General features: G+C 41.3%; 2 protein-coding genes across 2 annotated transcripts; one reads left to right on the top strand and one right to left on the bottom strand.

The window, feature by feature from the left end:
• The first annotated feature begins 17,049 nt into the window (after positions 1 to 17,049).
• On the top strand, positions 17,050 to 39,267 carry LOC130500850 (uncharacterized). The gene is made up of 9 exons (XM_056995781.1): positions 17,050 to 18,108; positions 27,505 to 27,671; positions 27,750 to 28,115; positions 28,452 to 29,043; positions 29,134 to 29,551; positions 29,780 to 29,817; positions 30,406 to 30,772; positions 30,830 to 31,039; positions 39,263 to 39,267. Exons 1-9 carry the CDS (start codon positions 17,050 to 17,052, stop codon positions 39,265 to 39,267), a joined length of 3,222 nt encoding a protein of 1,073 aa, XP_056851761.1.
• Positions 39,268 to 39,356: 89 nt separating this feature from the next.
• LOC130500849 (uncharacterized) lies at positions 39,357 to 41,273 on the bottom strand. The gene is made up of 3 exons (XM_056995780.1): positions 40,899 to 41,273; positions 40,569 to 40,763; positions 39,357 to 40,487 (listed from the first exon to the last, which is right to left on the bottom strand). Exons 1-3 carry the CDS (start codon positions 41,271 to 41,273, stop codon positions 39,357 to 39,359), a joined length of 1,701 nt encoding a protein of 566 aa, XP_056851760.1.
• Between the last annotated feature and the right edge of the window lie 30,816 nt (positions 41,274 to 72,089).

Genomic DNA, 72,089 nt, shown 5'->3' with positions numbered 1-72,089 from the left:
TGGGAACAAGAAGAGAGTTCAAGAGGATCTCCTGGTTCTGTCCATCCTTCAACACAGCCTGGAACCAACAATCTTGGAAGCCTATGACTACTGTGAGACTTCCAAAGATCTGTGGGACACACTCAAGAAGGTGTTTGGTAATGTCTCCAACATCAACCGTGTGTATGAAGTCAAGAGGGCTATCAATAACTTGTGTCAGGAGGATACTGAGTTTGATAAACATTTTGGGAGGTCAGATCTCTTTGGGCAGAGCTGGAGATGTTGAGACCAGCAACCTTGGACCCTGATGTGTTGAATGAGAGAAGGGAACAAGACAAAGTCTTTGCTTTGCTGTTCACTCTCAACCCCGGGTATAATGACCTAATCAAACACATCCTGAGGGGAGTGAGTCTCCATCCCTTGATGATGTTTGTGCTCAGATTCAAAAGGAGAAGGGTTCCGTGGGGCTCTTTGGAGGAAAAGGAGCTCTTATCATTGCAAACCAAGCTAAAGAAGAAGAAGAGATGGGCGTGGCAAACAAGGGCTCTTACAAACCAGAAGAGAAGAAAGTGTGGGTGTGTGATCACTGCAAGAAGAAGGGTCACGGCAAGGACAAGTGCTGGATCCTCCACCCACATCTTAAGCCTCAGAAGTTCAGAACTCCATATGCTGATGCTAGAGCTCATTTCTCTGGTGAGATGGGAGGTTCATCTACACCAAAGCAAGCAATGGTTCCTGGTGATGGAAAGGCCTTAACATTCAGTGGGAGTTCAGCCATGGGGACTGCTCAGGATGAGACTATTCGGAGGTCTGACCTTCAGGCTCTCATCAAAGTCCTCAAGGACAACTCTGGTAACACACTTGGTATCTCTCTTAATGCATCCTTACAATCGCCTATTGCTTGTATTACTTCAACTCATGAAACTAGTTGTGTTAAGCCTCTTGTAATTGATTCAGGAGCTTCTCATCACATGATTAGTGATTCTAGGTTGATTAGTAATGTTAAACCCTGCTCTAGGAAATGTGATGATTGCAAATGGAGATAAGATACCTATTAGAGGTGTTGGAACTCTTAAGCTGTTTGAAAAAGATACTAGTGCCTTTTATATGCCATCCTTTGCATCTAATCTATTATCTGTGAAAAAGGTCACTAATGATTTAAATTGCAAGGTGATATTTAGTCCTAATGAGGTTGTGTTTCAGGATATTGAGACTAGTAGGTTGCTTGGCAATGGTGTGAGCAAGGGAGACTTGTATCTTCTTGAAGACATCAAGCCGGCAGCTGATTTATCTACTGCTTTCATTTCAATTCCTGTTGACAATAATGTATTATGGCATGCTAGACTAGGTCATCCACACTCTAGGGCTCTGAACCTTTTATTGCCTAATGTTTTTCTTTTAAAAATGATGGCTGTGAAGCTTGTATTCTTGGCAAACATTGCAAGACTGTGTTTCCTAAGTCTTCCACGATTTATGAACACTGCTTTGATCTTATTCATTCTGATGTGTGGACTGCACCATGCATATCTAGGGAGAATCATAAGTATTTTGTCACCTTTATTGATCAAAAATCGAAATACACTTGGCTGACTATGATTCAAACCAAAGATAGGGTGCTAGATGCTTTCATAAATTTTCAAAACTATATAACTAACCAATTCAATGTTAAGATCAAAGTATTCAGGTCAGATAATGGAGGAGAATACACAAGCCATGCATTCAAAAATCACCTTGCAAAGCACGGCATCATCCATCAAACTAGTTGCCCTTATACACCACAACAAAATGGTGTAGCTGAGAGGAAGAATAGACATTTGATGGAAGTGGCAAGGTGTATGATGTTCTATACCAATGTGCCCAAACGTTTCTGGAGTGATGCAGTCATGACAGCATGTTACCTTATCAATAGGACCCCAAAAGAGTGCTAGATGATCTCACTCCATATGAGGTATTGAACAACAAGAAACCATCTCTTGATCACTTGCGTGTGTTTGGGTGCTTGTGTTATGTGTTACAGCCAGGTATGCAGAGGAACAAATTAGAGGCCAGAAGCACTAAGGCTATATTCATTGGCTACTCTACTACTCAGAAGGGCTACAAATGCTATGATCCCAACATGAGGAGGGTTCATGTGTCAAGAGATGTCAAGTTTGTGGAATCAAGAGGGTTTTATGATGAGAAGAGTTGGGATGAGCTCAAGGACCTCTCTCAATCCTCCACTGATAGGGCAAACAATTTGAGAAGAAATATGGAGTCTCTTGGCATCCATATGCCTCAGCCGAGTCAACCTCAGAGTGATGGAGCTGGTGGTTCTGAAAAGGGGAGTACTGGAGCTGGCAATCAACCTCCAGTGGCTGTGAGTGAAGAGGTTGCTCCGGCAAGTGAGGATTCCCATCCTAATCCTGAAGGGGGGAATCAAGAAACATCACCACACAGTGATCAGGTTCATGATCAGGATGGAAATGCAAATACACCAGCTGAGGAGCAACAAGTTGAGGAACACATGGAAGAGGAGCAGTTAGCTCAACCAATGCTTAGGAGAAGCACAAGGGAAAGAAGACCAGCCTCAGACTGGATGAATACAAGAGTGTATTTCAACAATCAAGCAGTAGCCCATCCAACCCAAGGAGTGTGTTCACTAGCTCAGTATCCAGTGGCGCATCAAGCCTTCATCACTGAATTGGATCAAGAATGGATTCCAAAGACATATGAGGAAGCTATGCAGGATGAGGAGTGGAGAGCATCTGTTGGAGATGAGATGGGAGCTATGGAAAAGAATGGAACATTCTTTGAAAGTAAGCTTCCCAAAGGAAAGAAAGCAGTGACAAGCCGGCTTCTCTTCACAATCAAGTATGGAGCCAATGGAAAGCCAGAAAGGAGGAAGACAAGACTTGTAGCAAGAGGCTACACTCAGGTCTATGGAGAGGATTACTTGGATACCTTTGCACCAGTGGCAAAGCTTCACACGATCAGAGTGGTTCTCTCACTGGCAGTAAACCTAGAGTGGGATCTATGGCAGATGGATGTCAAGAATGCTTTCCTACAAGGTGAACTAGAAGATGAAGTCTACATGAGGCCACCTCCTGGTATGGAAGATCTTGTACAACCAGGAAATGTTCTCAGGCTAAGGAAAGCAATCTATGGGTTAAAGCAATCTCCAAGAGCCTGGTACCACAAGCTCAGCACAACACTAAATGGAAGAGGGTTCAACAAGTCTGAAGCTGATCACACTTTGTTTACACTGACCACGGAACAAGGTATCATAGTCATCCTGATATATGTGGATGACATTATCATTACAGGCAGTGATAAAGAAGGTATCACCTTAACTAAGGCTTTTCTTAAATCCTCATTTGATATCAAAGACTTGGGAGAACTAAAGTACTTTCTAGGGATTGAGATATGCCGATCTAAAGAGGGGCTATTCTTAAACCAGAGAAAGTACACACTTGATATGTTAAGTGAGGCAGGTGATTTAGGTGCAAAGAAAGCAAAGACTCCATTGGAAGATGGGTACAAAGTATTGCGCAAGGGGGAGTTTGAGGATAAACCATTTGAAGATGTTAAGAGATACAGAAGAATGGTGGGAAAACTCATCTATCTAACCATCACAAGGCCAGATATATGCTTTGCCGTGAACCAAGTGAGCCAGCAGATGCAAGCACCAAAAGTTCATCATTGGGGCATGGTTGAGAGGATTCTAAGGTATCTAAGAGAAGCACCCGGACAGGGAATCTGGATGGGGTGTAACAAGAGCACCGAGATAGTTGGATACTGTGATGCTGATTGGGCAGGAGATAGAGTTGATAGGAGATCAACTACTGGCTATTGCACCTTCATTGGAGGTAACTTGGTGACTTGGAAGAGCAAGAAGCAAAAGGTTGTGTCTTGTTCAAGTGCTGAAGCTGAGTATAGGGCAATGAGGAAGCTGACAAGTGAGTTGATCTGGATCAAGGGGTTGCTTAAGGATTTGGGGATTGAGTTCACAACACCTATCACCATGCATTGTGACAACCAGGCGGCTATACACATTGCCAGCAACTCTGTCTTCCACGAGAGAACCAAGCACATTGAAGTTGATTGTCACAAAGTAAGGCAAGCTGTTGAGCAGAAGGTTATACTCCCATGCTACACCAGAAGTGAGGATCAGTTGGCAGATATCTTCACCAAGGCTGCAAGTTCTAAAGTCTGCGAGTCCATCCATTCAAGGCTTGGACTTGTGGATCTTTCATCTCAGTGATCCCCTCTTCATGAAGTGTTCTACTCTTTTTCCTTGATGTGTTTTTGTCCCACTGGGTTTTGCACATCAAGGTTTTAATGAGGGAATGCTTCATGATCTTCCAAGCTTGACTTGTTCCATATGGTCAAGCTTGAGGGGGAGTGTTGAGATGAAGCATCAAGAGTAAAGAGGAAGCAGATCAAGCGTAAGAGAGCAAAGGATGATCATTGCTTGTGAACCAAGTTTATAACCTAGCTTGGAGTACAAGGTGGATAAGTTTAGTAGTTGATTAATGAGAAGGATTAAGTGATGAGGAGAAGTGAAGAAGAAACTCGCCAAGTGAAGTGGTTGGCGCTGAGGAGAAAGGTCACGGGTTGAGTTAAGGAAAGAGTGGTCCTCCCACCCGTTAGGACCAGTCACTTTCACTCTGCTCACTCTGCCCCTCACTGATCATCGACAGATTTGTTTATTGTTCCTTTTGTTTATTACTTTCTTATGCTGTCTTTCCCTTTATATAAACCTTGTATGCTTACCATATTGAATATCAAGAATCATGTTTCACATTCTCTTTGTCTCTCACTCTCGCCACTCTCTTCCATACTTCTAATCTTCATATTCTTTCACGTGGTTCATCCTGGTTTGATAAGAATCATGAAGATAATGGCATATGTCCGAACAGGCTAATCTGGAATCATCTGGATAGAAGGTGGGATATCTTCTTGCTCACAACACTTATGAGATTTATTCAACTTCCTGGTTATTCTCCACTGATTTGTGGTTCCAAATAAAGCTTCTTGGATCGTGGTTCATCCTGGTTTGATAAGAATCATGAAGATAATGGCATATGTTCGAACAGGCTAATCTGGAATCATCTGGATAGAAAGTGGGATATCTTCTTACTCACAACTCCTATGAGATTTATTCAACTTCCTGGTTATTCTCCACTGATTATTGGTTCCAAATAAAGCTTCTTAGATCGTGGTTCATCCTGGTTTGATAAGAATCATGAAGATAATGGCATATGTCCGAACAGGCTAATCTGGAATCATCTGGACAGAAGGTGGGATATCTTCTTGCTCACAAAAATTATGAGATTTATTCAACTTCCTGGTTATTCTCCACTGATTAGTGGTTCCAAATAAAGCTTCTTAGATCGTGGTTCATCCTGGTTTGATAAAAATCATGAAGATATCGCTATATGTCCGAACATGCTAATCTGGAATCATCTGGATAGAAAGTGGGATATCTTCTTACTCACAACACTTATGTGATTTATTCAACTTCCTGGTTATTCTCCACTGATTAGTGGTTCCAAATAAAGCTTCTTAGATCGTGGTTCATGCTGGTTTGATAAGAATCATGAGGATATTGCCATATGTCCGAACAGGCTAGTCTGGAATCATTTGGATAGAAAGTAGGATATCTTCTTACTCACAACTCCTATGAGATTTATTCAACTTCCTGGTTATTCTCCACTGATTAGTGGTGCCAAATAAAGCTTCTTAGATCGTGGTTCATCCTGGTTTGATAAGAATCATGAAGATAATAGCATATGTCCGAACAAGCTAATCTGGAATCATCTGGACAGAAGGTAGGATATCTTCTTGCTCACAACACTTATGAGATTTATTCAACTTCCTGGTTATTCTCCACTGATTAGTGGTTCCAAATAAAACTTCTTAGCTCGTGGTTCATGCTGGTTTGATAAGAATCATGAGGATAATGCCATATGTCCAAACAGGCTAATCTGGAATCATTTGGATAGAAAGTAGGATATCTTCTTACTCACAACTCCTATGAGATTTATTCAACTTCATGGTTATTCTCCACTGATTAGTGGTTCCAAATAAAGCTTCTTAGATCGTGGTTCATCCTGGTTTGATAAGAATCATGAAGATAATGGCATATGTCCGAACAGGCTAATCTGGAATCATCTGGACAGAATAATACGATCCTAGGATGATTTCTCTGGATGATATGGATAGATTCTTGCAAGATCGAATCAAAGACTCAAGATCTTCAAGGCAGTGAAATGGTGATGAATCAAAGAGTTGCGGAATGGCTCCTTGACACGGTTTAGTTGACTAGATTGGATATAACACACCTCCTTAGACAACTAGAAATTGCTGGATATTACTCACCAACAGAACTCAAGAACTCGCAAAGACAAGTCAGAGAGAACAAGGGTTTTTAGATAAAAGATTGGATGATCTTATTAGACTACGAGACACACACATATATAGTGAGATCCTTGTACATGCACAAGGTCTCGGAAACAACAAGAGTCATTAAGGAACAGGCTCCTCTTTGACTTGTGTAACGAAATAAGAAAACATAGTCTAAAAATAACATAAGGTACTTATGTGGTTCGAGAGTATCATGCTAGGTGATTTGATTAGCAAGACAAGGCCTCGTTAAAAACCTATCTTAGCAAAACCCAGTGGGACAAAAACTAAGACAGGAAAAGAGCACACTTCTCTTGCTAGCCTAGATGATACTCAGCTTGATGGTGAGATAGCTTGGATGGTGATAAGGGTGTCTTGAAGTATCAAGCTTCCTCCAAGACATTCATCTTGATTCAGAGACTTCCTAAGTAAACCTCCAATGGCTTCTTTGAGCTTCTTAACTCTAGCACGAGTCATTGGTCCTTCTGAAACTTCTAAGGTATCCTCTTGAGCTGGTTGATCCTTGGTCTCATCTTCTCCATCATCTATCTGGTCCATGATCACATCATTCCCTCCCTCTTGAAAAGGATTTGTCCTCAAATCTGGTTCATCTGCAATAAAAGGGATCAAGTCAGTAACATTGAAACTATTACTCACGTTGTACTTACCTTGGAGATCCAGCTTGTAAGCATTGTTGCTGATCTTCCTTATGACCTCAAAAGGTCCATCTATTCGCGGCATGAGCTTAGACTTCCTTTCATCAGGGAACCTTTCTTTCCTTAGGTGAACCCAAACTTGGTCACCTTCTTTAAAGACCATCTCACGTTTGCCTTTGTTTGCATGCTTGACATACTGCTTAGTCTTTTCTTCAATATTACGCCTTGCTTGCTCATGGAGTTGTTGCACTAGCTCTGCCTTCTTCTTTCCGTCAAGACTAACTCTTTCACACTCAGGTAAAGGTATTAGATCTAAAGGAGAGGTGGGATTGAACCCATAAACAATCTCAAATGGTGAAAACTTAGAAGCAGAATGCACAGCATGATTATATGCAAACTCACAATGAGGTAAATAGTCTTCCCATGATTTCAAATTCTTTTTAATGAATGCACGCAAGAGTGTTCCTAGAGTTCTATTCACTACTTCAGTTGTCCATCAGTTTGCGGGTGACAAGTAGTAGAGAACAATAGCTTAGTGCCTAACTTAGACCAAAGTGTCTTCCAAAAGTAACTAAGAAACTTAGTGTCTCTATCAGATACTATAGTTCTAGTGATGTGATCATGGACCAGCCAACTCATGAAGACAATGTGATGCTAGATGAGCCATCTGCTGAAGATGTCTTAACCATACCAGAAGGTCCTATTACTCGTTCAAGGAGTAGACAACTCAAGAAAGCCATTGGAGGATTACTCATGATAGCCTGGAAGCAAGAAGAAGGTCTTGGAAGAAGCTTGATCAACCAAGACACACTTATCACCATTCAAGCAACATCACCATCAAGCTGATCATCATCTAGGCAAGTGGCTTGGTGTACTCTTTTTCCCTTAGATAGTTTTGTCCCACTGGGTTTTCTATCTAAGGTTTTTAATGAGGCATCAAGTTCACTTACACATCTCCTAGATGATGTATCATGGGTGCATCTCGGATGCATATTTATCTTATGTTATAATTTTAGACTATGGTTTCTTTTTATTTCCTTTTTATTTGAAACACAAGGAGTATGTTCCTTTAGTGAGCTTGTGCATGTACAAGTCTCAGCCTATATATATGTTGTATCCGCAAACCCTAATACCCATCAAGTTATCTTTTCATAAACCTTTATTCTCTTGTTCTCTCTTCTTCTTGTTATCAAGTCGGCGAGTGATCTTGTTGGTGAGTAGTATCCAACAGCCCAAGGATCTCTTCTTCGGTGTGTCATATCCGAACTAGATATCTAGTGATACAGGCACCAAGAGGGACCTTCTCAAGCTGGCTGGATAGATAGAAGAATCAATGGACCGGCTTGATGTGAGATGGATTGAGATGGAAGGCTTTGATGAAGATGATGATGAGATGATTAGATCCGGTTGTATTGAGACTTGTAAAACACCAATGGAGGATGGGAAACAACAAATGGTCGTCTAACCAACTTGCTATCTCAGTGGATGAATGATGGCGTGATGATGGACTATGGATTCAAGCTGCTTGTTCGAATAAACAACTCAGCAAGAACAAAGAGATGGAGATGGATAGAGAGTAGACTGAATCCCTCAATCTGATGGATCGAAAGTCGCCACAAACTCTATGGAATGGAGTTTGATAAGACAATTGCTTGGCTGCTGCTTCTCACACACAATCAAGACTTGATAAGGGTTTCTTTGCAAAGGGAAAAGAAAACAAATACTTTTCATATAATTCGTGGGTGTCTTTACAATGTAGAACTAAACATAGCTTATATAATGCTCATGAGTAAATAAAATAAAAGGAAACAAAACAAAGCAAAGCAAGAAGATATCAAAACTAGCCGTTAGAGATGATGGAGGGATTTGGCTAAAAGAGGGGAACTTGCTGAGTGTCTTGAATCTTGATAGTTTAGGCATGTAATGATGAGTCTTAGGAGTGTCCAGATTCGTCCAGTAAGCCTCCATGACTCCAAGGAAATAAGAAAAGAGCTGTTGGAGCTTGTTGACCAAAGATGTGCATAAATCCAAATAAGGTAAGTTGTTCCATCTGATACCCCACTTGATACTCTGCGTTTTGAATGATCCAATAATGTCTTCAGTCTTCTCTGGTTTGTGTAGAATGTCTCCTGGTCTCCATATCTTGGTTTGGTATTGATCAAACCAAATAATTGTCCAAGTTTCCATATTTAGCTCCGGTTTGGTTTGAGTGGTTTCTTCAAGGATCCGCCTGATCCAGTGTGTGCTGGTGCTTCTTAATGGGTGGTGGAGTGCTTCTAGAAGTAGCACAAAGTCTCCTGGACGCCAGCATTGAGTTTGAGATATTATATGCTCCTGATCTTCTAAATAAGGCAAGTCGGGCCTCCTTTGACTTGAAAATAGCATAACTTCCAAACCATTAATCCTTTTGATATGAAACCAATTCGCCGCGTACTCTTGTTGAGTGTAGAATCCAAGAAAATTGGTTTCGTGACAAACTTCCTCCTGGTTGATGAGATATGGCAATTTTAGTGCACATATGTACTGGTTGGCGCCATGGTTAGTTGAGCAGGGTGTTGGGTTGACCTCTGGTTCAGCTACTGGTTTGATGGCCTCATCATTCCCTCCCCCTTGTAAAAGTCTTGACCTCAAAACTGGATAACCTGATACACCACAATAGAGCAAGTCAGGTTTCATTCTCTTTTGGGATTCCAAAGCCTTACCTTGATATTGTTTTGGTTTGGGGATGGGTTTTGCATCTGGTGGCTCCTCTTTGAAAAGATGAGAAATGATCACGCCTCTGTACTGGACATTGACATTGTATCTCTTCTGAGGTTGATGGTACTTCACACTTTTGGTAGTCTTATAGTTGACCATCTTTGGGACTGATTCTCCAAGCAATAAAAGAGTATCCGGTGGGATTTCTTTAAAGCTTTCTTCTTTGCAACCTGAAAAATTCTCAACATTCTGGACAAAGACCAAATGAATTATATCTAATAGTGAAGTCTGATAAACAGAATGTCTTAGGGCCGGAGTTACCATAGGTGCTTCAGCATGATGAAGAATTAAATTCTTCTTTGGACAACTTTGGATTGATGGCTGCCTTTCTTGCACCTTTTTACCTAGGCTGGTATGAACATCTTCTTGTCTTATACCTGGATCAAAACTTTCTGGCAAAGACAAGTGAATCAAATCTGGATAATAAAATTTCATAAGAATTTTAAGATCATAGAAATTTTCCTTGTTGATGCTGAATTTAAATGGCATTGGTTCAGCCTCTCCTTGAACTGATTTCTGGAAAGCATCTATTGAAATCATGGCTAAGGCATCTTGTGGCAAAACTTTATCACGGTTTGGAATGCCTTTTTCTTTGCTTATACCTGGGTCAAAACATCTTGGCAAAGACAAGTATATTATACCAAAGTAAAGAGATTTATAAACTGATGAAAACAAAGAACAAAGAACCTTAATTTCAGCTGTGGCAGCAAGAAATTCTCTTGCTTTGTTTGGCTTGTTCTCACCTTGGTCTCCTGTACCTATTTCACTTCCTCTTGGACAAGACAAGTATATTAATCTTATCATGGAGTTAATATTATCATTCTGATCTAGAGTGAAATTTACCTCAGGTTTTAGCACTTGAACAAACTTTTGTTCAGATTTCAGGTTCCACTCATTGTGTGGCTCATGAGTGAACTTGTGTTCTGTTTCTTCCTTTGACACTTCAGTAAGCATAGAGCTTTCATTTGTTTTCTCTGGGTCATGAACAAACACATCAGTACCAGTATCTGGTGCGACCTGGAGCAGCTTCAAATTCATGTCCTGGAAGCTAATGCAAGTCCTTGAAAGGCAGTGGGTCATAGGAAAGCTTAATGGACTCATTGGACAGCTTATTGGCCTTATTAATGAGGTATTGAACCGAGAGAAGGCTATGGGCCTTGCTGAGGCCTTTATAAAGATAGGAATGACTATGGACCAACATGGACGTCTAGTATGCAACCTGATTGACCAGGAAATGGATGGAAGAAAGCTGGTTGGACAGGAAATGGAATGGGTGATTCAGTGTGATCGAGAAATGCACTGTTCAAACCGACATGGACGAGAAATGAGTTGGAAATGGAAGATGAAGAACAAGAGCTGGAAAGGGAACATGATGAGGAACTTTATCATCCAAATGAGCATAAGGAGCAGCTTGGTCGGACCTGGAACAAGATGGATCGAGCCCAAGCAAGAAACCTCCTCCTTTAAAAAGATTTGTCCTCAAATCTTGTTCTTTAAAGATGAATGTACAGTCCAATCTCAGGTGCTTTGTTTCTTCTTGGACCAGGGTGTTTATTATGCTTTTGTGCACGTTTATCTCCCCTCCAGGCTCAAATACAAAGCTTTGTAAAGCCTTCACACGTTCTAGATGCTTCACTGGACAGTGCTTCTTACAAGCAACACATAGAGCAAGCAATTTCTGCTCCTTGTTTAACTCAGATCTCACAGCTTCTGATTGAGCTTCTCTCCACTGATACCCAGAAAAAGCTTTGATCCTAGACTTCTTGGCAAGTGATATAACCTTAGAGAAACCAGACACTGACGTTGGTTCTTCCTGCTCATGCAATAACCCTTCCAAATCAAGCTTCACTGCTGCTGCTTTTTGGATCAGATTGTTGTTGATGCTTTGATGTAAACACAAGTTTCCTCCTGGTTCAAAAACAATCTGTTGCAACCCCTTGGGAACCCTCTGATGGTCAACAAAGCTGAACTGAAAATATACCATTGATCTGGTCAGTAAATCACAAGTTAAAGTTTTAATACTTTCTCCTTGATCAACCAAAACAAGTTCCAAATCAGGGGCTGTAGATGACTCTTCAAGCACTCCCTCTTCTCTATTTGTCTGATCAGGCACGTGACTACACCTAGCTGATAATCTCTTCTCCTCTCTCAGAGTGTTTTCCAAGTTGTCTGCTTCACAAAGAGTGGTTGGTTCTGATTCAAAATATTGTTCTCTCTCACCCTGTTTTGCTGCAGTTTCTTCTTTCTTCTCTGCTGGTTCATTCTGGTAGCAACCTAGCTCATCAGCTCTTGATGCTGGACGTGGGACTGACCTCTGATGTGTGTTTTTAATCACAGAAGTGAGTGATTTATCTATGATCTTCATGAGGTGTTCCTTGAACTGTGGGCTTTGCAATTCATCAAGATATGCATTATGTAGCTGCAACTTTCTTTGTTCCTCATGACCACAGTAGGACTTTGGCTCATCTTTGGATTTCCTAACACATCCTTTAGCTTCCCTAGCTTGGAATTGCATTCTTTCAAAGTCAGTTTGCCCATACCTCTTGGCTACAAACCTCTTCTTCATGACAGCCTTCATCTCATACCAAGAAGAAATCTGTTGCTCTCCATATTGTCTCCTAGTATTGGCTGTCTGATACCACCAATCAAGTGCATAGCCACATAAACCAGTAGATGCTAATTGAGCCTGCTTCTCTGCGGTGTACCCCTGACACTTGATAATTAAATCCATCTCCTTTTCCCAATCTAGGTATGTATCTGGATCAAAGTCCCCATTGAAGAGTGGAATCTGGATCTGTTTTCTTCTTCTTTGCAACTCCCTTGTTGCTTTGCGCTCAGCCTTCTCTTCATGACTTCTTTTGCTTTCAAAATAAGACATAGGAGACTGCTGGATATGATAGATTTCGTGCTCCTAGGTGAAAATTCAAACCCTAACCTTCAAGTGGCTCTGATACCACTTGGTACGGCCCTGGAATGGCTGTCTCTCCCTGGATCACTTGAAGGGGGCGTGGGTGGATGAAAGTGATGGAGGTGGTCTTCTCCTTAGAACTATGAGCTGCTCTAAAGATGTTTTGCTACTCCTGAGACACAGGTTCACCCTGCTTGGTGTCTGGATGAATCACAGAAGATCACTCTTCTTATTGTGATAAAAGTTGTTCACTAAGAACAATGATAAGAAAGTCTCCAAGGAGACAGTTGTTGAGCCAACAAAGCTTCAGTTTATTCAATCAATGGTTAATGTTTACATGGAGGCTCGTGGCTACATAAATAATAGAGAAGAAAACGAAATCCTAAGCTAAAGAAAACCCTAAACCAAAACCAAATCGGTTTAGTGAAAACCATATCCTAATCCTATTGCTAATTGGTTTATAAATCACCAAACTTAATCCTAATTGGTTTACACTTAATAAAATCATAAATAAACTTAAAATAAACCATCTTGGACGTGCCTTATCCTCTTGGGCCAATACTTCATGAATAGGGCCAATAAGCTCTCTAGTGAATCCATTAGGCTGTGATATGGCTCTTTGCCTTTCTAGAACATGCATTAGCTTCCAGGACATGAATTTGAAGCTGCTCCAGGTCGCACCAGTATCTAAAGGTGGTGTTAGACACTTACCTTGGTAGGATATTTTCATCACTGGTTTTGCTTCTTTAAGCATCTTAGGCTGCATTGTGTCTTGAACTCTCATCTGGTTTATAACATGGATTGCGCATGTTGTCTCTTCTTTCATGGACTCCTCAAGTCCTGTTACAACACCTTTTGACAAAGACAAGTGCATCATAACAGTGGTAGATGAATTATAAACCAATTGATCAAGTGTAGGACTTACCTTAGCCTTTGTTTGAACACTTGCTTGATCTGGTTTTCTATCTATTTTGCACAATGTGCTTTGGCTGAGAAATTTCTTCTTCTCCATGGTCATTGGCACGCCATTCTTTTGGCTTGAACAATAAGTAGATTGATGTCTCTGTTTTGGCTGAGAGATTACTTGTGGAAGCATGTCTCTTTGACCTTCTTGTGGTACTACTCTTGTTGCCTCTTGTGAGCCACGGTTTGGATACCTTCTAGGGTATTGTTCCCTGATTTGAGAATTGGTAAACTCTGGTGCAAACTCGTCTCTCATGGCTTCCTTAAGATCTCTCCAAGTGGTGATAGTTGGCTCCTTGTACAACCATCTTTCATCTTGTTCTTTTATCCACCATTTGAAAGCAACATCTCTGAGCTGGTCAATAGCAAAAGCTAACCTCTCTTTCTTCAGGATGTTGTTGTAGTAGAACCACTCATCCAAGTTTCTCTCCCACTCTAGGTAGCTTCTTCTTCCTGAAAATGTATAAAGTTTAGATTTCTTAGCAGATCCATAATCAGAATAAGAATGAACAATATGGCTTTGAGTTTTAGAAGTTTGATGTGGAATGATCAGTGAAGGGTCTGGTGGCTTTGGTTCCACATATCCAGCTCTTGGTGTCTCTCCAACTCTATGTCTTCCTTCTGGTCGTGCAAGACCAGACTTCTCCAGCTGGGCCATCCGATCTCCCATGGTCTGTACTGCTTTCATAAGCTGATTCAAGATGATCTGGTCTGGCTCCATTAATTTTCCTGAAAATATCCTTTCTCAAAGATCAAGTATATTAAAAGGGAAATGGTTGGATGAAATAATTCAGAACAGAAATGAAACTATATGCTATGCAATAAATCAGAACAATGAAATAATAAAAACTATATGATATGCAACAAGTAGCTATGATATAAAATGCAAGTACTGAAATGATATGATATGATTTTTTTTTTAATGATATGGATATCTAAATGAAAGAAATTCTTTTTGAAATTTTTTTTTTTTAAAACAATGATGCACGAAATGAATGGAATTATGCAAGAAAATAATTCAAATGCAGTGAAACAAATATGGCAATATGAATGCAAATGAAATTCTTTTTCTTTTTCTTTTTAAACCTTTTAATGAAAAATGGGAATGCAATCAATCTAAAAATGGTAAGAGGAGCTGGGGAATGAATGCAAACAAGAAACACAATTTTTTTTTGAACTTTTCTTAGATTAAACAACTTGAAATCGTCACCTACTTCAAACTCTTTTTGGTTTTTCAATTTAAATGAACAAGAACACAAAACCGATAAAAATGCAACAAACAGAAATGAACAAGTATCAAACTCTTTTTTTTTGGATTTTTCTTTTATGAGAATCAAATAAACAGAAGCAAGACTAGAAACACTTTTTTTATGGTTTTAAATTTTTCTGGAAATCAAATAACAAGAACAGAAATAAAACAAAACTTTTTTTTTAAAGGAAATGAAACAATCTATGAAAAGGAAAGAGATAACCTGATAGGAGCTTTTAGCTCTGATACCAAAATGATACAGGCACCAAGAGGGACCTTCTCAAGCTGGCTGGATAGATAGAAGAATCAATGGACCGGCTTGATGTGAGATGGATTGAGATGGAAGGCTTTGATGAAGATGATGATGAGATGATTAGATCCGGTTGTATTGAGACTTGTAAAACACCAATGGAGGATGGGAAACAACAAATGGTCGTCTAACCAACTTGCTATCTCAGTGGATGAATGATGGCGTGATGATGGACTATGGATTCAAGCTGCTTGTTCGAATAAACAACTCAGCAAGAACAAAGAGATGGAGATGGATAGAGAGTAGACTGAATCCCTCAATCTGATGGATCGAAAGTCGCCACAAACTCTATGGAATGGAGTTTGATAAGACAATTGCTTGGCTGCTGCTTCTCACACACAATCAAGACTTGATAAGGGTTTCTTTGCAAAGGCAAAAGAAAACAAATACTTTTCATATAATTCGTGGGTGTCTTTACAATGTAGAACTAAACATAGCTTATATAATGCTCATGAGTAAATAAAATAAAAGGAAACAAAACAAAGCAAAGCAAGAAGATATCAAAACTAGCCGTTAGAGATGATGGAGGGATTTGGCTAAAAGAGGGGAACTTGCTGAGTGTCTTGAATCTTGATAGTTTAGGCATGTAATGATGAGTCTTAGGAGTGTCCAGATTCGTCCAGTAAGCCTCCATGACTCCAAGGAAATAAGAAAAGAGCTGTTGGAGCTTGTTGACCAAAGATGTGCATAAATCCAAATAAGGTAAGTTGTTCCATCTGATACCCCACTTGATACTCTGCGTTTTGAATGCTCCAATAATGTCTTCAGTCTTCTCTGGTTTGTGTAGAATGTCTCCTGGTCTCCATATCTTGGTTTGGTATTGATCAAACCAAATAATTGTCCAAGTTTCCATATTTAGCTCCGGTTTGGTTTGAGTGGTTTCTTCAAGGATCCGCCTGATCCAGTGTGTGCTGGTGCTTCTTAATGGGTTGTGGAGTGCTTCTAGAAGTAGCACAAAGTCTCCTGGACGCCAGCATTGAGTTTGAGATATTATATGCTCCTGATCTTCTAAATAAGGCAAGTCGGGCCTCCTTTGACTTGAAAATAGCATAACTTCCAAACCATTAATCCTTTTGATATGAAACCAATTCGCCGCGTACTCTTGTTGAGTGTAGAATCCAAGAAAATTGGTTTCGTGACAAACTTCCTCCTGGTTGATGAGATATGGCAATTTTAGTGCACATATGTACTGGTTGGCGCCATGGTTAGTTGAGCAGGGTGTTGGGTTGACCTCTGGTTCAGCTACTGGTTTGATGGCCTCATCATCTAGGAGTATCAAGAGTACTTTCACATCTCTTGTGTCACCATTCGATCCACAACCCTTGAAGAACTTGAGTCACTGATTCGTCCTTGCAAGGATCTATCCCCCATATAACCAGAGAAGCATCCTAGGAGTGTATCAAGTGGTATCAGAGCAACTCTGGCTAGGGAAGTGTTGTTTGTTCGATTTTCTTATAGATCTGTTCATCTATTTCATCACTATTGCTAGATCTGTGTATGTTTGTCTCAGAACTGATAGATCTAAGTGTTTCGACAAGGTTTTCTAAAAAGTCCATTCATATTCTTGTTGATTACGGTTTTGAAACTCCTAGATCTATAAGTTGTTTGTGTTTGCTTGAATCGATTTGTTCTTATACCCATAGATCTGTGATTGTTGATTCATATCATCCTTTGCTGAACTTGATCTATTGGTGTAAGTGTAGAAAGAGTGTTAAAAATCAAACCTGATCCGTGTTGTTCAAGTTTCTATCATCACTTGTTGTTTCCTTATTTGAATCTATTTTGTTTTGTTTTGTTTCTTGAACTACTTACTGGTTACTTTCTTTTGTTTATCTCAGGTACTATGGCTGGAGATGAAGAAGATGATGCAGGTGTTAGTCTAGAGCATAAAGCCTTGCTTGAAGCTTTAACTCGCCGTATGCACACTATGATGGAAACAAGATTGGGTACCTTCCGCGAAGAGCTTGATGCTCAGTCTTCAGAACCTAGACGTGAACCAAGGCAGAACCGACGAGAACCGGCTAGAAGAGAGCATGATGGTTCAGAAGAGACTGACAACTACTATGAAAGAGAACGGCACAGCTCAGACTCTAGACACAGCAGCCGTAGCAACCGAAGGCACAGGCGTGAGCATCGTCCACGCAATGAACTAGCTGGGTTGAAGCTAAAAATCCCCCCTTTCCATGGCAAGGCTGATCCAGATGCTTATCTTGAGTGGGAGAAGAAGATTGAGCTAGTTTTCAACTGTCAACATTACACTGAGCTTAAGAAGATTCAAGTGGCTGCTACTGAATTTTATGATTATGCCTTGAGCTGGTGGGATCAGTTGGTTACGACCAAGAGGCGCAATGGTGAGTTTCCTATTGAGACTTGGGCTGAGATGAAAGCTGTGATGCGCAGGAGGTTTGTACCAAACCATTACCATCGTGATCTCCATCAAAGACTAAGAAAGCTCACACAAGGATCACGATCTGTAGAAGAATACTTCCAAGAGATGGAGTTGTTGATGTTGAGAGCTTGCATATCAGAGGATAGAGAGGCAACTATGGCTCGGTTCCTTGGAGGACTTAACCGTGAGATACAAGACAATGTGGAGATGCAACACTATGTTGAGATGGAAGAAATGCTACACAAAGCAATTCTGGTGGAGCAGCAAGTTAAGAGAAAGCATCAGTCACGAGGGAGCTATGGTACCAGCAAGTATCAGCAGGCTAAAGATGAGAAACCAGCGTATCATAAGGATAATAAGTTTCAGCCAAAAGAAGATACCAAGCCAGGCAGTACTATCAGCAAAGACAAAGGGAAAACTGAAGCTACTTCTTCACGAGCCAGGGATGTCAAGTGTTTCAAATGTCAAGGGCGTGGTCACTATGCTAATGAGTGCACTAACAAGCGAGTCATGATCCTCTTGTGAGAGAATGTAAAGATTAAGGAGAGATTAAGAGGAGATTATGATAACCATTGTGAGAATTCAAGAGAAAGAGAGAGAGGAGTTCGCGAGAGAGAAGTAAAGAAAGAGGAAACTGTTTCCTTGATTGATTTAGTTCATCACACACATACATAAATAGCTAAATCGACATACAAGAAGAATTAATAAACAAAGGAGCTCAGACTGCGCAGACTGAGCTTGGATAGTGACAGCTCAGGAACGGCTATGAGGCAAAGTGAACATGTGATCTTTATATTAAACAACTCCTTGCCGACATCCCTCCTTTGTCTTGACCTTCCAACGGTATTCTTCTTCTCCTAAACCTTCCTTGGCAAGTCACTCTTTGCTTCCTTGTGGCGGTTAGGATTATTTGAATCTGAGAGAGGCAATGCACATACTTGTAGAACAAGGCATCGCCATCCAAGCTCATCCTTGATATATCTGATCTTGTTTATCTCCTTATGTCTTCATGTCAACACTCCCCCTCAAGCTTGACCATATGGAACAAGTCAAGCTTGGAAGCCATGAAGCAATCCCTCATATGTCCTTGGTATGTAAGCCTCATCAAGGTTGGTAATAAACACTTGATGATCCTTAGGGTATTGAGCTAGGGAGCATGTTGCTTGAGTTGGATGAGCAACTGCTTGGCTGTTGAAATATACCCTTGTGTTGCTCCAGTTTGATGGTGGATTCCTGACCCTTGTGCTTCTCCTAAGCGGCTGGACTTCTTCTATCCTTTCAACTTCATCAGGTACAGCCTCTTGCTCTTGTACTGATGGCACACCTTGATTGTTTTCATCCTGATCATGAACCTCTTGCGTTTGATCAGTGTGTGTTCCCTCTTGAACCTCTCTTGTTTCATCTGATCCCTCTTGACCAGTGTGAGAATCCTCTTGATTCCCCCCTTCAGGATTAGGATGAAGAACTTGCTCACCCTCAAGAATCACTGGTGCTGATCCCTGACCCATGTTGATGCCAAGACTCTCCATAATATGCTTCAGGTTCAGTGCTCTATCTGAGGCTTCTTGAGATAAATCTTTGAGATTCTCCCAATCTTTCTCCTCAAAGTAGCCTCTTGATTCAACAAACTTCACATCCCTGGACACCATGACTCTCCTAGTCTCTGGTACATAGCACTTGTACCCCTTTTGTGTATTTGAATAGCCAATGAACACTGCCTTGATACTTCTTGCCTCTAGCTTGTTTCTGTGCTCACCTGGCCTTAATACAAAACACAAACACCCAAAGACCCGTAAGTAATCAATGGATGGTTTTCTTTTGTTCAATACCTCATATGGTGTGGAGTCCTCAAGCACTCTTGTAGGCGTCCGATTGATGAGATAGCATGCAGTCATCACAGCATCACTCCAAAATCGTTTAGGCATGTTGGTATAGAACATCATGGATCTCGCCACCTCCATTAGGTGCCTGTTCTTCCTCTCAGCAACTCCATTTTGCTGTGGGGTGTATGGGCAGCTAGTTTGGTGTATGATCCCATGTTTAGCTAGATGGCTTTTGAATGCTTTGCTTGTATATTCTCCCCCATTATCTGATCTGAATACTTTGATCTTAACATTGAAATGATTAGTTATGTAGTTCTGGAAATTAATAAAAGCATCAAGCACTCTATCTTTAGTTTGAATCATAGTCAGCCAAGTATATTTGGATTTTTGATCAATAAATGTGACAAAGTACTTATGATTCTCTCTAGATATGCATGGTGCAGTCCAGACATCAGAATGTATGAGATCAAAGCAATTTTCATAGATAGTAGACGATTTTGGGAAGACAGTTTTGCAGTGTTTACCAAGGATACAAGCTTCACAGCCATCATTTTTAAACACAACATTAGGTAATAAAATGTTCAAGGCACGAGAATGAGGATGACCTAATCTAGCATGCCACAATACATCATTATCTAAGACAGGAATTGAACTAAAAGCAGATAAATTTGAACTGGTCTTGATGTCTTCAAGTAGGTACAAGTCCTCCTTTGTAACACCTTTGCCAATCAACTTAAGAGTCTCAATATCCTGAAACATAACCTCATTAGGACTGAATATTACATTGCAATGTAAATCAGTAGCAACTCTTTTGACAGAAAGCAAATTTGATGCAAAAGATGGCATATAAAAAGCTTTGGTATCTCTATCAAACAATTTAATGGTTCCTTCACCCTGAATGGGAATTCTATCACCATTAGCAATTTTAACATGTCCTAAAACAGGTTTAATGTTCTCAATTAACTCAGCATTACTAATCATATGATGAGAGGCGCCAGAGTCTATTATCACAGGTTTGATGCTACTAGATGCATTCATATTAGTTGTAAGAGCATGAGGAGCACTAGATGGTGCGACCTGGAGCAGCTTCAAACTCATGTTCTGAAAGCTAATCCATGTACCAGAAAGGAAATGGGTCATAGCAAGACCTAGTGGGCTTATTGGAGAGCTTATTGGCCTGATTCATGAAGTATTGGACCGAGAGAAGTCTATTGGCCTTGATGAGGCCTTTAAAGAGAAAGGAGTGACTATGGACCAGCATGGACGACTAGTATGCAATGTGATTGACCAGGAAATGGATGGGAGGAAGCTGGATAGACAGGAAATGAAATGGGAGATCTGCTATGATCAGGAAATGCACTGTTCAAACCGACATGGACGAGAAATGAGTTGGAAATGGAAGATGAAGAACAAGAGCTGGAAAGGTGGTGCGACCTGGAGCAGCTTCAAACTCATGTTCTGGAAGCTAATCCATGTACCAGAAAGGAAATGGGTCATAGCAAGACCTAGTGGGCTTATTGGAGAGCTTATTGGCCTGATTCATGAAGTATTGGACCGAGAGAAGTCTATTGGCCTTGATGAGGCCTTTAAAGAGAAAGGAGTGACTATGGACCAGCATGGACGACTAGTATGCAATGTGATTGACCAGGAAATGGATGGGAGGAAGCTGGATAGACAGGAAATGAAATGGGAGATCTGCTATGATCAGGAAATGCACTGTTCAAACCGACATGGACGAGAAATGAGTTGGAAATGGAAGATGAAGAACAAGAGCTGGAAAGGGAACCTGATGAGGATCTTTATCATCCAAATGAGCATAAGGAGCAGCTTGGTGCGGCCCTGGATAGGCTGTCTCTCCCTGGATCACTTGAAGGGGGGCGTGGGTGGATGAAAGGTGATGGAGGTGGTCTTCTCCTTAGAACTATGAGCTGCTCTAAAGATGTTTTGCTACTCCTGAGACACAGGTTCACCCTGCTTGGTGTCTGGATGAATCACAGAAGATCACTCTTCTTATTGTGATAAAAGTTGTTCACTAAGAACAATGATAAGAAAGTCTCCAAGGAGACAGTTGTTGAGCCAACAAAGCTTCAGTTTATTCAATCAATGGTTAATGTTTACATGGAGGCTCGTGGCTACATAAATAATAGAGAAGAAAACGAAATCCTAAGCTAAAGAAAACCCTAAATCAAAACCCAATCGGTTTAGTGAAAACCATATCCTAATCCTATTGCTAATTGGTTTATAAATCACCAAACTTAATCCTAATTGGTTTACACTTAATAAAATCATAAATAAACTTAAAATAAACCATCTTGGACGTGCATAATATTCTTGGGCCAATCATAATCCAAGCTGGCTTGTCTTTCCACTTTTTGGGCCGATAAAGGCCTTTTTCGAACAAATCTTGCTTGGGCTCGATCCATCTTGTTCCAGGTCCGACCAAGCTGCTCCTTATGCTCATTTGGATGATAAAGATCCTCATCAGGTTCCCTTTTGGTGCGACCTGGAGCAGCTTCAAACTCATGTTCTGGAAGCTAATCCATGTACCAGAAAGGAAATGGGTCATAGCAAGACCTAGTGGGCTTATTGGAGAGCTTATTGGCCTGATTCATGAAGTATTGGACCGAGAGAAGTCTATTGGCCTTGATGAGGCCTTTAAAGAGAAAGGAGTGACTATGGACCAGCATGGACGACTAGTATGCAATGTGATTGACCAGGAAATGGATGGGAGGAAGCTGGATAGACAGGAAATGAAATGGGAGATCTGCTATGATCAGGAAATGCACTGTTCAAACCGACATGGACGAGAAATGAGTTGGAAATGGAAGATGAAGAACAAGAGCTGGAAAGGGAACCTGATGAGGATCTTTATCATCCAAATGAGCATAAGGAGCAGCTTGGTGCGGCCCTGGATAGGCTGTCTCTCCCTGGATCACTTGAAGGGGGGCGTGGGTGGATGAAAGGTGATGGAGGTGGTCTTCTCCTTAGAACTATGAGCTGCTCTAAAGATGTTTTGCTACTCCTGAGACACAGGTTCACCCTGCTTGGTGTCTGGATGAATCACAGAAGATCACTCTTCTTATTGTGATAAAAGTTGTTCACTAAGAACAATGATAAGAAAGTCTCCAAGGAGACAGTTGTTGAGCCAACAAAGCTTCAGTTTATTCAATCAATGGTTAATGTTTACATGGAGGCTCGTGGCTACATAAATAATAGAGAAGAAAACGAAATCCTAAGCTAAAGAAAACCCTAAATCAAAACCCAATCGGTTTAGTGAAAACCATATCCTAATCCTATTGCTAATTGGTTTATAAATCACCAAACTTAATCCTAATTGGTTTACACTTAATAAAATCATAAATAAACTTAAAATAAACCATCTTGGACGTGCATAATATTCTTGGGCCAATCATAATCCAAGCTGGCTTGTCTTTCCACTTTTTGGGCCGATAAAGGCCTTTTTCGAACAAATCTTGCTTGGGCTCGATCCATCTTGTTCCAGGTCCGACCAAGCTGCTCCTTATGCTCATTTGGATGATAAAGATCCTCATCAGGTTCCCTTTCCAGCTCTTGTTCTTCATCTTCCATTTCCAACTCATTTCTCGTCCATGTCGGTTTGAACAGTGCATTTCCTGATCATAGCAGATCTCCCATTTCATTTCCTGTCTATCCAGCTTCCTCCCATCCATTTCCTGGTCAATCACATTGCATACTAGTCGTCCATGCTGGTCCATAGTCACTCCTTTCTCTTTAAAGGCCTCATCAAGGCCAATAGACTTCTCTCGGTCCAATACTTCATGAATCAGGCCAATAAGCTCTCCAATAAGCCCACTAGGTCTTGCTATGACCCATTTCCTTTCTGGTACATGGATTAGCTTCCAGAACATGAGTTTGAAGCTGCTCCAGGTCGCACCATTCCCTCCTCCTTTAAAAAGATTTGTCCTCAAATCTTGTTCTTTAAGGATGAATGTACTGTCCAATCTCAGCTTCTTTGTTTCTTCTTGTGTCAGGGTGTTGTTAAAGCTCTTGTTCACGTTTATCTCCCCTCCAGGCTCAAAGACAAAGCTTCCCAAAACCTTCACACATCCTAGATACTTCACTGGACAGAGCTTCTTACAAGCAACACATAGAGCAAGCAATTTATGGTCCTTGTTTGTCTCAGATCTGATGGCTTCTGATTGAGCTTCTCTCCACTGATACCCAGAACAAGCCTTGATCCTAGACTTCTTGGCAAGTAATATAACCTTAGAGAAACCAGAAACTGACGTTGGTTCTTCCTGCTCATGCAATAACCCTTCCAAATCAACCTTCACTGCTGCTGCTTTTTGGATCATATTGTTGTTGATGCTTTGATGTAAACACAAGCTTCCTCCTGGTTCAAAAGCAAGGTATTGCAGCCCCATTACAAACCTCAGATGCTCCACTATGCTGGTCTTAAACCATACAATAGGTTTGGTCAGTAGATCACAAGAAAAAGATTCAATGATATCACCTTCTTCAACCACAGTTGTAATTGCCAATTCATGAGCTTTAGGTGATCCATTAAGCACTCCTTCTTCAGCTTGGTTTTGACCAGGCACGTGATCACATGTAACTGATGATATCTCCTCTTGTTTCAGATGATTGTCCAAGTAATCTCCTTGACAAGGAGTGGCTGGTTCTTGTGCACTCTCAGGAACATTTGTAACTGGTTTTGAGACTGGCTTAAGAGAAGTTTGTTTTGTGTTCTTGCTGATAATCTTTTGAGTAGACCAGGAACCAGACTTATCAACTAGTTGTTTGTCTCCTTCAGGTGGTTGTATGTCAGGGGGTTTCAATGTATCATAATCTGGCCTCCTTTGCTGATCTTGTACTAAAGCATTGACTGCTTGTTGTATCTCTTGCCTGTTTACATCTTGGAATTGTTGGCTGTGCAAGTAACCAAATTGATCACTTTTCTTTTGATCTCCACGACCATAACAGACCTTTTTCTCATCTCTGGATGCTCTAGGGCGTGCCCTAACTGACCTTGATTGGCTCTGTAACCTTTCCAGATCAAGTTGACCATACCTCTTGGCTACAAACCTTTTTTTCATGACAGCCTTCATCTCAAACCAAGAAGAGACTTGAAACTCTCCAGTGTGTCTCCTATGGTTAGCAAGCTGATACCACCAATCAAGTGCATATCCAGATAATCCAGTAGTTGCTAGCTGAACTTGCCTCTCTGCTGTATACCCCTGACACTTAATAATTAAGTCCATCTTCTTTTCCCAACCTAGGTATGTATCTGGATCAAATTCTCCATAGAAGGATGGCATTGTGAGCTTTTCTTCATATCTAGCCATCAAAGATGCTTGTAAACTACTAAATTTCGTGCTCCTAGGTTAAAACTTCAAACCCTAACCTTCAACCTGGCTCTGATACCACTTGGTGCGGCCCTGGATAGGCTGTCTCTCCCTGGATCACTTGAAGGGGGGCGTGGGTGGATGAAAGGTGATGGAGGTGGTCTTCTCCTTAGAACTATGAGCTGCTCTAAAGATGTTTTGCTACTCCTGAGACACAGGTTCACCCTGCTTGGTGTCTGGATGAATCACAGAAGATCACTCTTCTTATTGTGATAAAAGTTGTTCACTAAGAACAATGATAAGAAAGTCTCCAAGGAGACAGTTGTTGAGCCAACAAAGCTTCAGTTTATTCAATCAATGGTTAATGTTTACATGGAGGCTCGTGGCTACATAAATAATAGAGAAGAAAACGAAATCCTAAGCTAAAGAAAACCCTAAATCAAAACCCAATCGGTTTAGTGAAAACCATATCCTAATCCTATTGCTAATTGGTTTATAAATCACCAAACTTAATCCTAATTGGTTTACACTTAATAAAATCATAAATAAACTTAAAATAAACCATCTTGGACGTGCATAATATTCTTGGGCCAATCATAATCCAAGCTGGCTTGTCTTTCCACTTTTTGGGCCGATAAAGGCCTTTTTCGAACAAATCTTGCTTGGGCTCGATCCATCTTGTTCCAGGTCCGACCAAGCTGCTCCTTATGCTCATTTGGATGATAAAGATCCTCATCAGGTTCCCTTTCCAGCTCTTGTTCTTCATCTTCCATTTCCAACTCATTTCTCGTCCATGTCGGTTTGAACAGTGCATTTCCTGATCATAGCAGATCTCCCATTTCATTTCCTGTCTATCCAGCTTCCTCCCATCCATTTCCTGGTCAATCACATTGCATACTAGTCGTCCATGCTGGTCCATAGTCACTCCTTTCTCTTTAAAGGCCTCATCAAGGCCAATAGACTTCTCTCGGTCCAATACTTCATGAATCAGGCCAATAAGCTCTCCAATAAGCCCACTAGGTCTTGCTATGACCCATTTCCTTTCTGGTACATGGATTAGCTTCCAGAACATGAGTTTGAAGCTGCTCCAGGTCGCACCACTAGACAATCTATATGATGCATTTAGAGAATAACCAAGAGTTTTACCAGACTCCCTTAAGGCTTTGATGAGAGCTTCAATGTCAGATTTCTTGACATTCTCATTGTGTGCTCCATCACTAGTAGCCTTGGCGCGCATAGGGGTAGAGGTCTCTCCCACATCACCAGAGAAGTTGGCTTTTGCATCAGTTCGGAACTTCTGGGGCTTGAGGTGTGGGTGGAGAATCCAGCACTTGTCTCTCCCATGACCTTTCTTCTTGCAGTGGTCACACTCCCACACCTTCTTGTCTCCAGGTTTGTATTGTCCTTTGTTTGCTGCGCCTTCAACAGGAGCCTCTACACCATCAGCTTTATTTGCAAGGATGAGCTCTCCCTTTCCTCCAAATAGCCCCACTGATCCTTGCTCCTTTTGTATCTGAGCACACAACTCCTCTAGAGATGGAAGCTTGTCGCTCCTCAAAATGTGCTTAATCAGATCACCATACACCGGGTTGAGAGTAAAGAGCAAGGCAAACACCTTGTCTTGTTCTTTTCTCTCATTAATCACTTCCGGGTCAACACTGGATGGCCTCAACATCTCCATCTCTGCCCACAGTGACCTGAACTTCCCAAAGTGAGTAGAGAAGTCAGTGTCTTCTTGGGAGAGAGTGTTGATAGCCCTCTTGACTTCAAACACCCTACTGATGTTGGAGATGTTCCCATACACCTTCTTAAGTGTTTCCCAAAGTTCTTTGGAGGTTTCACAGTAGGAATAAGCTTCTAAGATAGGCGCATCTAGGCTGTTTTGAATGATTGAAAGCACCATGAGGTCCTCCTGACCTTTCTTCCTATCACCTTCAGCCGCACTAGCCTCTTCTTTGCCATCCTCTCCTAGGACAGTCTTGGTTGTAGCCTTGCCCTCCACGCACTCCCAAAGACCTCTGCCTCCTAGTGCTGTCTTAGCAAGCCTTGACCATAGCAAGTAATTTGGACCTTTTAAAGTCACTGGTATCGACACCATCTTTGAGTGAGTTTCCATTTTTGGCAAATTTTTAAGCTGGAAATCAAGAACAAGTGAAGAACACCAAGAACTTTGCCAAAAATAGAAAAGAAAGATTCAGAGTTTTGCGGAAAAGTAAGAAAAGAAAATAAGAGAATTGGTTCCAAGAGCTTTTAGTGCTCTGATACCATGAGAGAATGTAAAGATTAAGGAGAGATTAAGAGGAGATTATGATAACCATTGTGAGAATTCAAGAGAAAGAGAGAGAGGAGTTCGCGAGAGAGAAGTAAAGAAAGAGGAAACTGTTTCCTTGATTGATTTAGTTCATCACACACATACATAAATAGCTAAATCGACATACAAGAAGAATTAATAAACAAAGGAGCTCAGACTGCGCAGACTGAGCTTGGATAGTGACAGCTCAGGAACGGCTATGAGGCAAAGTGAACATGTGATCTTTATATTAAACAACTCCTTGCCGACATCCCTCCTTTGTCTTGACCTTCCAACGGTATTCTTCTTCTCCTAAACCTTCCTTGGCAAGTCACTCTTTGCTTCCTTGTGGCGGTTAGGATTATTTGAATCTGAGAGAGGCAATGCACATACTTGTAGAACAAGGCATCGCCATCCAAGCTCATCCTTGATATATCTGATCTTGTTTATCTCCTTATGTCTTCATGTCAACATCTTGGACAATGGAGAGTATGAATCTCAGGATGAGAAGCTTGAGGACGATCAGGAGCTTTCAGATGAAGAGTATGAAGAAGGACCAGTTCAGGGAAGATTGTTGGTTGCAAGAAGGACTCTCAGCGTGCAAAACAAACCCGTGGAGCTTGAGCAAAGAGAGAACTTGTTCTACACACGCTGCATGGTTCAAGGGAAGATATGTAGCCTGATCATTGATGGTGGGAGCTGTGTTAATGTTGCTAGTGAGACCATGGTGAAGAAGCTTGGACTAGAAACTCAGAAACATCCTAAACCTTACCGGCTGCAGTGGCTTAATGAAGAGGGTGAGATGAGAGTATCCACACAAGTCTCTGTACCCTTCTCCATTGGTAGGTATGAAGATGAGATCCTCTGTGATGTGATACCAATGGAAGCAAGTCATATCTTGCTTGGTAGGCCGTGGCAGGTTGATAGAAAAGTCACACATGATGGCTTTGCAAACAAGCATTCTTTTGAGTTTAATGGTAGGAAGACTACTCTGGTGCCTCTGACTCCTAAGGAAGTGCATCAAGATCAGTTGCAGCTTCAAAAGAAGAAAGAAATCGATCTCAAACCAGAGAAAAACAAGCAGCACAACTTCTATGCCAAAGCTGGTGATATCAAAAGATCTCTTCACTCTAACCAGCCTGTTCTATTGCTTGTCTTTAAAGAAACTCTTTTAAATCTAACTGAGTGTACACCGGTGTATCCGAGTGAGATGTTAGCTCTTTTACAGGAATTTGAAGATGTATTTCCAGAAGATAATCCCATAGGTCTACCACCTACCCGAGGGATTGAGCATCAGATTGATTTTGTGCCAGGAGCTACTCTTCCTAACAGACCAGCATACAGAACTAATCCAGTGGAGACTAAGGAGCTACAAAGACAGGTTGAAGAGTTGATGGAGAAAGGCCACATCCGAGAGAGCATGAGCCCTTGTGCTGTACCAGTGCTCCTTGTACCCAAGAAGGATGGGAGCTGGCGCATGTGTGTTGATTGTAGAGCAATCAACAATATAACAGTGAAGTATCGCCACCCTATTCCTAGATTAGATGATATGCTTGATGAGTTGCATGGTTCTAGCATCTTTTCTAAGATAGATTTGAAAAGTGGATATCATCAAATTAGGATGAAAGAGGGAGATGAGTGGAAAACAGCCTTTAAGACTAAGCATGGGTTGTATGAGTGGTTAGTGATGCCCTTTGGCTTAACTAATGCTCCTAGTACTTTTATGAGATTAATGAATCATGTGCTTAGATCCTTTCTAGGATTGTTTGTGGTAGTTTATTTTGATGATATCCTTGTGTACTCTAAGAGCTTAGAAGAGCATATAGTTCATCTTAGGAATGTTCTTGATGTTTTGAGAAAAGAAAAGCTCTTTGCTAACCTCAAAAAGTGCACTTTCTGTACGGATAACTTGGTCTTCCTAGGTTTTGTTGTGAGTGCAGATGGAGTAAAAGTGGACCAGGAGAAGGTAAAAGCTATACAAGAGTGGCCAATTCCTAAGACCATAAGTGAAGTAAGAAGCTTCCATGGGTTAGCTGGTTTCTACCGACGATTTGTGAGGGACTTTAGCACCATAGCAGCTCCTTTGACTGAAGTGATCAAGAAGGAAGTCGGTTTCAAATGGGGAGAAGCACAAGAACTTGCCTTTCAAAGCCTAAAAGAGAAGCTTACTCATACCCCTCTTCTCATACTTCCTGACTTTAATAAAACTTTTGAAATAGAATGTGATGCCTCAGGAATTGGTATTGGTGCTGTGCTTATGCAGGAAAGAAGACCCATAGCATACTTCAGTGAGAAACTTGGAGGAGCAACTCTCAACTATGCTACCTATGACAAGGAACTCTATGCTTTAGTAAGGGCTTTGCAGACCTGGCAACACTATCTATGGCCTAAGGAGTTTGTCATACACACTGATCATGAGTCTCTCAAGTACCTCAAGGGCCAGAACAAGCTCAGCAAGAGACATGCAAGATGGGTCGAGTTCATTGAAACCTTTCCTTATGTAATCAAATACAAACAAGGTAAGGAAAATATAGTTGCTGATGCACTATCCAGAAGGTATACCCTCTTGAATACTCTTGATGCTAAGTTGCTAGGATTTGAACAACTTAAAGATATGTATGCAACTGACTCTGACTTTCAGGAAGCTTATAAATCGTGTGAGAAGTATGCTGCTGGGCATTACTTTAGGCAGGATGGGTTCTTATTCTATGATAATAGATTGTGTGTGCCTAACTGTTCTTTAAGAGATTTATTTGTCAGGGAATCCCATGGAGGAAGTTTAATGGGACACTTTGGTATTGCCAAGACTCTCAAGGTTTTGCAGGATCACTTCTTTTGGCCACACATGAAACGGGATGTTGAGAGGATCTGTGGGAGGTGTGCAACTTGCAAAGCAGCTAAGTCAAAGATCCAACCCCACGTTTTGTATACTCCTTTACCTATTCCTACTCACCCTTGGAATGATATATCTATGGACTTTGTTGTCGGATTGCCAAGGACCAAGACAGGTAAGGATTCTATCTTTGTGGTTGTGGATAGATTTTCTAAAATGGCACACTTCATTGCTTGTCATAAGACTGATGATGCTTCACATGTAGCAAACCTGTTCTTTAGAGAGATTGTGCGCATTCATGGTATGCCTAGGACTATAGTTTCTGATAGAGATACTAAGTTTCTTAGTTATTTTTGGAAAACTCTTTGGTCTAAGCTAGGTACTAAGCTATTATTCTCTACTACATGTCATCCACAAACTGATGGGCAGACTGAGGTAGTCAATAGAACTCTTGGAACTCTCTTGCGTGCATTCATTAAAAAGAATTTGAAATCATGGGAAGAGTACTTGCCTCACTGTGAATTTGCTTATAATCATGCTCAACACTCTGCATCTAAATATTCTCCTTTTGAAATTGTTTATGGGTTCAATCCCATCTCTCCTTTGGATCTAATGCCTTTACCTGAGTGTGCTAGGATCAGTATGGATGGGAAAAAGAAAGCAGAGATGGTACAGCAGATCCATGAGCAGGCTAGAAAGAATATTGTTGAGAAGACAAAGCAGTACACTAAGAAAGCAAACAAGGGCAGGCGCGAGATGATTTTTGATGTAGGAGATATGGTGTGGGTTCATTTGCGTAAGGAGAGGTTTCCCAAAGAAAGAAAGTCCAAGCTGATGGCAAGGATAGATGGCCCATTCGAAATCATCCAGAAAATCAATGACAATGCCTACAAGATTGATCTTCAAGGTAAGTATGATATAAGCAACAGTTTCAATGTTACTGACTTGATTCCTTTTGTTGCAGATGAGCTTGATTTGAGGTCAAATCCTTTTCAAGAAGGAGGGGATGATGTGATCATGGACCAGCCAACTCATGAAGACAATGTGATGCTAGATGAGCCAGCTGCTGAAGATGTCTTAACCATACCAGAAGGTCCTATTACTCGTTCAAGGAGTAGACAACTCAAGAAAGCCATTGGAGGATTACTCATGATAGCCTGGAAGCAAGAAGAAGGTCTTGGAAGAAGCTTGATCAACCAAGACACACTTATCACCATTCAAGCAACATCACCATCAAGCTGATCATCATCTAGGCAAGTGGCTTGGTGTACTCTTTTTCCCTTAGATAGTTTTCCCACTGGGTTTTCTATCTAAGGTTTTTAATGAGGCATCAAGTTCACTTACACATCTCCTAGATGATGTATCATGGGTGCATCTCGGATGCATATTTATCTTATGTTATAATTTTAGACTATGGTTTCTTTTTATTTCCTTTTTATTTGAAACACAAGGAGTATGTTCCTTTAGTGAGCTTGTGCATGTACAAGTCTCAGCCTATATATATGTTGTATCCGCAAACCCTAATACCCATCAAGTTATCTTTTCATAAACCTTTATTCTCTTGTTCTCTCTTCTTCTTGTTATCAAGTCGGCGAGTGATCTTGTTGGTGAGTAGTATCCAACAGCCCAAGGATCTCTTCTTCGGTGTGTCATATCCGAACTAGATATCTAGGAGTATCAAGAGTACTTTCACATCTCTTGTGTCACCATTCGATCCACAACCCTTGAAGAACTTGAGTCACTGATTCGTCCTTGCAAGGATCTATCCCCCATATAACCAGAGAAGCATCCTAGGAGTGTATCATCTAGGCATGCCATGTAAACGCACAATCTCTTTAAAGAACAAATTAGAAACATGCAATGCATCATCAGTTTTGTGGCAAGCAATGAAGTGAGCCATTTTGGAGAACCTATCAACAACTACAAAGATTGAATCCTTTCCGGTTCTAGTCCTAGGCAATCCAACAATAAAATCCATAGAGATGTCATTCCAAGGATGATAAGGAATGGGTAAAGGAGTATACAAACCGTGAGCTTGAACTTTAGACTTAGCTTGCTTACAAGTTGCGCATCTCTCACAGATTCTCTCCACATCTCTCTTCATGCGAGGCCAAAAGAAATGATCCTGCAAAACTTTAAGAGTCTTGGCAATACCAAAATGCCCCATAAGACTTCCTCCATGTGATTCCCTAACAAATAAGTCTCTCAAAGAGCAATTAGGAATACACAAACGATTATCATAGAAGAGAAACCCATCTTGTCTAAAGTAATGGCCGGAAGCAAACTTTTCACAAGATTTATATGCATCTTTAAAATCAGGATCGGTTTCATACATTCCTTTAAGTTGTTCAAATCCTAACAACTTAGCATCAAGAGTGTTCAAGAGGACATACCTTCGAGATAGTGCATCAGCCACTATATTGTCCTTACCTTGTTTGTATTTGATCACATATGGAAAGGTTTCTATGAACTCAACCCATCTGGCATGTCTCTTGCTGAGCTTGTTTTGCCCCTTTAAGTACTTAAGAGACTCATGATCCGTGTGTATCACAAACTCCTTAGGCCAGAGGTAGTGTTGCCAAGTTTGCAAAGCTCTCACAAGCGCATAGAGTTCCTTGTCATATGTTGCATAGTTGAGTGTAGCTCCTCCAAGCTTCTCACTGAAGTAAGCTATTGGTCTCTTATCCTGCATTAAGACAGCACCAATACCTATACCGGAAGCATCACATTCAACCTCAAACGTTTTATTAAAGTCAGGAAGAGTAAGGAGAGGAGAATGAGTGAGCTTCTCTTTAAGGCATTGAAAGGCGGTTTCTTGTGCTTCTCCCCATTTGAATCCAACATCCTTTTTGATCACTTCAGTTAAGGGAGCTGCTATAGTGGTAAAATCTTTGACAAATCGCCTGTAGAAACCAGCAAGCCCATGGAAACTTCTTACTTCACTCACGGTGGTTGGACTTGGCAATTCTTGGATTGCTTTGATCTTTTCTTGATCCACTTTAACACCATCTGCACTCACAACAAAGCCTAAAAAGACCAAGTTATCTGTTCCAAATGTAAACTTCTTAAGATTGGCGTAAAGAGATTCTTTTCTAAGCACATCAAAGACAGCCCTAAGATGTTCTATATGATCATGATAGCTTTTGCTGTAAACTAAGATGTCATCAAAGTAAACAACAACAAAGATGCCTATGAATGATCTTAGAACATGATTCATTAAGCGCATGAAAGTACTAGGTGCATTCGTCAAACCAAATGGCATCACTAACCATTCATACAATCCATGTTTAGTTTTAAATGCAGTTTTCCACTCATCACCTTCCTTCATCCTAATCTGGTGATATCCACTCTTAAGATCTATCTTAGAAAAGAAGCAAGACCCATGCAATTCATCTAGCATGTCATCTAATCTAGGAATAGGATGGCGATACTTTACAGTGATATTGTTAATGGCTCTGCAGTCAACACACATTCTCCAGTTACCATCTTTCTTTGGCACAAGAAGCACTGGAACAGCACAAGGACTCATGCTTTGTCTGATATGTCCCTTTTCCATAAGCTCCTCCACTTGCTTTTGTAACTCTTTAGTTTCAACAGGGTTGGTCCTGTAAGATGGCCGGTTTGGAAGTGTAGCTCCAGGAACAAAATCTATCTGATGTTCAATCCCACGAATTGGAGGTTATTGACAAAGGAAATAAATGTATGAGAAGAAGAGAGGAGCTGAAGACATTTAAAGTGGAGCAGATCCGAGCTGAAGTAAAACCTTGCCATACAAGTTATCAAAGAGTAACCTGGAGTGACTTAGAAGGCAAGGCAAGTTTAAACTCTCCTTTGGTCGCCAAGGAAGAGATGAGACCGTTGGCAAAGAGACAAGAAGGAAGAAGTAAAACAAGCAAAGATCACATGTTCCAAATAAGGGAGTGAGCCGTTTGTGATATGTCACTTTCACTCCCTTGTGCAGCTTCTTTATTTATTATTTCTTGTACTTACTTAGATTAGCTTAATAGTTTCTGATAAGGCATCTTGCCTTTAAATATTGTAACATGTTGCACATTCAGATTAAGGGAAATAGTTCTCTCTTCTTTACTCTCTCTCTCTCTCAAATCGTCACTCTCTCTCTCTCTCTCTCTCACTTGTTCTTGTGTTCTTCACTCTGTTCTTGATATTTCTAACATGGTATCAGAGCTATAAGCTCCTGATTACCTTTCACTTCCGCAACATCACTCTGTTTACTCATTCTCTATTGTTTTTCTGTTTCAGTTCTTTCTTTTACTCTTCAGATTTCTTTTATCCAGTGGGTAATAAATCTGTGTTCTTGAGTGTTCTTGAGTGTTCTTGAGTGTTCTTGAATTTTTCTTCACTTTTCTGAGTTGTGCTCACTCTGTTCTGTCCTTCTATTTATCTCTTGAGAGTTTATCTGTTCTGGACTTGATTTATTTCAGTTCTAGAATTTATTTCTCTCACACTCATCCTTGAAAATTTAAATTTTTTTCTTGGCGCCAAGCTTGAAGGATGGAGAGCTACAACCATGTGAAGATTCCAGTTACACTTAAGGGACCAGGAAACTACATAACCTGGTCTAGGATGACCATGACAGCCCTTGGAGGAAGAGGACTTTGGCAGCATGTGACTTCAAGCTCAGCTCCAAAGCAAATCACCCAAGGAGAAGATGGCAAGGAGATTGTAGTGGTAGATGAAGGCAAATGGGCTCAAGAAGATCTCATGGTGCTGTCTATCTTGCATAGCTCCCTTGATGGTCCACTTATGGACACTTACTGTCACTGCACAACTCCAAAACAGTTGTGGGACACCTTGCAAAGGGTTTATGGCAACACTTCAAACCTCACCAGAATCTATGAAGTGAAGAGAGCCATCAACAACTTACAGCAAGAAGAAGGGGACTTCACCAAGCACCTTGGGAAGTACAGTCAGCTATGGTCTGAGCTAGAGATGCTAAGACCAAGCAGCAATGACCCTGAGGTACTTGAGACCAGGCGTGAGCAAGACAAAGTCTTTGGACTACTTCTCACACTCAGTCCAAGCTTCACTGATGTGGTTAGGCACATACTAAGAGACAAGGAGCTTCCAAGCTATGATGAAGTGTGTGCTCAACTACAAAAGGAGATAGGCTCAGATGGACTCTTTGGTGGTGGAAAAGGAGAGTTATCTATGGTAAACAAGGCTGAGAAGATGGACAGTGCAGCAGCTAACAAGGCTTACTATAAACCAAGAGGAGGAGGAGATAAGGCAGTATCTTGTGAGCACTGCAAGAAGAATGGACACTCCAAGACCAACTGCTGGATCCTCCACCCTCATCTCAGACCTACCTCAGCTAACAAGTACAGCCAGGCTAGAGCACATGAAGCAAGAGCTCAAGAGCATCCAGCATCAAGCTCCATGCGCATGGGAGATGATGGGAGAGCCTTGATCTCTACTACTCACACTGGAGGCTCCACTTCACACGCCATGTCTCACCCACCACCTGAGGATGCTTTCATCAGGAAGTCAGACATTGAGGCCTTGATCAAAGCTCTCAATGCAAACTCTGGTAACCAAAGTATTAATGCTTTAAATTCTATGCACAATGCTTCTCATACTGCTAGGCCTTTAATCATTGATTCAGGAGCCTCTCATCATATGATTAGGGATGCTAGACTGATTAGTGATATTAAACCAGCCCTAGGCAGTGTTGTGATTGCAAATGGTGATAGAATTCCAATTGAGGGAGTAGGAAATCTGAACTTGTTTAACAAAGAATCTCAAGCTTTTTATATGCCTGCCTTCACATCAAATTTATTCTCTGTTAAAAGAGCTACTAATGACCTGAATTGCAATGTTATTTTCAGTCCTAATGATGTTTGTTTTCAGGATATTAAGACCAGTAAGATGCTGGGAAAAGGTGTGAGCAAGGGAGAGCTTTACTTGCTTGAAGATACCAATCTATCAGATTTATCTACTGCTTTTAATTCTGTTTTAGCTAGTAATGTGTTATGGCATGCTAGATTAGGCCATCCTCACTCTAGAGCTTTAAGCTTATTGTTACCTAATTTATCTTTTCAGAATATATCTTGTGAGGCTTGTATTCTTGGCAAACATTGCAAATCTGTTTTTCCTCAATCTATGACTGTTTATGAAAATTGTTTTGATCTAGTGCATTCTGATGTCTGGACTGCCCCTTGTGCATCTAGAGAAAACCATAAATATTTTGTGACATTCATAGATGAGAAATCAAAATACACTTGGCTCACACTGATTAAAAGCAAAGATAGAGTTTTAGAAGCTTTTATTAACTTCCAAAACTATGTAACTAACCATTTCAATTCCAAGATCAAAATATTTAGGTCTGATAATGGTGGGGAGTATACTAGCAATGCCTTTAAACAACACCTAGCAAAGCATGGCATCATTCATCAAACAAGCTGCCCATACACACCACAACAAAATGGAGTTGCTGAGAGAAAGAATAGACATCTTATGGAGGTTGCAAGGAGCATGATGTTTCATACAAATGTTCCAAAGAGGTTTTGGGGAGATGCTGTGATCACGGCTTGCTATCTGATCAACAGGATTCCCACCAAAGTTCTCAAAGATGTCTCTCCCTTTCAGGTATTAAACAAGATCACACCTCCATTAGATCACTTGCGTGTGTTTGGTTGTGTGTGCTATGTCTTGACACCAGGAGAACAGAGAAATAAGCTGGAAGCCAAGAGTGTCAAGGGAATGTTCATAGGCTATACTCACACACAGAAAGGGTACAAGTGCTATATTCCAGATTCAAGAAGAGTTATGGTCTCAAGGGATGTCAAGTTTGTGGAATCAAAGGGGTACTATGATGAGAAGAGCTGGGAAAACCTTAAGGATCTCTCACAAGGACCATCTGATAGAGCAAACAACCTGAGAACCATTATGGAGAGTTTGGGAATCAGCATACCTCAAAGTAGTGGGGCGCCAGTACCAGCACCATCAGCATCTACACCAGAACCAGAACCAGTACCAGTTGTGGAGCCAGTCCATCTCGATCCTGAGGGAGGCAGTGAGCATGAATCAACACCAGCAAATGATTCAGCATCAACACATGATCAAGATGGAGCAGAAGAAGAAGCAGAATCTGATGGTGATCAAGATGGTGATCAGGGTCAGGAAGAAGCAGTGGTAGAAGAGCAGATTCAACCATTGAGAAGAAGCACTAGGGTGAGGAAGGATCCATCACACTGGACCAGCACTAGAGTGTACTTCAACTCCAATGCAGTGGCTCATCCTACCCAAGCAGTCTGCTCCTTGGCATACTTTCCAGAAGAACATGTGGCGTTTATCACCCACCTAGATGAAGCTTACATACCAAAGACCTATGAGGAAGCAATGGCACTGGATGAGTGGAGAGAATCAGTGGGAGATGAGATAGGAGCTATGATCAAGAATGATACATGGTTTGAAACTCAACTTCCAAAAGGCAAGAAGGCAGTAACAAGTCGCCTACTCTTCACTATCAAGTACAAAGCAAATGGACAACCAGAAAGGAAGAAGACAAGGCTGGTTGCAAGAGGGTACACTCAAGTCTATGGAGAAGACTATTTGGATACATTTGCACCAGTGGCTAAGCTTCACACCATAAGAGTTGTTCTCTCCTTGGCTGTTAACTTGGAATGGGATCTCTGGCAAATGGATGTCAAGAATGCATTTCTTCAAGGAGAATTAGAAGATGAAGTGTACATGAGACCACCACCAGGAATGGAAGACATGGTCAAACCAGGAAATGTACTTAGATTGAAGAAGTCAATCTATGGATTGAAGCAATCACCAAGAGCCTGGTATCACAAGCTGAGCACAACCCTTAATGGAAGAGGGTTTGTGAAATCAGAATCTGACCATACTCTCTTTACTCTCACCAGCAAGCAAGGCATTGTTGTAATCCTCATCTATGTTGATGATATTATCATCACTGGCAGCAATAAGGAAGGTATAAATTCAACTAAAGCTTTTCTTAAATCCTCATTTGATATTAAAGATTTGGGAGAGCTTAAGTACTTCCTTGGGATAGAAATATGCCGCTCTAAAGAGGGGCTTTTCTTATGCCAAAGGAAGTACACACTTGATCTTTTAAATGAGGCAGGAGAGCTTGGTGGAAGAGTAGCCAAGACACCACTTGAAGAGGGGTACAAGATATTGCGTGAGGGGGAGTTTGAAGATACACCATTTGGAGACTTCAAACTCTATAGAAGAATGGTGGGGAAGCTGATCTATCTCACCATCACAAGACCAGACATTTGCTTTGCTGTCAACCAAGTGAGCCAGCATATGCAAGCACCAAAGGTTCACCATTGGAACATGGTGGAGAGGATCTTGAGATACCTAAGGGAGGCTCCTGGTCAAGGTGTTTGGATGGGTTGCAACAAGAGCACAGAGATTGTAGGGTATTGTGATGCAGATTGGGCTGGTGATAGAGTGGACAGGAGGTCTACTACTGGCTATTGCACCTTCATAGGAGGCAATTTGGTTACTTGGAAGAGCAAGAAGCAGAAGGTGGTATCATGTTCAAGTGCTGAAGCAGAATATAGAGCCATGAGGAAGCTGACTAGTGAGCTGATTTGGATCAGGAACCTGCTGAGAGACTTGGGCATTGAAACAACAACACCAATCACCATGCACTGTGATAACCAGGCGGCCATTCATATAGCTTCAAACTCAGTGTTCCATGAGAGGACAAAGCATATTGAAGTGGATTGTCACAAGGTTAGACAAGCAGTGGAGCAGAAGATCATCTTACCTTGCTACACTAGAAGTGAAGACCAGCTAGCTGATATCTTCACCAAAGGAGCAAGCAACAAAGTTTGTGAGTCTATTCATCCAAGATTGGGGCTCATAGACTTGTCCAGATCATGATCCCCTTAGCCATGAAACATCTACTCTTTTTCCTTTGTGTGTTTTTGTCCCATTGGGTTTTTCACACAAAGGTTTTAATGAGCGATGTGTTCATGGTTTCCAAGCTCAACCATACTGTATGGTTAAGCTTGAGGGGGAGTATTGACAAAGGAAATAAATGTATGAGAAGAAGAGAGGAGCTGAAGACATTTAAAGTGGAGCAGATCCGAGCTGAAGTAAAACCTTGCCATACAAGTTATCAAAGAGTAACCTGGAGTGACTTAGAAGGCAAGGCAAGTTTAAACTCTCCTTTGGTCGCCAAGGAAGAGATGAGACCGTTGGCAAAGAGACAAGAAGGAAGAAGTAAAACAAGCAAAGATCACATGTTCCAAATAAGGGAGTGAGCCGTTTGTGATATGTCACTTTCACTCCCTTGTGCAGCTTCTTTATTTATTATTTCTTGTACTTACTTAGATTAGTTTAATAGTTTCTGATAAGGCATCTTGCCTTTAAATATTGTAACATGTTGCACATTCAGATTAAGGGAAATAGTTCTCTCTTCTTTACTCTCTCTCTCTCAAATCGTCACTCTCTCTCTCTCTCTCTCTCTCTCTCACTTGTTCTTGTGTTCTTCACTCTGTTCTTGATATTTCTAACAGAGGTAACCCAATTGGATTGTCTTCTGGAAAGATATCTTTATATTCCTGCAAAAGAGAAGATAGTTCACTCGGATATTCCGGTGTTTTATTAGCAACAGTTAGTAGGTTCTCTTTAAACCTGAGTAAAACAAAGGAATTTTGAGAGTAGAGAATTCTTTTGATCTTCCCTGTTTTGGCGTAGAGACTGTGTTGCTTGCTTTGATCAGGCTTGAGATCAATCTTTTTCTTTTTCTGAAGTTGAAGTTGATCTTCATGAACCTCTTTGGGAGTTAGAGGCAACAGCACGGTTTTCTTGCCATTATGCTCAAAGGTGTGCTTGTTAGTATAACCATCATGCATCACATGCCTGTCTGATTGCCAAGGTCGTCCAAGAAGAATGTGGCTTGCCTCCATAGGTAGTATATCACATAGAACCTCATCTTCGTATTTACCAATTGCTATGGGAATCAGAACCTGAGTTGAGACTCTCATTTCTCCTTCTTCATTAAGCCACTGCAACCGGTATGGCTTTGGATGTTTCTGAACTTTCAAACCCAACTTTGCCACCATTGTCTCACTGGCCACGTTGACACAACTTCCTCCATCAATGATGAGACTACAGACCTTTCCTTGAACCAGACATCTAGTGTAGAACAAATTCTCACGCTGCTCAGTCTCTTCTGCCTTGGTTTGAAGATTCAGAAGTCTTCTTGTTACTAGTAACCTTCCTCTGACCGGTTCTTCTTCAGACTCTGCCTCAGATTGCTCACGTTCAGTGTGGATCTTCTCATCCTGAGACAAATACTCTCCACTGTCTAGAAGGATCATGGTTTTTTTGTTAGTACATTCGTTGGCATAGTGTCCACGCCCTTGACACTTAAAGCACTTGACATCCCGAGACTTTGAACCCGTAGCTACTGCTTTTCCTTTGTCTTTGTCAAAGATGCTGCCCAGTTTAGTGTCATCCTTCTGATAAGGCTTGCTCTCCTTCTGGTAACTAGGCTTCTCATCTTTGGAATGCTGAAACTTGCTAGTACCATAGCTAGAACGAGAGTAGCTCTTTCTTTTGAGTTGTTGTTCCACCAAGATAGCTTTGTGTAGCATCTCCTCTAGCTCAACGTAATGCTGCATCTCCACTCTATCTTGTATCTCACGGTTGAGTCCTCCAAGAAACCTTGACATGGTAGCTTCTCTATCTTCTGAGACACTCGCTCTCTGCATCAACAACTCCATCTCTTGATAGTATTCCTCCACGGTTTTGGAGCCTTGAATCAGTTTTCGTAGCCTCTGGTGCAAATCACGATGGTAGTGGCTAGGTACAAACCTCTTGCGCATCAAAGACTTCATCTCTTGCCAAGAGTCAACAGGATACTCCTGATTGACACGTCTAGCAGTCACTAGCTGATCCCACCAACTCAAAGCATAGTCATAAAACTCAGTAGTGGCAATCTGGATCCTTTGAGCGTTTGTGTAGTGTTGACAATTGAAGACAATCTCAATCTTCTTCTCCCACTCCAAGTAAGCATCAGGATCAACCTTGCCATGGAAAGGAGGGATCTTGATCTTAAGACCAGTATACTCATCTCTATGATACCTTCTTCCCACGTGATCTCTCCTAGGTCTCCTACGACTGTCTCTAGAAGAGGATCTTCTACGCTCATAGTAGTTATCAGTTTCTTGTGAACCATCATGCTCTCGTTGGCGTTGTGGAGATTGCTCTTCTCTTTCAGCTTCACGGCTGTGTCCTTGACCAGTAGCTTGTCTAATCTCCCTTCTAATTTCTTCCATGTTGTCTTTCATCATAGTTGACATGTTCTCCAACATGGTTTTGTTCAACTGAGCAGTCATGGCTTCCATCAGCATTTTGTTTCTTCTTATCAAGTCCGCTTCTTCATCAGTCTCGTTCCCCATGGTACCTGATTCAGTCAAACACTTAAACAAATAAGTAGTTCAATAGAAATGAGATCAAACAAAAAAAAAATGAAAACTTGCAGAACAAACAACAGATCTATGATCACGATTTCTTCAAACACAAGCAATTGATCGATTCAAATTCAAATATGATAAAAAAAATTCTTAGATCTAACAGGATTCGATTCAGATCAATGAAAACAAGTGATAGAATGATCAGATCAAGTGATAAACTTAAACAAAAACACAGATCTATCGATGATTTGAAAAGAAGCCGAAGAGTTCAAATCAAAAATCAAAGAGAGATCGAGAACTTTCCCTATCCAGAGTGCTCTGATACCACTTAATACGATCCTAGGATGATTTCTCTGGATGATATGGATAGATCCTTGCAAGATCGAATCAAAGACTCAAGATCTTCAAGGCAGTGAAATGGTGATGAATCAAAGAGTTGCGGAATGGCTCCTTGACACGGTTTAGTTGACTAGATTGGATATAACACACCTCCTTAGACAACTAGAAATTGCTGGATATTACTCACCAACAGAACTCAAGAACTCGCAAAGACAAGTCAGAGAGAACAAGGGTTTTTAGATAAAAGATTGGATGATCTTATTAGACTACGAGACACACACATATATAGTGAGATCCTTGTACATGCACAAGGTCTCGGAAACAACAAGAGTCATTAAGGAACAGGCTCCTCTTTGACTTGTGTAACGAAATAAGAAAACATAGTCTAAAAATAACATAAGGTACTTATGTGGTTCGAGAGTATCATGCTAGGTGATTTGATTAGCAAGACAAGGCCTCGTTAAAAACCTATCTTAGCAAAACCCAGTGGGACAAAAACTAAGACAGGAAAAGAGCACACTTCTCTTGCTAGCCTAGATGATACTCAGCTTGATGGTGAGATAGCTTGGATGGTGATAAGGGTGTCTTGAAGTATCAAGCTTCCTCCAAGACATTCATCTTGATTCAGAGACTTCCTAAGTAAACCTCCAATGGCTTCTTTGAGCTTCTTAACTCTAGCACGAGTCATTGGTCCTTCTGAAACTTCTAAGGTATCCTCTTGAGCTGGTTGATCCTTAGTCTCATCTTCTCCATCATCTATCTGGTCCATGATCACATCATTCCCTCCCTCTTGAAAAGGATTTGTCCTCAAATCTGGTTCATCTGCAATAAAAGGGATCAAGTCAGTAACATTGAAACTATTACTCACGTTGTACTTACCTTGGAGATCCAGCTTGTAAGCATTGTTGCTGATCTTCCTTATGACCTCAAAAGGTCCATCTATTCGCGGCATGAGCTTAGACTTCCTTTCATCAGGGAACCTTTCTTTCCTTAGGTGAACCCAAACTTGGTCACCTTCTTTAAAGACCATCTCACGTTTGCCTTTGTTTGCATGCTTGACATACTGCTTAGTCTTTTCTTCAATATTACGCCTTGCTTGCTCATGGAGTTGTTGCACTAGCTCTGCCTTCTTCTTTCCGTCAAGACTAACTCTTTCACACTCAGGTAAAGGTATTAGATCTAAAGGAGAGGTGGGATTGAACCCATAAACAATCTCAAATGGTGAAAACTTAGAAGCAGAATGCACAGCATGATTATATGCAAACTCACAATGAGGTAAATAGTCTTCCCATGATTTCAAATTCTTTTTAATGAATGCACGCAAGAGTGTTCCTAGAGTTCTATTCACTACTTCAGTTTGTCCATCAGTTTGCGGGTGACAAGTAGTAGAGAACAATAGCTTAGTGCCTAACTTAGACCAAAGTGTCTTCCAAAAGTAACTAAGAAACTTAGTGTCTCTATCAGATACTATAGTTCTAGTGATGTGATCATGGACCAGCCAACTCATGAAGACAATGTGATGCTAGATGAGCCAGCTGCTGAAGATGTCTTAACCATACCAGAAGGTCCTATTACTCGTTCAAGGAGTAGACAACTCAAGAAAGCCATTGGAGGATTACTCATGATAGCCTGGAAGCAAGAAGAAGGTCTTGGAAGAAGCTTGATCAACCAAGACACACTTATCACCATTCAAGCAACATCACCATCAAGCTGATCATCATCTAGGCAAGTGGCTTGGTGTACTCTTTTTCCCTTAGATAGTTTTGTCCCACTGGGTTTTCTATCTAAGGTTTTTAATGAGGCATCAAGTTCACTTACACATCTCCTAGATGATGTATCATGGGTGCATCTCGGATGCATATTTATCTTATGTTATAATTTTAGACTATGGTTTCTTTTTATTTCCTTTTTATTTGAAACACAAGGAGTATGTTCCTTTAGTGAGCTTGTGCATGTACAAGTCTCAGCCTATATATATGTTGTATCCGCAAACCCTAATACCCATCAAGTTATCTTTTCATAAACCTTTATTCTCTTGTTCTCTCTTCTTCTTGTTATCAAGTCGGCGAGTGATCTTGTTGGTGAGTAGTATCCAACAGCCCAAGGATCTCTTCTTCGGTGTGTCATATCCGAACTAGATATCTAGGAGTATCAAGAGTACTTTCACATCTCTTGTGTCACCATTCGATCCACAACCCTTGAAGAACTTGAGTCACTGATTCGTCCTTGCAAGGATCTATCCCCCATATAACCAGAGAAGCATCCTAGGAGTGTATCAAGTGGTATCAGAGCAACTCTGGCTAGGGAAGTGTTGTTTGTTCGATTTTCTTATAGATCTGTTCATCTATTTCATCACTATTGCTAGATCTGTGTATGTTTGTCTCAGAACTGATAGATCTAAGTGTTTCGACAAGGTTTTCTAAAAAGTCCATTCATATTCTTGTTGATTACGGTTTTGAAACTCCTAGATCTATAAGTTGTTTGTGTTTGCTTGAATCGATTTGTTCTTATACCCATAGATCTGTGATTGTTGATTCATATCATCCTTTGCTGAACTTGATCTATTGGTGTAAGTGTAGAAAGAGTGTTAAAAATCAAACCTGATCCGTGTTGTTCAAGTTTCTATCATCACTTGTTGTTTCCTTATTTGAATCTATTTTGTTTTGTTTTGTTTCTTGAACTACTTACTGGTTACTTTCTTTTGTTTATCTCAGGTACTATGGCTGGAGATGAAGAAGATGATGCAGGTGTTAGTCTAGAGCATAAAGCCTTGCTTGAAGCTTTAACTCGCCGTATGCACACTATGATGGAAACAAGATTGGGTACCTTCCGCGAAGAGCTTGATGCTCAGTCTTCAGAACCTAGACGTGAACCAAGGCAGAACCGACGAGAACCGGCTAGAAGAGAGCATGATGGTTCAGAAGAGACTGACAACTACTATGAAAGAGAACGGCACAGCTCAGACTCTAGACACAGCAGTCGTAGCAACCGAAGGCACAGGCGTGAGCATCGTCCACGCAATGAACTAGCTGGGTTGAAGCTAAAAATCCCCCCTTTCCATGGCAAGGCTGATCCAGATGCTTATCTTGAGTGGGAGAAGAAGATTGAGCTAGTTTTCAACTGTCAACATTACACTGAGCTTAAGAAGATTCAAGTGGCTGCTACTGAATTTTATGATTATGCCTTGAGCTGGTGGGATCAGTTGGTTACGACCAAGAGGCGCAATGGTGAGTTTCCTATTGAGACTTGGGCTGAGATGAAAGCTGTGATGCGCAGGAGGTTTGTACCAAACCATTACCATCGTGATCTCCATCAAAGACTAAGAAAGCTCACACAAGGATCACGATCTGTAGAAGAATACTTCCAAGAGATGGAGTTGTTGATGTTGAGAGCTTGCATATCAGAGGATAGAGAGGCAACTATGGCTCGGTTCCTTGGAGGACTTAACCGTGAGATACAAGACAATGTGGAGATGCAACACTATGTTGAGATGGAAGAAATGCTACACAAAGCAATTCTGGTGGAGCAGCAAGTTAAGAGAAAGCATCAGTCACGAGGGAGCTATGGTACCAGCAAGTATCAGCAGGCTAAAGATGAGAAACCAGCGTATCATAAGGATAATAAGTTTCAGCCAAAAGAAGATACCAAGCCAGGCAGTACTATCAGCAAAGACAAAGGGAAAACTGAAGCTACTTCTTCACGAGCCAGGGATGTCAAGTGTTTCAAATGTCAAGGGCGTGGTCACTATGCTAATGAGTGCACTAACAAGCGAGTCATGATCCTCTTGGACAATGGAGAGTATGAATCTCAGGATGAGAAGCTTGAGGACGATCAGGAGCTTTCAGATGAAGAGTATGAAGAAGGACCAGTTCAGGGAAGATTGTTGGTTGCAAGAAGGACTCTCAGCGTGCAAAACAAACCCGTGGAGCTTGAGCAAAGAGAGAACTTGTTCTACACACGCTGCATGGTTCAAGGGAAGATATGTAGCCTGATCATTGATGGTGGGAGCTGTGTTAATGTTGCTAGTGAGACCATGGTGAAGAAGCTTGGACTAGAAACTCAGAAACATCCTAAACCTTACCGGCTGCAGTGGCTTAATGAAGAGGGTGAGATGAGAGTATCCACACAAGTCTCTGTACCCTTCTCCATTGGTAGGTATGAAGATGAGATCCTCTGTGATGTGATACCAATGGAAGCAAGTCATATCTTGCTTGGTAGGCCGTGGCAGGTTGATAGAAAAGTCACACATGATGGCTTTGCAAACAAGCATTCTTTTGAGTTTAATGGTAGGAAGACTACTCTGGTGCCTCTGAATCCTAAGGAAGTGCATCAAGATCAGTTGCAGCTTCAAAAGAAGAAAGAAATCGATCTCAAACCAGAGAAAAACAAGCAGCACAACTTCTATGCCAAAGCTGGTGATATCAAAAGATCTCTTCACTCTAACCAGCCTGTTCTATTGCTTGTCTTTAAAGAAACTCTTTTAAATCTAACTGAGTGTACACCGGTGTATCCGAGTGAGATGTTAGCTCTTTTACAGGAATTTGAAGATGTATTTCCAGAAGATAATCCCATAGGTCTACCACCTACCCGAGGGATTGAGCATCAGATTGATTTTGTGCCAGGAGCTACTCTTCCTAACAGACCAGCATACAGAACTAATCCAGTGGAGACTAAGGAGCTACAAAGACAGGTTGAAGAGTTGATGGAGAAAGGCCACATCCGAGAGAGCATGAGCCCTTGTGCTGTACCAGTGCTCCTTGTACCCAAGAAGGATGGGAGCTGGCGCATGTGTGTTGATTGTAGAGCAATCAACAATATAACAGTGAAGTATCGCCACCCTATTCCTAGATTAGATGATATGCTTGATGAGTTGCATGGTTCTAGCATCTTTTCTAAGATAGATTTGAAAAGTGGATATCATCAAATTAGGATGAAAGAGGGAGATGAGTGGAAAACAGCCTTTAAGACTAAGCATGGGTTGTATGAGTGGTTAGTGATGCCCTTTGGCTTAACTAATGCTCCTAGTACTTTTATGAGATTAATGAATCATGTGCTTAGATCCTTTATAGGATTGTTTGTGGTAGTTTATTTTGAAGATATCCTTGTGTACTCTAAGAGCTTAGAAGAGCATATAGTTCATCTTAGGAATGTTCTTGATGTTTTGAGAAAAGAAAAGCTCTTTGCTAACCTCAAAAAGTGCACTTTCTGTACGGATAACTTGGTCTTCCTAGGTTTTGTTGTGAGTGCAGATGGAGTAAAGGTGGACCAGGAGAAGGTAAAAGCTATACAAGAGTGGCCAATTCCTAAGACCATAAGTGAAGTAAGAAGCTTCCATGGGTTAGCTGGTTTCTACCGACGATTTGTGAGGGACTTTAGCACCATAGCAGCTCCTTTGACTGAAGTGATCAAGAAGGAAGTCGGTTTCAAATGGGGAGAAGCACAAGAACTTGCCTTTCAAAGCCTAAAAGAGAAGCTTACTCATGCCCCTCTTCTCATACTTCCTGACTTTAATAAAACTTTTGAAATAGAATGTGATGCCTCAGGAATTGGTATTGGTGCTGTGCTTATGCAGGAAAGAAGACCCATAGCATACTTCAGTGAGAAACTTGGAGGAGCAACTCTCAACTATGCTACCTATGACAAGGAACTCTATGCTTTATTAAGGGCTTTGCAGACCTGGCAACACTATCTATGGCCTAAGGAGTTTGTCATACACACTGATCATGAGTCTCTCAAGTACCTCATGTAAGAAAATAAGAATCCAAGTGATGAACAGAGATGAAAGTGTAGCAAAGAGATAAGAGAAAGAGAGAGAGTATGGCTGTCGCCAAAGAGAGAGAGAGATAAGAAGGATTGTATTTCCTTAACTTAATAATAAGATTGGTTACAACATTATATAGGCAAGTTGCCTCATGAATAAACAGAATAAACTAAGCTAGATATTAACAAGGAAAATGATAAACAAAGAAGGCTGCTGGTTGTGGAAAGCGACAGGACCTAAACGGTTCCAAGCCTCAAACGGAACATGTGAACAATACTATAATTAATTCCTCCACTTTGTCTCCTTTCTTCAACGGTCTACACAAGTTTCTTTGTGTTTTAAACTCGTCAACCTCACTTTGTGCCTTGCATTTCACGTCTTGTTGGGTCACATATGGTTGCCTTGCACATCAAGCCATTCCATACTCTTGTATGGACCTGATACAAATAATGCGCCCAAGTGTAGATATTCTTCTCCTCTTGGTCTTGTGTTTCTTCTTCTTATGTCTTGATGTCCATTGTCAATACTCCCCCTCAAGCTTAGCCATACAGTATGGTTAAGCTTGGAAATCATGAAGACATCCCTCATTAAAACCTTTTGTGTGAAAAACCCAATGGGACAAAAACACACAAGAGGAAAAAGAGTAGATGTTCCATGACTTAAGGAGATCATGATCTGGCCAAGTCTATGAGTCCCAATCTTGGATGAATGGACTCACAGACACGGTTGCTTGCTCCCTTGGTGAAGATGTCAGCTAGCTGGTCTTCACTTCTAGTGTAGCAAGGTAAAATTATCTTCTGCTCCACTGCTTGTCTAACCTTGTGGCAATCCACTTCAATATGCTTTGTCCTCTCATGGAACACTGAGTTTGAAGCTATATGAATGGCTGCCTGGTTATCACAGTGCATTGTGATTGGTGTTGTTGTCTCAATGCCCAAATCTCTTAGCAGGTTTCTGATCCAAATGAGCTCACTAGTAAGCTTCCTCATTGCTCTATACTCTGCCTCAGCACTTGAACATGATACCACCTTCTGTTTCTTGCTTTTCCAAGTGACCAGATTGCCTCCTATGAAGGTGCAATAGCCAGTAGTAGACCTCCTGTCCACCCTATCACCAGCCCAATCTGCATCACAATATCCTACAATCTCTGTGCTCTTGTTGCACCCCATCCAAACACCTTGACCAGGAGCCTCCCTTAGGTATCTCAAGATCCTCTCCACCATGTTCCAATGATGAACCTTTGGTGCTTGCATATGCTGGCTCACTTGGTTGACAGCAAAACAAATGTCTGGTCTTGTGATGGTGAGATAGATCAGCTTCCCCACCATTCTTCTATAGAGTTTGAAGTCTCCAAATGGTGTATCTTCAAACTCCCCCTCACGCAATATCTTGTAACCCTCTTCAAGTGGTGTCTTGGCTACTCTTCCACCAAGCTCTCCTGCCTCATTTAAAAGATCAAGTGTGTACTTCCTTTGGCATAAGAAGAGCCCCTCTTTAGAGCGGCATATTTCTATCCCAAGGAAGTACTTAAGCTCTCCCAAATCTTTAATATCAAATGAGGATTTAAGAAAAGCTTTAGTTGAGATTATACCTTCCTTGTTGCTGCCAGTGATGATAATATCATCAACATAGATGAGGATTACAACAATGCCTTGCTTGCTGGTGAGAGTGAAGAGAGTATGGTCAGATTCTGATTTCAAAAACCCTCTTCCATTAAGGGTTGTGCTAAGCTTGTGATACCAGGCTCTTGGTGATTGCTTCAATCCATAGATTGCCTTCTTCAATCTAAGTACATTTCCTGGTTTGACCATGTCTTCCATTCCTGGTGGTGGCCTCATGTAGACTTCATCTTCTAATTCTCCTTGAAGAAATGCATTCTTGACATCCATTTGCCAGAGATCCCATTCCAAGTTAACAGCCAAGGAGAGAACAACTCTTATGGTGTGAAGCTTAGCCACTGGTGCAAATGTATCCAAATAGTCTTCTCCATAGACTTGAGTGTACCCTCTTGCAACCAGCCTTGTCTTCTTCCTTTCTGGTTGTCCATTTGCTTTGTACTTGATAGTGAAGAGTAGGCGACTTGTTACTGCCTTCTTGCCTTTTGGAAGTTGAGTTTCAAACCATGTATCATTCTTGATCATAGCTCCTATCTCATCTCCCACTGATTCTCTCCACTCATCCAGTGTTGAGATGAGAGGCTTAAGTGAAGAAGAGATGAGACTAAGGAAGAGATGAGGTTTCTACACTATTTGGGAGTTTGGGCAAATAGTGAATAGAGAATAGTGAATGCACACTATTCACTATTACAATAGTTACCACAGTGACAATGGTAACTAAGTGAAGAGAAGTAAAGTGTTGCAAAGACTCCAAGTGGTGTAGAAGGTTAGACTGCGCAACCATGGTTTGAATTACAAACCATGTGACCGTTAAGGGAAGAGGGAAGAGGCGCGCATACAGGCTGTCATGGTCTGGAAAGTAAAAGGCATCTAGTCAAGATGCCAAAGCATGTGGTGCACCTGATTGGTTAAGCTCAGTGTTGCGCTCCCCTTATCCTTGACTTCACATGCTTAGTATAGTAACCTGTCTAGGTTCATTGTCGAAACCCTTGTCTTAGTTTCTCTATATATTTGTAATCCTCTCATTAATAAAAAGCTAAGCAAGTTATGTTTCTCTCTATCTAGTCTTGGTTACTATTACATCTGAGAATTATTTCTAGACTTTTCACTCTCTTAATCTCTCTTTAATCCTTATTTACACTCAGATTACACAAAATAATATGGTATCAGAGCCAGGTTGAAGACAATCTGAGTTCGCGTGAACTCTTTGGTGATTCCTTAGTGAAGATCCAAAGAGAAACTTGGTGTTCTTGGTGTTCTTGGTGTTCTTGCGGCTGTTCTTCAAAGTTTGTCTCTTTCCGGGTTGAGTGAAGTTGTTCAAGCTTATTAAAGCTTGAGGAGTGTGTTGTCTACGTTCGTGGTGTGAAGACTCAAGCTCTAGATCATGTCCAGCCAGTTCAAGTTAAGTTTACTCGGTTCAAGATTAATATCTTTGGAGGAGATAGAATCGGGTAGCTAGGTGTGGAAAGGTGTTTGCTTTAGTCTTTGCGGTTCAAGTTGATATCTTTAGCAAGATAGAAACTTGTTTGTGGGTTGAGGAAACTTTGTGTGTGAAGAGTTGAAGTACTAGGGTCGTGTGTGTGTTAAGACATGGAAGGAAGTATGCATATGAAAGTTGCGGTTGTGTTCAAGGGAACCAACTATCTTGTGTGGTCTCGGATGGTGAGAACCACAGTGGGTTGCAAGGGTTTATGGAGTCACATCACCAAGGGTGAAGCTCCAAAGCTTGGAGAGTTGAAGAGAGACAAGGAGGAAGTCTCAAGTGATGATGTAGAGAAGTGGGAGCAAGAAGATATGCTTGTGATGTCTGTCCTGCACGCTTCATTGGAACCATCCATCTTGGATGCTTATAGCTACTGTGAGTCGGCTAAGGAGCTATGGGATACCTTGAAAAAGGTTTATGGAAACACTTCAAACCTCAGTAGAGTCTTTGAAGTGAAGCAAGCGATCAATAGTCTTGCACAAGAAGACATGGAGTTCACTAAGCATCTCGGAAGGTTTAGATCTCTATGGTCAGAGTTAGAGATGCTAAGACCGACCACTACTGATGCTGAGGAGCTTAACAAGAGAAGGGAACAAGACAAGGTCTTTGGTCTGTTGTTGACACTGAATCCAGCATACAATGGTCTCATTCAGCACATGTTGAGAGATGATGATCTCCCGGACTTGGAAGAAGTGTGCTCTCGGATTCAAAAGGAACAGGGCTCCATTGGCTTATTTGGTAGAAAGGGAGAGCTATCATTGGCTAATCAAGCATCTCAAGCTGAACAAGGTGAAGGTCCGCAAGCTAATAAAGCCATACAAGGCAAGTATGAGAAGTTCAATGGGAATTGTGACCATTGTAAGAAGCATGGCCACAAGAAGAGTAGCTGCTGGATTCTTCATCCCCATTTGAAGCCAGCTAAGTTCATGAAGGACCGGGAGGCAAGAGCTCATATGTCAGAGTGTGCAAGTGGAGGATCAAGTGGAGCTGGTACTAGCAAGAGTCAAGAGGTGACAATGAGTGTTACTGGTGATGGGAAGTCTCTAGTAGCCTATTCTGGTGCACCTACCATCCGCAACAACTCTGATCAGGATTACATCAAGAGATCCGACCTTGATGCCCTCATAAAACTCTTCAAGGAGAATGGTAACTCTGGTAACTACTTTGGGTATTCATTTGGTGCTAGGATGATAGATAACCCTGTGAATGTGGACAGCATTGATAGCATGGTTGATAGGTTGAAAGATATGCATAAGGTTTCTAGTATTGCTAGTCTTGCTAGGACTGATCATGCTCATCATTTCAAACCATCTAGTATTCTTGCTCTCATTGCTAAGTCTCATGCATCAAAACCATTGATAGTTGATTCTGGTGCATCTCATCACATGATAAGTGACACTAGGTTGATTAGAGACATTCTTCCTCATGATGGTCATGTAATGATTGCGAATGGTGATAGGATTCCTATTAGAGGAATAGGAAGTCTTAAACTGTTTGATAAGGAGTCTAAAGCTCTTTATATGCCTGATTTTGCTTCAAATTTGTTATCAGTTAAGAGGTGTGCAACTGATTTGCAATGTAATGTTATCTTTAGTCCTGATGATGTGAAGTTTCAGGATATTAAAAGCAGCAAGTTGATTGGGAAAGGAGTGACCAAAGGAGAACTATACTTACTTGAAGATCTTGCTCCTATTTCAAGCTTTAGCTGCTCTTTTACTTCAACTTCTGCTACTAGTTTAAGCAAAGATGCATTGTGGCATGCTAGACTAGGACACCCTCATAATAAGGCTTTTAAACTGATGTTGCCAGGTGTTTCTTTTGAGAATAATGATTGTGAAGCTTGTATTTTAGGCAAGCATTGTAAAACTGTTTTTCCAAACTCTTCTACTGTCTATGAGAACTGCTTTGATCTTATTCACTCTGATGTTTGGACTGCTCCTTGCTTGTCTAGAGATTCTCATAAGTATTATGTCTCTTTTATTGATGAAAAATCCAAATACACCTGGCTAACACTCATTCCAACCAAAGATAGGGTGCTTGATGCATTTAGAAATTTTCAAGCTTATGTGACTAACCAATATCATGCCAAGATTAAAATTCTCAGGTCTGATAATGGTGGGGAGTACACTGGAAATGCTTTCAAGCAACACCTCGCTTCTCATGGAATCTTACAACAAACGAGCTGTCCATACACACCACAACAGAATGGTGTGGCTGAAAGGAAGAACCGGCACCTTATGGAGGTGGCAAGGACATTGATGCTTCAGTCTAAGGTTCCTAAGAGGTTTTGGAGTGATGCTGTGGTCACAGCATGCTATCTGATCAACCGAACTCCTACACTAGTCTTGAAAGGGCAGGCTCCATTTGAGGTATTGAACAACTACAAACCTTCCTTGGAGCATATGAGAGTGTTTGGATGTTTGTGCTATGTGATGGTGCCTAGTGAGATGAGAAACAAGCTGGAAGCAAGAAGTAAGAAGGCAATGTTTGTGGGATATTCCCACACACAAAAGGGGTACAAATGCTATGATCCTGACACAAGAAGAGTGTTAGTATCAAGAGAAGTGAAGTTCATAGAAGAAAGAGGTTATTATGAGGAGCAGAATCAGGAAGATTTGAAGGATCTTACCTCAGATAGAGCTTCTACATTGAGGACCATCTTAGAGAGGCTTGGAATCAATATGACCCAGGATCAGTCTCGGGTATCTACAGCAAGAACACCACCAAGAGGTCAAGAAGTGGATCAGGAACCTACCAACCTTGATCATGTGGGGGGAGAGAGTTCAAATGGAGAGGAGAGCTCGGGTGGTTCTCATGATCAAGGTGTGGTAGCTAGTGATGGAGCTGAAGAAAGTCAGCCAACAGCTAGTGAAGAAAGTGGAGAAGTATCTGAACCAATGGTGCAAGACAGTGTACAAGAACAAGAGCAAGCCGAGCCAGAAGTGCAAAATGATCCAGCACCAGTCCTGAGAAGGAGCACAAGAGTTAAGAGGGATGCTTCCAACTGGGTAAACACGAGAGTGTACTACAATGCCCAGGCTGTGGAGCATCCTTCTCAAGCTGTGTGCTCCTTTGCTCAGTATCCAGAAGAGCATTGCGCCTTTCAAGTGAGCTTGGATGAGAGTTATGTTCCAAGAAGCTATGAGGAAGCAATGCTTATACAAGAGTGGAGAGACTCAGTCAATGCTGAGGCAGATGCCATGATCAAGAATGATACATGGTATGAGAGTGCTTTGCCAAAGGGAAAGAGAGCTGTGTCCAGTAGGTGGATCTTTACTATCAAGTATCTACCAAATGGGAAGATAGATAGGCGCAAGACAAGACTGGTGGCAAGAGGGTTCACTCAAACATATGGAGAGGACTACATTGATACATTTGCACCAGTAGCCAAGCTTCATACCATCCGAGTTGTCTTATCATTGGCAGTGAACCTTGAGTGGGATCTTTGGCAAATGGATGTCAAGAATGCCTTTCTACAAGGAGAACTCGAGGATGAAGTGTACATGCTGCCACCACCTGGTCTTGAGCATCTAGTAAAGAAGGGAAATGTCTTGAGACTAAAGAAAGCAATCTATGGCCTCAAGCAATCTCCTAGAGCTTGGTACCACAAATTAAGCACAACCTTGAATGGTAGAGGCTTCAGGAAGTCAGAACTTGATCATACTCTCTTCACATTGGTTACACCCTCAGGTATCATTGTAATCCTTGTGTATGTAGATGATATTATCATTACTGGTTCTGATAAAGCAGGTATCAAGGCAACCAAGGAGTTTCTTAAATCTGTGTTTGACATTAAAGACTTAGGAGAGATGAAGTACTTCCTTGGTATTGAGTTGTGTAGAGCCAAGGAAGGATTGTTTATCTCTCAAAGGAAATATACACTTGATCTCTTGAAAGATGCAGGTGCATATGGAGGCAAGGTGGCTAAGATGCCTATGGAGGATGGATACAAGGTCCCACGTGAGGGGGAGATTGAAGATAGCAAGCTCTTCCATGATCCAAAGCTCTATAGAAAGCTTGTTGGTAAGTTAATCTACTTAACAATCACTCGGCCTGATATATGTTTTGCTGTGAATCAGGTAAGCCAACATATGCAAGCTCCAAAGGAACATCACTGGCGTATGGTGGAGAGACTATTGATGTATCTGAATGGTACACAAGGTCTTGGAGTTTGGATGGGTTGCAACAAGAGTACAGAAGTGGTGGGCTATTGTGATGCCGATTGGGCAGGAGATAGAGCTGATAGAAGATCAACCACTGGCTACTGTACTTTCATTGGTGGGAACTTGGTTACTTGGAAGAGTAAGAAGCAGAAGGTGGTCTCATGTTCTAGTGCTGAAGCCGAGTACAGAGCCATGCTGAAGCTAACTAATGAGCTTGTATGGATCAAGGGGATTCTGAAGCATCTAGAGATTGATCAAGCTACACCAATGACCATGCATTGTGATAACCAAGCAGCTATTCACATTGCATCCAACTCAGTGTTCCATGAGAGGACCAAGCACATTGAGGTTGATTGCCACAAGGTCAGGCAGATGATTGTACTTGGAGTGATCTTACCATGTTACACAAGAAGTGAAGATCAGTTGGCTGATGTGTTCACTAAGGCTGCGAGACAGAAGACAATGGAGTCCATCCATATCAGGTTGGGCCTCATTGATTTGAGCAAGAGGAGCTGATCCCCTTAGCTATGAGGTCTTCACTCTTTTTCCCTCATCAAGGTTTTGTCCCAATGGGTTTTCTTTGATGAGGTTTTTAATGAGGAAGATCTCATGGCTATCCAAGCTTGACTTGTTCCACATGGTCAAGCTTGAGGGGGAGTGTTGAGATGAGAGGCTTAAGTGAAGAAGAGATGAGACTAAGGAAGAGATGAGGTTTCTACACTATTTGGGAGTTTGGGCAAATAGTGAATAGAGAATAGTGAATGCACACTATTCACTATTACAATAGTTACCACAGTGACAATGGTAACTAAGTGAAGAGAAGTAAAGTGTTGCAAAGACTCCAAGTGGTGTAGAAGGTTAGACTGCGCAACCATGGTTTGAATTACAAACCATGTGACCGTTAAGGGAAGAGGGAAGAGGCGCGCATACAGGCTGTCATGGTCTGGAAAGTAAAAGGCATCTAGTCAAGATGCCAAAGCATGTGGTGCACCTGATTGGTTAAGCTCAGTGTTGCGCTCCCCTTATCCTTGACTTCACATGCTTAGTATAGTAACCTGTCTAGGTTCATTGTCGAAACCCTTGTCTTAGTTTCTCTATATATTTGTAATCCTCTCATTAATAAAAAGCTAAGCAAGTTATGTCTCTCTCTATCTAGTCTTGGTTACTATTACATCTGAGAATTATTTCTAGACTTTTCACTCTCTTAATCTCTCTTTAATCCTTATTTACACTCAGATTACACAAAATAATATCCAGTGCCATTGCTTCCTCATAGGTCTTTGGTATGTAAGCTTCATCTAGGTGGGTGATAAACGCCACATGTTCTTCTGGAAAGTATGCCAAGGAGCAGACTGCTTGAGTAGGATGAGCCACTGCATTGGAGTTGAAGTACACTCTAGTGCTGGTCCAGTTTGATGGATCCTTCCTCACCCTAGTGCTTCTTCTCAATGGTTGAATCTGCTCTTCTACCACTGCTTCTTCCTGACCTTGATCACCATCAGATTCTGCTCCATCTTGATCATGTGTTGATGCTGAATCATGTTCTGGTGTTGATTCATGCTCACTGCCTCCCTCAGGATCAAGATGGACTGGCTCCACAACTGGTACTGGTTCTGATTCATCATCATGCTCAGCAGCTGGTGTAGATGCTGATGGTGCTGGTACTGGCGCCACACTACTTTGAGGTAGGCTGATTCCCAAACTCTCCATAATGGTTCTCAGGTTGTTTGCTCTATCAGATGGTCCTTGTGAGAGATCCCTAAGGCTTTCCCAGCTCTTCTCATCATAGTAACCCTTTGATTCTACAAACTGCACATCCCTTGAGACCATTACCCTTCTTGAATCTGGTGCATAGCACTTGTATCCTTTCTGGGTGTGAGAGTATCCTATAAACATAGCTTTGATACTCTTGGGATCAAGCTTGTTTCTCTTCTCACCTGGTACCAAGACATAGCACACACAACCAAACACACGTAAGTGATCAATAGGGGGTTTAGTCTTGTTTAATACCTGAAATGGTGAGATATCTTTAAGAACTTTGGTGGGGACTCTGTTGATAAGATAGCATGCGGTCACAACAGCATCTCCCCAAAATCTTTTAGGTACATTGGAGTGAAACATCATGCTCCTTGCAACCTCCATGAGATGGCGATTTTTCCTCTCAGCCACTCCATTTTGTTGTGGTGTGTATGGGCAGCTTGTCTGGTGTATAATTCCATGTTTTGCTAAGTGTTGTTTGAAAGCATGGCCAGTGTATTCTCCTCCATTATCTGACCTAAAAATTTTGATCTTGGAATTGAAATGGTTAGTGACATAGTTTTGGAAGTTAATAAAAGCTTCTAAAACTCTATCTTTACTTGTGATCAGAGTAAGCCAAGTATATTTTGATTTTTCATCTATGAAAGTCACAAAATATTTATGGTTTTCTCTAGAAACACAAGGTGCAGTCCACACATCAGAGTGAACAAGATCAAAACAATTCTCATAAATAGTCATTGATGAAGGAAAAACAGATTTATGATGTTTACCAAGAATACAAGCCTCACAAGTTTCATTTTGCAAAGACAGATTAGGTAACATCAATTTTAAAGCATGAGAATGAGGATGGCCTAATCTAGCATGCCATAACACCTCATTAGCTAAAACAGAAGCAGAATTAAAAGCATAAGAGGAATCTGATCTAGGCTTGGTATCTTCAAGAAAGTATAGCTCTCCCTTGCTCACACCTTTGCCCAGCATCTTACTGGTCTTAATATCCTGAAAGCACACATCATTAGGACTGAAAATAACCTTGCAATGTAAATCATTAGTGGCTCTTTTCACAGATAAAAGATTAGAAGCAAAGGTTGGCATATAAAAGGCTTGAGATTCTTTATTAAACAGATTCAGATTTCCTACTCCTTCTATGGGAATTCTATCACCATTTGCTATCACAACACTTCCTAGGGCTGGTTTAATATCACTGATCAATTTAGCATCCCTAATCATATGATGAGAAGCTCCTGAATCAATGATTAATGGCCTAGCAGTGTGAGATGCAGTGTGAATAGAATTTAAAGCATTAATACTTTGGTTACCAGAATTTGCATTGAGGGCTTTGATCAAGGCCTCAATGTCTGACTTCCTGATGAATGCATCCTCAGGGGATGGCTGAGACATGGCGTGAGAGGTGGAACCACCAGTGTGGATTGTAGAGACCAAGGCTCTCCCATCATCTCCCATGCGCATGGAACTAGAAGCTGGATGCTCTTGAGCTCTTGCTTCATGTGCTCTGGCCTGGTTGTACTTGTTTGCTGAGGCTGGCCTGAGGTGAGGATGAAGGATCCAGCAGGTTGTCTTGGAGTGTCCTTTATACTTGCAATGCTCACAAGTTACTGACTTGTCTCCTCCTCCTCTTGGCTTAAAGTGAGCTTTGTTAGCTGCAGCACTTTCCACCTTCTCAGACTTGTGTGCCATTGACAAGTCTCCTTTTCCACCACCAAATAGTCCATCTGAGCCTATCTCCTTTTGTAGTTGAGCACACACTTCATCATAGCTTGGAAGCTCCTTGTCTCTTAGTATATGCCTAACCACATCAGTGAAGCTTGGACTGAGTGTGAGAAGTAGTCCAAAGACTTTGTCTTGCTCACGCCTAGCCTCAAGAGCTTCAGGATCATTGGTGCTTGGTCTTAGCATCTCTAGCTCAGACCATAGCTGACTGTACTTCCCAAGATGCTTGGTGAAGTCCCCTTCTTCTTGCTGCAAATTGTTAATGGCTCTCTTCACTTCATAAATTCTTGTGAGATTTGAAGTGTTGCCATAAACCTTTTTCAAAGTGTCCCACAACTGTTTTGGTGTTGTGCAGTGACAGTAGGTGTCCATGAGTGGACCATCAAGAGAGCTATGCAAGATAGACAGCACCATGAGATCTTCCTGAACCCATTTGCCTTCATCTACCACTACAATCTCCTTGCCATCTTCTCCTTGGGTGATTTGCTTTGGAGCTGAGCTTGAAGTCACATGCTGCCAAAGTCCTCTTCCTCCAAGGGCTGTCATAGTCATCCTGGACCATGTGATATAGTTTCCTGGTCCCTTGAGTGTAACTGGAATCCTCACAGGATGATAGTTCTCCATCTTCTATGGTTGGCGCCAAGAGGGATTTGAATTTTCAAGGACTGGGTTTGAGATAAATCAACTCTGAACTGAGATAAATCAAGTTTAGAAACAAGATGAACTCTCAAGGAATAGAAATAGAGACAGAACAGAGTGAGCACAGCCAAGAAATTCAAATAAACTCTCAAGAACACTCAAGAACACTCAAGAACACAGATTTATTATCCACTGAATAAAAGAAATCTGAAGAGAAATTTGTGAAGTAAAACAGAGAGAAATAGATAAAAAGAAATCAGAGATGCTTGCGGAATTGATTTGAGTACTCAGGAGCTAAGAAGCTCTGATACCATGTAAGAAAATAAGAATCCAAGTGATGAACAGAGATGAAAGTGTAGCAAAGAGATAAGAGAAAGAGAGAGAGTATGGCTGTCGCCAAAGAGAGAGAGAGATAAGAAGGATTGTATTTCCTTAACTTAATAATAAGATTGGTTACAACATTATATAGGCAAGTTGCCTCATGAATAAACAGAATAAACTAAGCTAGATATTAACAAGGAAAATGATAAACAAAGAAGGCTGCTGGTTGTGGAAAGCGACAGGACCTAAACGGTTCCAAGCCTCAAACGGAACATGTGAACAATACTATAATTAATTCCTCCACTTTGTCTCCTTTCTTCAACGGTCTACACAAGTTTCTTTGTGTTTTAAACTCGTCAACCTCACTGTGTGCCTTGCATTTCACGTCTTGTTGGGTCACATATGGTTGCCTTGCACATCAAGCCATTCCATACTCTTGTATGGACCTGATACAAATAATGCGCCCAAGTGTAGATATTCTTCTCCTCTTGGTCTTGTGTTTCTTCTTCTTATGTCTTGATGTCCATTGTCAATACCTCAAGGGCCAGAACAAGCTCAGCAAGAGACATGCAAGATGGGTCGAGTTCATTGAAACCTTTCCTTATGTAATCAAATACAAACAAGGTAAGGAAAATATAGTTGCTGATGCACTATCCAGAAGGTATACCCTCTTGAATACTCTTGATGCTAAGTTGCTAGGATTTGAACAACTTAAAGATATGTATGCAACTGACTCTGACTTTCAGGAAGCTTATAAATCGTGTGAGAAGTATGCTGCTGGGCATTACTTTAGGCAGGATGGGTTCTTATTCTATGATAATAGATTGTGTGTGCCTAACTGTTCTTTAAGAGATTTATTTGTCAGGGAATCCCATGGAGGAAGTTTAATGGGACACTTTGGTATTGCCAAGACTCTCAAGGTTTTGCAGGATCACTTCTTTTGGCCACACATGAAACGGGATGTTGAGAGGATCTGTGGGAGGTGTGCAACTTGCAAAGCAGCTAAGTCAAAGATCCAACCCCACGGTTTGTATACTCCTTTACCTATTCCTACTCACCCTTGGAATGATATATCTATGGACTTTGTTGTCGGATTGCCAAGGACCAAGACAGGTAAGGATTCTATCTTTGTGGTTGTGGATAGATTTTCTAAAATGGCACACTTCATTGCTTGTCATAAGACTGATGATGCTTCACATGTAGCAAACCTGTTCTTTAGAGAGATTGTGCGCATTCATGGTATGCCTAGGACTATAGTTTCTGATAGAGATACTAAGTTTCTTAGTTATTTTTGGAAAACTCTTTGGTCTAAGCTAGGTACTAAGCTATTATTCTCTACTACATGTCATCCACAAACTGATGGGCAGACTGAGGTAGTCAATAGAACTCTTGGAACTCTCTTGCGTGCATTCATTAAAAAGAATTTGAAATAATGGGAAGAGTACTTGCCTCACTGTGAATTTGCTTATAATCATGCTCAACACTCTGCATCTAAGTATTCTCCTTTTGAAATTGTTTATGGGTTCAATCCCATCTCTCCTTTGGATCTAATGCCTTTACCTGAGTGTGCTAGGATCAGTATGGATGGGAAAAATAAAGCAGAGATGGTACAGCAGATCCATGAGCAGGCTAGAAAGAATATTGTTGAGAAGACAAAGCAGTACACTAAGAAAGCAAACAAGGGCAGGCGCGAGATGATTTTTGATGTAGGAGATATGGTGTGGGTTCATTTGCGTAAGGAGAGGTTTCCCAAAGAAAGAAAGTCCAAGCTGATGGCAAGGATAGATGGCCCATTCGAAATCATCCAGAAAATCAATGACAATGCCTACAAGATTGATCTTCAAGGTAAGTATGATATAAGCAACAGTTTCAATGTTACTGACTTGATTCCTTTTGTTGCAGATGAGCTTGATTTGAGGTCAAATCCTTTTCAAGAAGGAGGGGATGATGTGATCATGGACCAGCCAACTCATGAAGACAATGTGATGCTAGATGAGCCAGCTGCTGAAGATGTCTTAACCATACCAGAAGGTCCTATTACTCGTTCAAGGAGTAGACAACTCAAGAAAGCCATTGGAGGATTACTCATGATAGCCTGGAAGCAAGAAGAAGGTCTTGGAAGAAGCTTGATCAACCAAGACACACTTATCACCATTCAAGCAACATCACCATCAAGCTGATCATCATCTAGGCAAGTGGCTTGGTGTACTCTTTTTCCCTTAGATAGTTTTGTCCCACTGGGTTTTCTATCTAAGGTTTTTAATGAGGCATCAAGTTCACTTACACATCTCCTAGATGATGTATCATGGGTGCATCTCGGATGCATATTTATCTTATGTTATAATTTTAGACTATGGTTTCTTTTTATTTCCTTTTTATTTGAAACACAAGGAGTATGTTCCTTTAGTGAGCTTGTGCATGTACAAGTCTCAGCCTATATATATGTTGTATCCGCAAACCCTAATACCCATCAAGTTATCTTTTCATAAACCTTATTCTCTTGTTCTCTCTTCTTCTTGTTATCAAGTCGGCGAGTGATCTTGTTGGTGAGTAGTATCCAACAGCCCAAGGATCTCTTCTTCGGTGTGTCATATCCGAACTAGATATCTAGGAGTATCAAGAGTACTTTTACATCTCTTGTGTCACCATTCGATCCACAACCCTTGAAGAACTTGAGTCACTGATTCGTCCTTGCAAGGATCTATCCCCCATATAACCAGAGAAGCATCCTAGGAGTGTATCATCTAGGCATGCCATGTAAACGCACAATCTCTTTAAAGAAAAAATTAGAAACATGCAATGCATCATCAGTTTTGTGGCAAGCAATGAAGTGAGCCATTTTGGAGAACCTATCAACAACTACAAAGATTGAATCCTTTCCGGTTCTAGTCCTAGGCAATCCAACAATAAAATCCATAGAGATGTCATTCCAAGGATGATAAGGATGAAATTTTATATAAGTATTGAGCTTAAGGATGATTATAGGTGAAATGTGTGATGAACATGATGAATAAATTGAGAGAGAGTGACGGCAGTGTAAAAGAAGAACTCGTTAATTATTTAGAGAAGTGAGGTTACAAATATATATGGGAGCATAAGACACTAGGTTACACAAATGAGAAAAGACACTAAGGGACTTAGGAACAGTAGCCGAGCTGACCAGCCTTGAAATGTATGGACCAGAATGAGAGATGCCAATGGCATCTTGACCAGATCCGTCTCACTTTCCAGCCTGTCACACGCGGATCACCTTATCCTCAAACGGTCTTCTCCTTGTGATTCAAACACTGTGCTTGAGCTTGCCTTCCAAGTCAAGTCTCTCCACTTCAGTATTTTACCCTTCTCACACTCCATTTACCTTGTTACTATGCAGTAACTTTTATTTACTGCATAGTACCTTTTGTAAACCTCAACCTCAGATTATTTAACTTCTCCTCATTTATTTCTTTCACTCATTTCAACACTCCCCCTCAAGCTTAACCATGTGGAACAAGTCAAGCTTGGAAGGACCATGAGATCTTCCTCATTAAAAACCTTATCAAAGAAAACCCATTTGGGACAAAACCTTGATAAGGAAAAGAGTAAAGATCTCATGATCAGGGAAATGTTACTTAGGTGAGAAATCAATGAGACCCAACCTAACATGGATGGATTCCATTACCTTCTGTCTTGCTGCCTTGGTGAAAATGTCTGCCAACTGATCCTCACTTCTAGTGTAGCATGGCAAGATCACTCCCAAGATTATCATCTGCCTCACTTTGTGGCAGTCCACTTCAATGTGCTTTGTGCGCTCATGGAACACTGAGTTGGTGGCTATGTGAATGGCGGCTTGGTTGTCGCAGTGCATGGTCATTGGAGTAGCTTGAGCAATCTCCAAGTGTTGCAAGATGCCCTTGATCCAAACCAACTCGTTGGTTAGCTTCAGCATAGCTCGGTACTCTGCTTCTGCACTAGAACATGAGACCACCTTTTGCTTCTTGCTCTTCCATGTCACAAGATTCCCACCAATAAATGTGCAATAACCAGTAGTGGATCTCCTATCCACACGATCACCTGCCCAATCAGCATCACAATATCCAACAACTTCAGAGCTTCCATTACACCCCATCCATATGCCTTGACCGCTTGTACCATTCAGATACATCAGAATCCTCTCAACCATCCACCAGTGATGCTCCTTTGGCATCTGCATATGTTGACTCACCTGGTTCACAGCAAAACAAATATCTGGACGAGTAATGGTTAGGTAAATAAGCTTTCCCACAAGCTTCCTATAAAGCTTTGGATCATGGAAAGGCTTGCTGTCTTCAATCTCCCCCTCTCTTGGTACTTTGTACCCATCCTCTAATGGCATCTTTGCTGTCTTTCCTCCAAGCATACCTGCATCTCTCAAAAGATCAAGTGTATACTTTCGTTGGGAAATAAACAAGCCTTCCTTAGCTCTGCACAACTCAATGCCAAGGAAGTATTTCATTTCTCCCAAGTCTTTAATCTCAAAAACAGACTTTAGAAAGTCTTTAGTTTCTTGGATACCTGTCTTATCAGAGCCAGTAATGATAATATCATCAACATAGACTAAGAGACAGATGATACCTGACTTGGTTGTGAGAGTGAAGAGCGTGTGGTCCAATTCACATTTCCTGAACCCACGGCCATTTAGAGTGGTGCTTAGCTTGTTGTACCAAGCTCTAGGAGATTGCTTCAACCCATAGATAGCCTTCTTGAGTCTTAAGACATTACCAGGCTTCACCATTCCTTCCATACCAGGAGGAGGCAGCATATAAACCTCATCCTCCAACTCACCTTGAAGAAATGCATTCTTGACATCCATTTGCCAAAGATCCCATTCAAGATTCACTGCCAAGGACAAGACTATTCTGATCGTATGAAGCTTAGCCACTGGTGCAAAAGTATCAATGTAGTCTTCACCATACGTCTGAGTGAAGCCTCTAGCAACCAACCGAGTCTTCCTCCTATCAATCTTCCCATTTGGTAAGTACTTGATGGTGAAAATCCACTTGCAAGACACTGCCTTCTTCCCTTTGGGCAAAGTTGATTCATACCAAGTGTCATTTTTGATCATAGCATTAGCCTCATCATTGACTGAGTCTCTCCATTCTTGAATCAGTATTGCTTCTTCATAGCTCCTTGGAACATAGCTCTCATCCAAGCTCACTGTGAAGGCTTTATGCTCTTCAGGGAACTCGGCAAAGGAGCAAACAGCTTGAGAAGGATGCTCAACTGCTTGTGCATTGTAGTACACACGTGTGTTTACCCAGTTGGAAGCATCCCTCTTCACTCTTGTGCTTCTCCTTAATGGTACAGCAGCTTGTTCTTGTTCTTGAATGATTTCTGGTGCATGAGCTTCTCCTCCTCCACTCTGACCTCCTTGATCAGTAGTACCTGCTTCTCCATCTTCATTCTGACCTGCTTGATCAGACCCATTTCCATCTTGCATCACACCTTGATCATGACTAACTGAACCTTGATCTTCTTGACCTCCAGCTTCAGTATCATTTCCCCCCTCATGATCAATGTGAGATGTTCTTTCAGCTTCATGATCACCAGTAGTTGATCCACTACCTTGATCCCGGGACATGTTGATCCCCATCTTCTCTAGAATCAATCTAAGGCTAGTGGCCCTATCAGATGATCTAGTTAACTCCTCCAAATCTTCCCATTTGGTGTCTCCATAGAACTTCTTATCTTCTAAGAACTTAACATCCCTTGACACCATCACTCTTCTAGTAACTGGATCAAAGCATTTGTACCCTTTCTGAGTTGTGGAGTAACCCACAAACATTGCTCTTGTGCTTTTAGCCTCAAGTTTGTTTCTCTTATCTCCTGGAATCAGCACAAAGCACACACAACCAAACACTTTCAAATGCTCTAATCCCGGCTTACAGTGATTTAAGACCTCATAAGGACACTGATCCCTCAGAATTCTAGTTGGTGTTCTGTTGATGAGGTAGCATGCAGCAAGCACAGCATCACTCCAGAATCTCTTTGGCACACTGGTATGAAACATCATCGATCTTGTAACCTCCATGAGATGCCGGTTTTTCCTTTCAGCAACCCCATTTTGTTGTGGCGTGTAAGGACAACTGGTTTGATGAAGTATACCATGTTGAGCCAGATGGTTCTTGAAAGCATTACTTGTATATTCTCCACCATTATCAGACCTGAAAAACTTAATCTTGGCATTGAATTGGTTAGAGATATACATTTGAAAATTTTTAAATGCATCAAGGACCATGTCTTTGGTTTTAATGAGTGTTAACCAGGTGTATTTGGATTTTTCATCAATGAATGAGACAAAATATTTAAAATTATCCCTAGATAAGCAAGGAGCAGTCCAAACATCAGAATGAACAAGATCAAAGCATTTCTCATAGATAGTGGAAGAGTTTTGAAACACAGTCTTACAATGCTTTCCTAGGATACAAGCCTCACAATCCTCATTAAACATGACACCTGGTAACATTAAGCTCAAGGCTCTAACATGTGGATGTCCTAGCCTAGAATGCCATAATGCACCTTTATTTAAAACCGAACTCAACAAACAACTAGAAATAGAAATGAGGGCAGTGTCTTCCAACAAGTAAAGATCTCCTCTTGAACTTCCTTGCCCAATGAGCTTACAGCTCTCAATATCCTGAAACTTGACCTCATTAGGACTAAAGATAACATTGCAATTAAGATCATTAGTGCATCTCTTAACAGACAAAAGATTTGAAGTAAATTCAGGCATGAACAAGGCTTTAGATTCCCTATTAAAGAGATTCAACTTCCCAATCCCCTTAATAGGTACCTTATCACCATTCGCAATCAACACATTGCCTTGAGCAGGTTCAATATCTTTAATCAAACAGAGATCACTAATCATATGATGAGATGCACCTGAATCAACTATTAGAGGTTTCATTACAGGTTTCCTAGCAATGTGAACTTTAGGAGATTCAATCTCATTTTGCAATGCATGTAAGCTCCTAAACGATTCATGTTTCTCATCAATAATACTCTCTAGCAACCTATTATCAGTTCCATGAGTATTATAAGCAGCAAAGGAGTACGCAATGGTGTTACCAGAGTCCTTAAAGGCTTTGATCAGAGCCTCAATGTCTGATCTCCTTATCATCTCACTCTCCATGTTTCTACCAGCTGAGTGAAGAGTAGTAAGAGCTTTTCCTTCACTTTCACCCGCCTTGCCTTGAGAACCAGAACCAGATGCTCCAGCTTCACTTGACTCAGCAGAAAGGTTAGCTCTTCCTCCCTCACGTTCCTTGTTGAACTTAGCCGGCTTGAGATGAGGGTGAAGGACCCAGCATTGACTCCTCTTGTGACCCTTGCGCTTGCAGTGATCACAATTGCCTCCAAATGACCTCTCCTGGTAACCAGCCTTGTTAGCTTGTATCTCCTCAGCTTTATGCGCCATGGTCATATCTCCTTTGCCACCAAAGAGACCCAGTGATCCCTCTTCCTTCTGAATCTGAGCACAAACGTCCTCCATTGATGGTAAAGTTGGTGCTCTCAAGATGTGTTTGATCACATCTTTGTAAGCCGGATCAAGAGTAAGCAACCAACCAAACACTTGATCCTGCTCTTTCCTTTCCATCAGCACGTTCATGTCATTAGTGCTAGGCCTCAACGATTCAAGCTCAGACCACATGGACCTATACTTGCCTAAATGCTTGGTGAACTCCTCACCATCTTGCACGAGAGTGTTGATGCCTTTCTTGAGCTCAAACACACGGCTCAAATTAGTGACATTCCCAAATGTCTTTTGGAGAGTTTCCCACAGATGCTTAGGGGTCTCGCAGTAGCTGTAAGCATCCAAGATAGGTAGCTCAAGTGACCCTTGCAACACGGACAACACCATCAGGTCTTCTTGAATCCACTTCTTATCATCAGCAACCGCAAGCTCCTTTCCACCCTCCTGACCTTCTCCATCCTTGACCACAGGTGTAGGACCATCATCCGTGATGTGACTCCACAACCCTAGTCTCCCAATAGCTGTCTTCACCAGCCTTGACCACAACAGGTAGTTTGTACCACCCTTGAGAGCAACCGGAACCGTAATCTTGCCTCCATCAATTTTGAAACCATCCATGATGATGAAAAGCAACCAAAGAACAAAGCTTTAAGTTTGACACGTCTCCACAAACACTAAAGCGTGAAGTTTTCCCGCGAAGAGCAACCACCAAGTTTGAATCTTGAATCAACCCGCGAAGAACAACAACCAACGTCTGAAGCTTGAAGTAACACCACCGTGAAGACACCCACCAGAGCTTGAATCTCTAAGAACCCCACCGTGAAGAACACCAAAAGCTTGAGACTTTATGAACCCGCGAAGAACACAAACCAGTCTTGGATGATTTTGAATAAAAGAGAAATAGAATGAGAAGAAATGAAGATGAACGAGAACACGAACTCAATACCAAAGCCAACCTGGCTCTGATACCATGAAATTTTATATAAGTATTGAGTTTAAGGATGATTATAGGTGAAATGTGTGATGAACATGATGAATAAATTGAGAGAGAGTGACGGCAGTGTAAAAGAAGAACTCGTTAATTATTTAGAGAAGTGAGGTTACAAATATATATGGGAGCATAAGACACTAGGTTACACAAATGAGAAAAGACACTAAGGGACTTAGGAACAGTAGCCGAGCTGACCAGCCTTGAAATGTATGGACCAGAATGAGAGATGCCAATGGCATCTTGACCAGATCCGTCTCACTTTCCAGCCTGTCACACGCGGATCACCTTATCCTCAAACGGTCTTCTCCTTGTGATTCAAACACTGTGCTTGAGCTTGCCTTCCAAGTCAAGTCTCTCCACTTCAGTATTTTACCCTTCTCACACTCCATTTACCTTGTTACTATGCAGTAACTTTTATTTACTGCATAGTACCTTTTGTAAACCTCAACCTCAGATTATTTAACTTCTCCTCATTTATTTCTTTCACTCATTTCAACAAAGGAATGGGTAAAGGAGTATACAAACCGTGAGCTTGAACTTTAGACTTAGCTTGCTTACAAGTTGCGCATCTCTCACAGATTCTCTCCACATCTCTCTTCATGCGAGGCCAAAAGAAATGATCCTGCAAAACTTTAAGAGTCTTGGCAATACCAAAATGCCCCATAAGACTTCCTCCATGTGATTCCCTAACAAATAAGTCTCTCAAAGAGCAATTAGGAATACACAAACGATTATCATAGAAGAGAAACCCATCTTGTCTAAAGTAATGGCCGGAAGCAAACTTTTCACAAGATTTATATGCATCTTTAAAATCAGGATCGGTTTCATACATTCCTTTAAGTTGTTCAAATCCTAACAACTTAGCATCAAGAGTGTTCAAGAGGACATACCTTCGAGATAGTGCATCAGCCACTATATTGTCCTTACCTTGTTTGTATTTGATCACATATGGAAAGGTTTCTATGAACTCAACCCATCTGGCATGTCTCTTGCTGAGCTTGTTTTGCCCCTTTAAGTACTTAAGAGACTCATGATCCGTGTGTATCACAAACTCCTTAGGCCAGAGGTAGTGTTGCCAAGTTTGCAAAGCTCTCACAAGCGCATAGAGTTCCTTGTCATATGATGCATAGTTGAGTGTAGCTCCTCCAAGCTTCTCACTGAAGTAAGCTATTGGTCTCTTATCCTGCATTAAGACAGCACCAATACCTATACCGGAAGCATCACATTCAACCTCAAACGTTTTATTTGTAAGAAAATAAGAACCAAGTGATGAACAAGATATGAATGTAGCAAAGAGATACAAGAGAAAGAGAGAGAGTAGAACTCGCCAATGAGAGAGAGAGATAAGAAGGATTCAATTTCCTTGATTTAATTAGTGTCACAAGATACAATACTTATAGGCAAGATACAATCAAGTGAAGACAAAGAGAATAAGAGTTTAAAATGCATCTGGTCGAGATGATAGTGACAGGTCATCCAACAGCTCTTTCCCTTAAGGGAACATGTGACTTTTACTATTTAAATATGTCACATTGCTTCAGGGACTCCCAACGGCTCCTTTGACTTCCCAACAGCTATCTGGTCGATTTAAATCAGTTCCTTGGCTTCCACTTCATGCTAGGTTAAGCTGCAATGCTTGGAGCACAAGGTTGTACAAGCTGATTCTTATTTTTCCCATACTCGCCCATCTTGCACTCTTCTCTTTTCTCTATTTATTTCTTCATGTCAATACTCCCCCTCAAGCTTTACCATAAGGCATGGTGAAGCTTGGAACCCATGAGAACATCCCTCATTAAAACCTTTTGTGTGAAAAACCCAATGGGATAAAAACACACAAAGGAAAAAGAGTAGATGCTCCATGGCTTAAGGGGATCATGATCTGGCCAAGTCTATGAGTCCCAATCTTGGATGAATGGACTCACAGTCCTTGGTGCTTGCTCCCTTGGTGAAGATGTCTGCTAGCTGATCTTCACTTCTAGTGTAACAAGGTAGAATGATCTTCTGCTCCACTGCTTGTCTAACCTTATGACAATCCACTTCAATATGCTTTGTCCTTTCATGAAACACTGAGTTTGAAGCTATATGAATGGCCGCCTGGTTATCACAGTGCATTGTGATTGGTGTTGTTGTTTCAATGCCCAAGTCTCTCAGCAGGTTCCTGATCCAAATCAGCTCACTAGTCAGCTTCCTCATGGCTCTATATTCTGCCTCAGCACTTGAACATGATACCACCTTCTGCTTCTTGCTCTTCCAAGTAACTAAATTGCCTCCTATGAAGGTGCAATAGCCAGTAGTAGACCTCCTGTCCACTCTATCACCAGCCCAATCTGCATCACAGTACCCTACAATCTCTGTGCTCTTGTTGCAACCCATCCAAACACCTTGACCAGGAGCCTCCCTTAGGTATCTCAAGATTCTCTCCACCATGTTCCAATGGTGAACCTTTGGTGCTTGCATATGCTGGCTCACTTGGTTGACAGCAAAGCAAATGTCTGGTCTTGTTGAGATTTTGGAGAATAGAGATGGTATTGAGAGATTGATAAGAGATTAAGAGAGAGATTAGAAGAATCCGAGAAGGAGAGAAAGTTGTGTTCTTAGATTTAATAGTAACCAAATAGTAACATGATGAACATTAGAGAGAAAATGTTTCAAAGAGTCTAATCTTTATTATGTGAGGAGTTTACAATATATAAGGAGAGAGTAGAGAAGGGTTTGCGCAGCTACAACACTATTACAAGCATGTGTGGTCAATGGGAAGAAGCTGCATACTTGGCTGAGATTGCACACATGCTTGTGCACCTTTTACAGCCTGTCATGAACTGGCTAAAGCAACTCGAGCTCCCAACGGTCGACTCCTTCCTCTTGGTTAGATCACTGTGCTAAGCCTCTTCTTCCTTTGGTGTATCACACTTTGCTTTGCATACTTGTTTTACCTCAAACCTATTTACCATGCAGTAACTTTATTTTTACTGCATGGTAACTTTTCTCAAGTTACTTCTCTTCTCTTCTCCTCTTTAATATCACAATGCTCCTCATCTCTTCTCACCACATTTCAACACTCCCCCTCAAGCTTGACCATGTGGAACAAGTCGAGCTTGGAAGGACCATGAGATCTTCCTCATTAAAACCTCATCAAAGAAAACCCATTGGGACAAACTTTGATGAGGGAAAAAGAGTAAAGATCTCATGATCAGGGGACTAGTGAATGGGTGTAAGATCAATGAGTCCTAACCTGATGTGTATGGACTCCATTGTCTTTTGTCTTGCTGCCTTGGTGAACACATCTGCCAACTGATCTTCACTCCTAGTGTAACATGGCAAGATCACTCCCAAGACTATCATCTGCCTTACCTTGTGACAATCAACCTCAATGTGTTTTGTCCTCTCATGAAACACAGAGTTGGTAGCAATGTGGATTGCGGCTTGATTGTCACAATGCATGGTCATTGGAGTTGCTTGCTCGATCTCTAAGTGCTTGAGAATCCCTTTGATCCACACTAACTCATTTGTAAGCTTCAGCATAGCTCTATACTCAGCTTCAGCACTCGAACATGAGACCACCTTCTGCTTCTTGCTCTTCCAAGTAACCATGTTTCCTCCAATGAAGGTACAATACCCAGTTGTAGACTTCCTATCATTTCTATCACCAGCCCAATCAGCATCACAGTAGCCAACCACTTCAGTACTCTTGTTGCATCCCATCCATACTCCTAAACCTTGAGTTCCATTGAGATACATGAGCACTCTCTCCACCATTCTCCAATGATGCTCCTTTGGTTGTTGCATATGCTGGCTGACTTGATTCACTGCAAAGCATATGTCTGGCCGAGTGATAGTGAGGTAGATCAGCTTCCCCACAAGCTTCCTATACAACTTGGGATCATGAAATGGCTTGCTATCTTCCATCTCCCCCTCTCTTGGAATCTTGTACCCATCTTCCATGGGCATCTTTGCTGTCTTTCCTCCATAAGCACCTGCATCTTTCAAAAGATCAAGTGCATATTTTCTTTGAGATATAAATAATCCTTCCTTAGACCTGCACAACTCAATCCCAAGAAAATATTTCATCTCTCCCAAGTCTTTTATGTCAAAGACAGACTTGAGATACTCCTTGGTTTCTTGTATACCTGTTTTATCAGAACCAGTGATGATAATATCATCAACATATACAAGAATAACAATGATACCTCCTGGTGTAACCAAGGTGAAGAGTGTGTGATCCAACTCACACTTTCTGAATCCTTTACCATTCAGAGTGGTGCTGAGCTTGTGATACCAAGCCCTTGGTGATTGCTTCAACCCATAGATAGCTTTCTTCAGTCTTAATACATTTCCTGGTTTTACCATCCCTTCCATTCCTGGTGGTGGTAACATGTAGACTTCATCTTCAAGCTCCCCCTGAAGAAAAGCATTCTTCACATCCATTTGCCATAGATCCCACTCAAGGTTGACAGCAAGGGATAGCACTACTCTGATAGTATGAAGCTTGGCGACTGGAGCAAATGTA

This window comes from Raphanus sativus, unplaced genomic scaffold, assembly GCF_000801105.2.
Source record: "Raphanus sativus cultivar WK10039 unplaced genomic scaffold, ASM80110v3 Scaffold0047, whole genome shotgun sequence".
NCBI lineage: Eukaryota > Viridiplantae > Streptophyta > Magnoliopsida > Brassicales > Brassicaceae > Raphanus > Raphanus sativus.
Note: the sequence above shows the minus strand (reverse complement) of the source record. Positions and strands in the feature narration are given on the sequence as shown.

Excerpts from the sequence above, each read along its gene's own strand:
- LOC130500850 (XM_056995781.1), top strand. The coding sequence starts at position 17,050 with ATGGCTGGAGATGAAGAAGATGATGCAGGTGTTAGTCTAGAGCATAAA. Across the intron at positions 28,116-28,451 it reads AAACCAGAGAAAAACAAGCA|CATGAGCCCTTGTGCTGTAC; the intron begins GCACAACTTCTA and ends CATCCGAGAGAG. Across the intron at positions 30,773-30,829 it reads CTACAAGATTGATCTTCAAG|ATGAGCTTGATTTGAGGTCA; the intron begins GTAAGTATGATA and ends CTTTTGTTGCAG.
- LOC130500849 (XM_056995780.1), bottom strand. The coding sequence starts at position 41,273 with ATGGGGAACGAGACTGATGAAGAAGCGGACTTGATAAGAAGAAACAAA. Across the intron at positions 40,764-40,898 it reads TCCCTCCTTTCCATGGCAAG|CTAGTGACTGCTAGACGTGT; the intron begins GTTGATCCTGAT and ends TGGTGGGATCAG. Across the intron at positions 40,488-40,568 it reads TGTTGATGCAGAGAGCGAGT|CATTACGTTGAGCTAGAGGA; the intron begins GTCTCAGAAGAT and ends GTGGAGATGCAG.